The sequence below is a fragment of the Zea mays genome, chromosome 3, assembly GCF_902167145.1.
Source record: "Zea mays cultivar B73 chromosome 3, Zm-B73-REFERENCE-NAM-5.0, whole genome shotgun sequence".
NCBI classification, from domain to species: domain Eukaryota; kingdom Viridiplantae; phylum Streptophyta; class Magnoliopsida; order Poales; family Poaceae; genus Zea; species Zea mays.
Genome location: NC_050098.1, coordinates 20396807 through 20468152, shown reverse-complemented (window position 1 = coordinate 20468152; position 71346 = coordinate 20396807). Strand labels below are relative to the sequence as shown.

The following is a 71346-nucleotide window of genomic DNA, read 5'->3' as shown; positions in this document are numbered from 1 at the left end:
GCCGTCGTCGTCGTCGGCGGCGGCGGCCTCCGAGACCGCCGCCTTCGCCAGCGCCCGCATCGACTGGAAGGAGACGCCCGAGGCGCACGTGTTCAAGGCCGACCTCCCCGGCGTGAAGAAGGAGGAGGTGAAGGTGGAGGTGGAGGACGGCAACGTGCTGCTCATCAGCGGGCAGCGCAGCAGGGAGAAGGAGGACAAGGGCGACAAGTGGCACCGCGTGGAGCGCAGCAGCGGCCAGTTCGTGCGGCGCTTCCGCCTCCCCGAGAACGCCAAGACCGAGGAGGTGAGGGCCGCGCTGGAGAACGGCGTGCTCACGGTCACCGTGCCCAAGGCCGAGGTCAAGAAGCCTGAGGTTAAGAGCATCCAGATCTCCGGCTGAAGAAGACATGGACGCGAGGTGAATGGTCGCGTCGCGTTCGCGTCGCGGCGTCGGGTCTTGGGTTTCAGCGACGCGACTCGTGTGTGTGGTACTGTGGTTGCTCTGCTTTGGTATGTCTGGTGTGTACGTGTGCTGTTCAGTGTTTCGTGGTCATCGTCTGTACATTGTGCTGTTCGGTGAGCTCCCCGACTCAGTGTGTTGTGTTCTGCGAGTGAATAAATAAAAACAAACCAGCTGTCGTCTCGTGTAGTATATTGACCTACTACTATCGTGTTTCAAAAAAAACCACTTATCACCTTGAGCTCTCTAAAACAAGTAACCTATGCTGGTCCAGAATGATCTGAGAACCGATGCTGGTCTCTAGCCAAGTTAACAATCCGAGATGCGACTCAGTTACATGTAGGGGTGGAATAGTGCTAGGAATTGGGCCGGGTCAGGCCGGTCCAAGCCTATCGTGCTTCGCTCGTTCGGTTCGGTCCAAGTCTATCGTGCTTTGTGCCAAACGTGTTTGGGCTACGAGAGTCTAAAAAACTTTTGGACTGTGCCGTACCAGTCCAAAGTGCAAAAACAGTGGCCCAGCCCAGACTTAAACCACGTCGTGCCTTCGTTGGGTCGTGCCGGTCCAATCCCGGTTCGTATATTTAACCACATAATATCAAAATAGTACAACCACATAAAGTTCATAGCTTACTAAATTAAAGATATTAAACAATCCTAACATCATTTGATCACATAAAATCCAAATATCACAACAATATAAAGTTGATATCTTACTGAATTAAAGAAATTAAGCAAATTGGGCTTAATTGGACCGTGTTGGGCCCGATGGGCTGGAATTTGAGGCCCGGCCTAAACCCACCTTCAGACTGTGCTAGCATGGCCCATATTATTTCGTGTCGGATCGTACTTTGGGCTACTGTTTTCGGGTTGTGCTCGTGTTAGCCTAAAAAGCCTAGTCCATATTCCCAGCACTAGGGTAGAAACTGTTAAGTAACCCTAGTTAGGGTTATGTGGGCAAATACCTGCTTTGCCCCTGAGGGGTCTCACATCTCTATATAAGGAACATGTATACCCCGTCATAATACAGAGATCAGAAAGAGGCCAGAGGCCCAACCCTATATCCTGTGTCTCGTGTGTTTCCTCTGTCGTGCTTAAGGGAAGGGAGACGGGTTCTCTACATCTTCTTGCGCCTCTACTGCTGACGGGAGGGAAGGGAGCGGATCTGGTGATCCGTGGTAACGTAGTTCTCAACACGTTATCAGCACGCTCTACCTCGACGTTGCTGCGAGATCAGATCTGCATCAACTCTCCGTCAAGTCGGCAGGTCACCGGCCTAGCCGAACTGTCCTACGCGACAGTCTTCGATTTGCCCTCTACGCAAACGTGGTATGCATTTTTAAGTAGGATGGATCTACTGTTCTTCATTCGTTCCTCGAAAAAGATTAAAGAAAAGTGATATGAAATTTAGTGCGGTGAAAAAAAATTGTGAGACCGCTCTGCGGCTGCCGCTGCTAGCCATCCCTGGCGCGGAATGGGCGGTTCCGTAGACTGTGCATGGCCGCTCCTCCAAATTTCTCGTGAGGACGATTGCCTGGCGTGGACGATTGCCTGCACTCCTCCAACTTTTTTAGCACGCAGATCCCTTTTTCCAGGAGATAGAGGAGAGCATGCGGTTGAGAATTATTTCTATAAAAAAAGTGACCGGCTACTGAGTACTGACCCGCTTGCCTCACTTTCTGCCGTCCATTCCGCCACACCGAAAAACAAACTTGCATGCCACCAGCCTGCATGCACCATGCAGTGTGCAGAAAGAAAAAAAATGTTGTAGGCACGTTGCTCAGCACGTCCGCCCATTCTTGTTTCCTGTTGCCATGGCTGTGTGCTTGCCCTTGCATGACCGCTTGACCATTGGTGATGTCTAGGTACATTGGCTAATTATTTTTCTGTAGTAAATAATTAGTAGAAAATGCATGTTTAAATATGTAAAAATATTTTTATGCGCCTGGTCTATTTATGCTTATGCATTAATTATAGTACCATTTCTCTACTTTATTTCCTGTAGTAGATAATTAGCAGAAAATTACTAAAATGCATTTAAAGGTTATGCAGTGTATTTTTTACCGCTTTAAATATTTGTGTTGCGTTGAGCTATCAGACTCACGACGAACGATTAATTTGTATAGTGGGTACTCGGACACACTGATCAGGCTATGTTATTATTGGCTGAGTTATGGCATTAGCTGAATATTGACTGCGCCCTGGCAACACGACACAGTATTTGTGTCGTACGAACTTGGCTGCGTCATGTGATTGCTATGTTGCACTCTCACTTAATCGGACCACTCCTATTGAGTCAGACCGCCATCGCTGAGTCGCGTATTTTTCGCATGCCCTGTAGGCACTATCTGTCTGCCGTGATCATTGAGCCACAATTGCGCCTGTTGCGCACGTTGCGTGGACTTATCGTGTACCCCAATTACCAAGTCATAATTGTGCCTGTTGCGCTTATTACGAAGGCTTGTTGTGGTGTCGTAGCCCTGATGGCCGCACACGCGTTGACACCAGACGCTAGAGCTTGTACTCGCGTGGATTGTGGTGGGTTGTTCAGTCCCCTAAAGTCACATTATGCGCAACCTCCATAAACAATTTTATTTGGCCCTATATTTTATTTGAGTGTGTTGTGTGGCATTATATATATTTATATATCGCCAAGTGGCCATAACAACTATATCAAGCTCTATAGTGCTTGGAAATCTGGGAAAATAAATTGAAATACAATAAAACATAGATAAGTTATTTTTTTGCTCTCTCTCCTCATGCATAAAGTTTTACCCGAAGTAACCTGAAGAAATTCAACATTAATGCATGAAAGCCTTTTTGGCATAGAAGACATCACAAATTGGGATTCTATTAGTAAGCAAAAGGCCTTACCAAATGATTTAAGACTATAAATCTCAGTCATACATTGCTCAACCAGATATTAGCACATTGCTCTCTTTGTCGCTAAATGACATGAAGCAAACTATGAGATAAAAGGACATGTAATCGCCAGCAACACGAAGTTGTGAGTATACCGAGAGGTTATTCTGAGAAATTTTTCACTATGTTGGTGTGAAAACCATAGTGTGTTCCCGTCGAACCACTTTACTCGTCCTGTCCAGGACCTCTATGCTTGTGTTGCATACATCTCAGAATTGTCAATACTTATAGTCGCTGAATTGACTAGGTATAGTCCTTTGATTGGTATGATATACTTTTCAGCCAAATGGTAAAGGTCAGTCCTGAATGGACATATACCTGGAGTTTATGTAGCAGAACTACATTGGATTCCACCTTTAAAATGCTTACCATAATCTATCTCTGATCTACTAGGAGTAAGAAGAGTAGAAACTAGCTATGAAATCCCACATCACCACAAAGCTTGAAGCTACATTAGGCATTAATTTGTCCTTGGTTCTTGGCGTTGGAAGAGCCACAATTCTCGACCGCAATACTGTCAGTGATGGTAATTTGTGATAGAAATATGAAGATCTTGTAGAGACCTATTGTATCCTCTCTACTGATGATTTCTTCGTATGAGAGCAGTAATATCTGTTGTTGAAGATGGATCCTAGACGGACACCAGTCCTATTTCATTCTTGCCAAGCAGTTATCATCATTTGCTTCATCAAAAGCTAGTTATATGGTGGTTTTCCCAGATAAAATGAATTCTTGGCCTTATCTGTTCTATTCCAAAGCTTCTCTTTTTTTCTGAACAATGAAGAGATCGAAATAATGCTTTATAGAACAATTTGGTATATAATATGAGAAGAAATGTTTGCCCTGCTGGCAACACCACAAATAATTAATTATTGTTATAAGTTCTCTCTCAAAATTATAATACCTAAAAATGTTGCATAAATCGATACCCAATTTCATAATGGTATGAGTAATTGGGTAACCCATGGGCAATGATAAAAACGAGCTGGACTATACATCTCTGCATATAAAAATCTCTGCTTGGCAGCATTGGCCTGATGCCGTGCACTTTACCACCATTATATATGCGCAAATTCTCCTATGTGCTTAAAAGCACAATGCAACCAGTGAATGTCCTTGTGAGCGCTAGACCCGGATGATCATTTTACTTGTTGATCTGAAGTCAACTAATAGCTCCAAACGACGAATGGTATGCATGAGCCCCTGAAGGACCCTTATGGATAAAATAGTGTTGCGCATATCAGTCTAAATCTTAATGATTGACTATGCATTTGGTAGTAATAACAATAATTTTGCAGAATTGTAACCATGAAGCAACTTGTTGTTGCGTGTCTCGCTCGATGTTGAGACTAACCCTTCATGTTGAAGGACAACTATGTAGTATTCATGCCACTACATTAATCTAAGTCCAAAGCTCACTGCATAAAACCCCTATCTGTAATGTGCGTAAGATTTCCCAAATAAATCACCACAATAGCATACATTGCCCACAACTGGATGATTGTGGTTGGGGATTTTATCTGTATGCTTTTAGAACATCTCGGCATTAGGGGGAGGAATGCCCATATAGTGTAATGCCTCAATATTCTATTAAACGCACAAAAGCCAAACTGAACATATCGTTCAGTGTGTACTCCTGTGTATATGGAGTTTGCCAGAAATCGTTGAGGAGTAACCATATTGGTCTGAATGCTTCTACCTGATGTAGATGTGGATATACCCGGGATTAATATCATATCCACATTTGACTTATTGGCATTTGATCTATTCTCAGGGACGCCTGCGAATATGATCCATTGGCCTTAGTCAAAGCATATGTTCTGATTGCAGATTCACGTGGTCTGTGATAACTCTCCTTTGATTAATTCACCCTGATGGTGATTTGCCTCACGAAGAGGTTCATCATGATGATGAAATTCCTAGTAATGCGCGCAATATCATTGTGCTAGGAATACAGAACAATGAATCTTTTGTTTTTGGGAAATGACGAAGATCATTATTAAATGTGGGAGACAAATGTGTCGACACCTATCTTGCCTCTATAAATTGCAAAGGGATCCAAAACAAAGTCCTAGGCATGAGTGCTTTAAGCTCTCTTATCGGGTCATTGATAAATGCAATCGGGGCTGAACCAATAATCGCAAAATGAAAGTCACGAGCTTGAAGTTCAGACATTTATGGGCACTATTGAAATAATGTGTGGTGAATGCGATGGTTCAAGTGGTCTTGTGAGAGACCCATCCCACATATGTGTTGAATAACCACTGTTCCGCTATGTATTATATCTGGCAAATGGCATAAATTAAAATATGCAGTTAATAGGATTCTGAAGATCCGTCATGAGATCCTAGGAGGACTCATATCTTTGAATTATAAATATGCAACATATAAATCTAGTACCGAATAATACATTCCCGACGAATGAACACTCTCCTATGTAGAGAGAATATCTCCTATTTGAGATTATAGTTCCTAGATGGAACCTTTCCAGAAGACATAAAATCTGTGTTAAACACCAAAGTTTGATAATCCCTATAAAGGGATAAAGACCCATACAGACCCGAAAAGGAATAAGATGAGGTACCAAAGGACTTGAAGTTCATCGAATAAGCACATGTGCATTCCACGAGTTTTACTCATGGTATTTTCCACTTGATGTGGAATTACGGTATCCTCTAAAGCCCCGATGGCAGGAACCTATAAGGTTTAGGTGTTACTGGCAAAATATCCCCATTGTGCCAGAATGACAGACTATAACGATGTATCTAATCGATGAAAAATCACTAATGGATTACGATCTTTGATGGACTTTTGTTACACTATCATAGATGTTGCAATGGATGAACGCCTGGAGCGATGTGTCATATTTAGAATTTGTACTATTGCAACTATATTATCCCCTAAAGTCCTATAGAAGGACATGTTACTTGCTTTGCACAACTATGTATAAATTATGGTGTAAGATAGAAAATGATAGCACCCCGACCTCATCCATTCTCGTTATTCCAGATGAACAATGAGACATATATCTTGAAGAATATACTTGAGTTATGAGGGATAACCACTTTGACAGATGTCATCGTCAGGGGGAGCGAATGCTTGTATTGATCACAATCGTGAGACAATAAATGTTATATTCTATGTCCTGAAGGCGTGAGCTTGATGATCAATATGTGAACCTTTATGGAACTTTTTATTAAATATATAGATCCAGTCGATCGAACACCATCAGTCAAAGTGGCTTATTTATATTGATACGTGCACTTACCTCATATATCCTAGAAGTGAGTAGAGGTAAAGTTCCTGAAATAGACCTTGCAAGGATATGCAATCCGTTTGCTGAATCTTTATGTGCATATACTTCCAGAAGAATATGTTTTGCCTTATTGATACGATTTTGCAAGGATCAGGGGGAGCACATTTCTAAAGTTAGCCCTTGTAGAAGATTCGATAGAATCTAGATCCCAACGGATCGAAATCTGTCACGATGACAGCTGTTGTACTCTTTTTCCCTTGGTGAGTTTTCTTGAAGTTTCTCACATGAGGTTTTTAACGAGCCAATAAAGTGCAAATGCAATTTGTATCACCATGCACTCTTTCTCCACATTTTTCCCACTGGGTTTTTTGGAGTTTTAACGAGGCATGTGTTGGTCGCGGTATTCGCCCAAGGGGGAGTGTTAAGTAACCCTAGTTAGGGTTATGTGGGCAAATACCTGCTTTGCCCCTGAGGGGTCTCACATCTCTATATAAGGAACCTGTATACCCCGTCATAATACAGAGATCAGAAAGAGGCCAGAGGCCCAACCCTATATCCTGTGTCTCGTGTGTTTCCTCTGTCGTGCTTAAGGGAAGGGAGACGGGTTCTCTACATCTTCTTGCGCCTCTACTGCTGACGGGAGGGAAGGGAGCGGATCTGGTGATCCGTGGTAACGTAGTTCTCAACAGAAACGAGCTCGAAAGTAACGAGCCTCGCTCCTCTGAAAGAGCCTGAAAAGTTGCAGTTGGGTTCGGAGCCGGCTGAAAAAGTTGGCTCGGCTTGAGCCAGTATTTTAGATATATAAAATAAATATATTACTAATATAATATAAACCGCTCTCTAAAATATAATACAAAAATCTCAAAAACATATTTTAGATTACTAAAATAAATATATTATTAATATAATATAAAAAATAACTTAGCTAGTCGTCTTGTCTATTTAATATAAGTTAATATCTTATATTGTAGGTTAATTAGGATTTTATTTAATAAATTATTGTTGGATCGAGTCAACTCGCGGGTGGCAGAGCTGAGTCGAGTCGTCGCAAGCTCAAGCCCTAGTTATAGGTCCAGTCTATAACCCAAATAAAGATGATCCTTAAGCCAATACACATACAGGCCTTTATTAGGCCCGTTTCGGATATAAAACCCAATTCCTCAAGATTATATGGGATAGATGGGTCAATCTTCAGTCCAATGCATAGCCCAGCATGGCAAATAGCCGCGTGAGGGCATGTACCACCTAATGCTCTAAACACAATAGACCTAAGAACGGACTCTATATAATTAATATATTGGGATGAAATTTTATTATATAATGGGATGGTACAGTTGAGGGACAATTAGTAGAGATGAACTCTTCGCGGACAATATGCAGAGACAAACCCTTCAGTATGAACCCCGAAGATCTAAATCAAAACTCTTCCTGTTCTATTTTCTCTCTCATTTTTTTCACTGTCTCTTCTATCTCTTATACATATTTTTCCCATTTAATCTATAGTGACTCCTACATAGGATGGCGAAGATCCAAAACAGACGTGACCCCGGTTTCAATGAACATTTGGCAACTAGTGCAAAAGTAAAAGCAAAGCAGCTTTGCCTTTACCGATAAGCTTGGGCGCGGCTATCCAGAGATACTGCAAAGAAGCTCAGTCACACCGTTTGAGAAATTTTACAAATTTGAACTGAAATATTGGCAGGGAAGCTGCAGACCGTTTCACTACACCAACCAACATTGGGTTTGCTGTATCGGGGACCGAGGTCGTTGCAGACCGCGTTTCACTACACCAACATGAAACATACTCCGATCCTCCGCTATAAATTCCTTTTCGGATCAAATAACTTTGTATGTTCAATGGTGAGAAAGAAAAAAGAACGGAACCTTCTAGTTAGGATTAGGACTTAGGAAGGAACAGGGAAGAACCAGCGAGCACGCAAAGTTACAGACAGATCACAAGCGCACCCCAGAAAAATGCCGAATCATACCCCCAATTGCTTCGAAGTTGATCGGACTGACTCACGCACTCGAATGCCGAATCATACCCCCAGCGCCTCTAATTCACGCCACCAACTCACCGGACACGCGATTAATCGATCGGTCACTCCGGGATGGCGACCAGCATAGGCCGCCACGGCCTGCGAATGAGCAGCCGCCGCCGGAACCCGCCGAACACGAACCTCCGGTGCGCGGCACCTGCTGCCGACGGCACCGCAGCCGCGGACGCCTCTGGCCGGGCCAGCGCCGGCAGCAGCACGGCCACCGGCTGGCCGTGCGGCTTCTTGGCGCACCGGCAGACGTCGCCGTCGCCGTCGCCATCGTCGCCAGGGGCGCAGTCGTCCGTCATCACGAGCAGCTGCTCCAAGGAGCTTCGGCTGAGGAGGCCGCTCTTCTCCCCCTCGCCGTCCTCCAGCGCGGCCGAGGCCGGCGGCGGCGGGTTGCGACTCCTGCGGAGGAGGCGCCGCACGAGGATCCACAGGCTCTTCGCCTTGGGCGGCTTGTTGAGCTTTACGGCCATTATTCTCCCCGTCCCTCCGAGGCTCCAATAGCAAATTGGCCCCTCTGATAGTCTGATGTCTGATCAGTGATCACTCAGTGCTGTGGACAGTGGACGTGCTGTTATATATATATGTAAAGTACAGAGGATCGAGTTCGACTTTTATCTCGTAATCTGATCAAGAGAGTAAACAATATTTGATTTTAGTCTTCTTACTAGCTTAGTGCCAAATTTCTTGGTTGAGGGAGGGTCAGCGCAGTCTGTTTATGAGGTGGGTGTGATCCCATCTTCTATTGGCAAGAGATCTAGTGCTAGGTTGGCTGCAAAGAAAAAATTGAAGATTGGGAGAAATAGAAATGCCATTGTTAAGGCACAAGAAATTCTAGTTGCTAAGTTAAATAATTCTGCTTCATCACATTTTCAAAATTCAAAGGCTTCATTTTCTAATGACCAGGTGGATTTGGTTGAGCAACTTGCGAGGCATTTCTCTAGGCCTCTAACCAAGGAACAAATGGAGGCAATTATGGAGCTGGCAAATCAGGGGAAGAAAAATGAAGGGATCAAGAAGAAGGGCAGCAAGGTGACACCCCTCCAGGCTCCTATCATCAAGGCTTCTGAGATGCGCTGAGTTGTAATCTGAGAGGTGTGGGTAGTTCTTGTGCATCATGTTATGTTGCCGGTGTGCTTGCTTGTGGGTCGCCCATGATCTTTTGTTGCCTGCTTGGTGTAGCAGGTTGTTGCCTGGGCAGTGGTGTTGGTTTCTTTGGTTGGCATTATCTGTGCCTCTGTTTATCTTATTTTCTGTTGTAAGACGCGGGTTATTCGCTTCTGAAAGTATGTTATGGACGGTGGAAGGCTGGCTGGTTCCTGTCCTCCTTTCCTATCCTGTGTGCCTCATGTGTGACATTTATTTAAGTAGGGGAGCTGTTTTTGATTAATGAATATCAACTGTTGTATTCTGTCTTGGAATGTGAGGGGTCTAAATGACCCAGCTAAGAGGGAAAGTGTGAAACAATTGATTCTATCTTCTGGTGCAACTATTGTTTGTCTTCAAGAAACAAAGATAATGAGCTGGAATTGTAACTTATTAAAGGAAACTCTCGGGTGTAAGTTAGCAACTCAGACGACTCATTTGCCTTCTCTTGGAGCCTCAGGTGGGATTCTAATCGCTTGTGATGCAGATTTTTTTGATATGGTTACGATTCCATACCCATCTGTATTTTCGTTATCTGTCAGGGTTTGTTCCCGTCTTTGCGATGTGGCGTGGGACCTTACAGGAGTTTATGGCCCTCAACATGAGAACGAGAAAATGACTTTCTTAACAGAGCTGCGCAATATTCGACATATGATGAAGCCTGAATGGTTGATCTTAGGTGATTTTAACATGATAAGGAGAGCAAGGGAGAAAAATAAAGGTTCAATAAATAGAAGAGTGATAAGACAATTCAATCACACAATTGACTACCTTCAGCTTTTAGAGATTGAGCTCAATGGTAAATTATTCACTTGGTCAAACGAACGAGACGACCCTACGATGTCTAGAATTGACAGATTTTTGGCGACTACGGAGTGGCATGATACGTTTCCTTAGGCCGATCTGCAAGCTTTTGGGACCATGACTTCGGATCATTGCCCTCTAGTTATGCAAGGGTGCTCGGATTTTGGTTTCTATAGGGGTTTTCGATTTGAGGCTTTTTGGACAAAAATTGATGGGTTCAATGAGGTGGTTCAGCAAGCGTGGTCGTCTAGGGTTAGTTCCTCAGATGCCATTCTTCGGCTGCATGTGAAAATGGCCCGTACGGCTAAAGCTCTAAAGATCTGGAGTCGAAAGACTGTAGGCAATTTTAAAGTGCAACTAGCAATCATTCAGACTGTCCTTGCCTTCCTTGAGAGAGCACAAGAATTGAGACAGCTCTCTGGTGATGAGCTAGAATTCAGGAGAAGCCTAAAATTGAAAATCCTCGGATTAGTGTCAGTTCAAAAGGCAAGAGCTAAGCAACATTCAAGACTCGACTGGATGCGTCTGGGTGATGCAAACACAAAATTTTTCCACTTGATGGCAAATAACAGAAGAAGAAAAAATTTTATTAGATCGCTGGTTCGAGACGGCAGACTGCTCACTAGTCAGGGAGATAAAGTGCTCGAGGCCCATAATCATTTCTCTACAGTTTTTGGTAGGATGGGTGCTAGACAATATGCTGTTCGTTGGGACAACTTAGGCTATAGCCCTTTTGAGTTATCAGATCTGGACTCTACGATCAACGTGGATGAGATAAAAAATGTGGTTATGGGGATGCACTCTGAAAAGGCGCCGGGTCCAGATGGGTTCATAGGATTATTTTATAAGTCTTGCTTTGAACTGATAAAGGATGATCTATCCAATGCTATTCATGATTTCTATAATCATAGATGCAAAAGCCTGCATCTGGTTAATGAGGCAAATATCACACTTTTGCAAAAGAGAGAGGGGGCTGACAGAATTGACATGTTTAGACCGATCAGTCTCATCAACAGTTTTATGAAAATTGTAACCAAAATTTTAGCAAATAGACTTGCGCCAAGAATGAATGAGATTGTCTCCACAACCCAAAATGCGTTCATTCAGAAACGTTCAATTCATGATAATTTCCTCTACGTTCAAAAGGTTATTCAGAAACTTCATAAGAGCAAACAGCCAGCACTTTTTGTCAAGCTCGACATATCAAAAGCGTTTGACTCCGTCAACTGGGCATATTTGTTAGAGGTTTTAAAAGCTTTAGGATTTTCTCAGAAGTGGAGGAATTGGATTGCCGCAATTTTGGGCTCTTCCTCCTCCAAAATCTTAATCAATGGCCAACAAACAAATGCAATCAGGCACATGCGTGGCGTTCGTCAAGGGGACCCGCTATCGCCGTTCCAGTTTATTTTAGCTATGGACCCGCTACAAAGGATGATTGAGATGGCGGCAGATGTTGGGTTTCTGGGGCGGGTTCTGCCACGAGCGGCAAAGCTTCGCTGTTCTCTTTATGCTGACGATGCTGGAGTGTTTGTTAAAGCAGATAAAGAGGATTTGAAAGTTCTGAAAAGGATTCTGGAAGTTTTTGAAGGATGTTCAGGGCTGAAGATCAATTTTGATAAAACTGAAATTTTCCCAATTCGTTACTCCGAGTCTCTCTGGTCAGAACTGATGGAGGTGTTTCCTGGCAAATACTCAAAATTACCGGGGAAGTATCTTGGTCTGCCGCTTCATTTCAGGACTGTTAGGAGAGTGGATTTTCAACCTTTAATTGATAAAATTACTAATAGGCTAGCAGGATGGAAAGGCAGGTTGCTCTCTAAGGCAGGTAGGGAAACTTTGGTTAAAGCGGTGCTATCTGCTCAGCCTATTTATCATCTGACGATCTTTCCGGCGCAGAAGTGGCTTCTTAAAAGAATTGACAAATTAAGAAGAAGCTTTCTTTGGAAAGGGAATAGTCCAGAATTTTGCAGTGGGGGTCATTGCTTGATTAACTGGCCCACAACTTGTCTGCCAAAGAATAGGGGGGGTCTAGGAGTTCTGGACCTGGAGCGTTTTGCGAGAGCGCTAAGACTGAGATGGTTGTGGCTACAGTGGACAGTTCAAGAAAAGGCATGGGCTGGCATGCCATTACCATGCGACAAAGTGGATGTGGATCTCTTCAACGCTTCAACAATTGTGACTATTGGAAATGGGAAGATGGCGGATTTTTGGGGTTCCAGTTGGATTGAAGGGCAGGCTCCAAAGAATATGGCACCAAATCTATACAAGAAAGCAAGAAGGAAAAACATCACGGTGTTCAAGGCTCTTCGAAATAATTACTGGATACAGTTCTGCGCGCCGTTCACTCGGGAGGAGGAAGTGAGAGAATTCGTCTCACTTTGGCATTCAATCAGTAGCACTCACAGCCTCAATGATCTAGACGACACCATTTCTTGGAGATGGTCGGCAGATGGGAAATACAGTTCAAGTAGTGCTTACAAAATTCAGTTCTCAACAAACTTCTGTAAAATTAAATTCAATCCCATTTGGAAAGCAAAAATAGAACCTAAGTGTCGTTTCTTTGTTTGGACTTTGTTGCACAACAAAATCTTAACTGCTGACAATTTGCAAAAAAGGGGATGGCCCTGCAATCTTAATTGTTCTCTTTGTACCCTGTCTTTGGAGACAGTGTCGCATCTTTGTAAGGATTGCCCTTTCGCTACGGATGTGTGGAGCATGATTTTGTCTTGGGCTAATCTCCGGTTCCTTGTCGGTATTTCAAAGACGGGAACACTTAGCGAATGGTGGTTCAGGCTGAGGTTGCTCTGTAGCAAGCATTCAAGAAAAAGTTTCGATGGCCTCCTATTTCATTTCTGGTGGAGCTTATGGTTGGAGAGAAACAACAGAATTTTCAAAGGTCAACAGAGAACGCCAGAACAAGTGATGCAGATGGTGAAAGATCTTGTGGGTACAGGTCTAGCCTGCTAGTAGTGTCTGCGGGCCTGTCCAGAGGATTAGATTTTTTTCAGTGGTGCTAGCTAGGTATTGCTTGTCTAGTGGTTTTGGTGTTGGCGCCATTTCTGGTGCCAGTTATTGTACAGTGTTTTCTCCTTTTTATCTAATATATTGGAAGGCAATTCTTTTGCCTTTTCCCTTTCAAAAAAATATGTGTATGTATAATATTTAATTTTAGTCTTCACATGATCTAGTCTAGGATTCTGAACTGTGCTTTTGTTATACAAGTATCGTATTTATACACAACCATATTATCTATCAGTTCTATCGTGGGCACATATGGTATTCTTCTATGCTTTCAGGATAGCTATCTGTATCAGACCCTGTTGTATGCAACTATTCCAACGAGGCCTGTACATATCGTTTTCTAGCCATTTCTCGGTCACCAGTGAAATCAAAAAAAAAAGGAGCGAGTTTTGTTGAATTTCTCCATTCCCGAGTGGTTTGTGATTTTAAATTTGAAAAACGGTTTTCGCTAATCTCGGGTGATTTTCGATGATTTACCACTGGAAAATGTTGATTAGCTTAAAAAGTATTTTTTATATATATCAAGCCATAAATTTTTGAATAAAAATATATTTCTAGAACATCTGGTTTTATTACATTTTTCCGATTTCTTTATATTTCTAAATTTTAAAAAATCAAGAGAAAAACCGAAATTATTCATTGGGAACAGAAATAAGTAACGGTTATTGTCGAATTCTAAGCGAGATTTTCAACCTTGGCAACACCTGGCAGTAGGGGTGAAAACGGAAATTATTCATTGGGAACAGAAATAAGTAACGGTTATCGTCGAATTCCAAGCGAGATTTTTAACCTTGGTAACATCTTGGTAACACCTGGCGGTACGGGTGAAAACGGTCAGGATATATCATGTTTCGTGCCGATTTCTACATTGATCTGTTCGAATTCGTATTTTTGATTGATCATAGTACTATTCCATAATCGATTATTTTCTTTTCTAGATGAGATTTTTTATTGATCGTAGTACTACTTTATTTTTATTCTCTACGTGATGATGTTTTCGTTTTTACGTCTGATTCCAACTCCTTATTGATTTATTCTGTTTGCTTTGGTTTGTTTTTATCACCTCACAGGTCCCGTTTTCGATGGTCCTTTTTTTTGTCTCGTTTCTGAAATAAAATGTGAAAAATAAAAAAGAGTTTGTCCATTTTTGTCCCTACCTGGCAGCTTGGCACACCGCTAAGATTGTCCAAGCTAGGTTCAAAACCCACAAAAACACATTCCCTGATTCCTTTGTTTACGACGACGTGTTAGCTTGCGACGCCCGCAACACGCCACACATTCGCCATTTGGAAGGCTGGGAGAGCGGCGCGGGGACTCGGTCTGCCCCAGGACACATCAGGAGCACCGTCAGGCGTCCGCATCAGGAGCACCGTCAGGCGCTCACCACCACGGTGCTAGAGGACACGCGATTTCTGGCTGGTGAGACCCGCTGCTCGTGCTCGTGCTCGTGCTAATTAATGGCGTCTTGTCGTCGGGGTGCGCGCGTACGTCGCCATCGGATCCCAGTTTTCGCCCCGGGACGGGACGAGACGAAACGGGAATGCGTGTGCCGTTGGGCGACGGGATTTGACGCGTTCGTTTTTAACCAGTGGAGTGGTACTGTGCTGTGACTCTGACTGGTTCCGACTGACGTGAACCGAATCTAGTGACGGTGTGGGGAGGAAATTCATCATTATAGGTCATACAACCAAACATATTACTGCCAGTTGCAAGTCAAATTTCATTTAGAATCAAAAGGCTTCATAACCAGCACCAACCATGAACCAATTGTCGTCTGAAAAAAAATTAAGCCTTGGTGGTGACGAGGTTGAGATCGAAATTAAAGGACCTAAACTGCTTTCAGTAAAATGCCATGCTCTTTGACAATATCAACCTGGCAAGAAATAAAAAGCTCCATATCTTATGTGTAATATATTTTTTATCACATGCGTGTCGCCCGCGCGCTTTCACTTGTAGAGAGTAACGTCGTTGTATAAAAAAAAATCTAGATGATAGCACATGGGTCATTGTATAGATAGAATCAAGTAATATGAACATGATAAGTTGAAACTAGATAGTATTAAATATAATGTGGTTACAGTACAATCATTTGTGTTGTCACTAAAGTCACTTTGGTGATTAACGTAGACCAAGTATAATAGACAACGAGAGCATGCATGTGCCATACAGCCACACAATTGTTCTACTTCGAAAAACTATTCAAGGTAAGAAACCAGTGCGGCAGTGCCCACTATGGCCCTGATGATATTTCGCCGGCACTACTTTGTAGTCTATACGATCAACATTGACTAATAATAAACAATGAGAGTTTCTACTAGCAAGTAAGTACGAAATAAGTTCATCAACGTCTAAACAATGTTAAGCTAGACACATAAGATCAAGCATGACCTTAGAAGAAAAAGGATTAAATTAGTTTCATTATTTTGTGGGTTAAAACAAATTTTCTAAGATTAAACCAGGTTTAATTGGATTGCTTTTATATGTAAAAATATGCTTGTACATTTAGTTTTATTAATTTTATATGTATTTTTTTAAAAAAATAGTTTGATTTAGCTTGTTGAACACTAGTAAAACTATCATCAAAACTGCTCAAAGTGTAAAAATGAACGGTTTTTAAGAGTTGACGGTAGATTTGGGAATGAAAATCACGTAAATTAGACTTTTTTCCTTGACGTTTAAATTGGGCTTTGCTAGCACGACAGCCTGGCCCGGAAAAGCTTCTTTACCGAAGCAGCCCGGGGATTATAGATGTGGCACGGCGTTCGGCCCGCAAACGGCCTAGGGCGAGGAGGGCGAATCCGTTCGGGATTCGGGGCCGGGAGCCTGACAGCAACCGGCAACCGCGAACTGGACTACCGTCTGACGGCGGCGAGGAGGCGATTGCCCATCGTGGCTGTGGCGTCGCACAAGCTGCCGCCTCGCCTGGCGAGAGCGGAGACCCGGCTGGTTGCCGTCTGCTCATTCAGGTACGCATATGCAATTTACTTCCTTGTATTGCCTAGGACTAGGAGTACAGCGGTTCAGGCCTGAACTTCCATCAGAAGATATATGCCTGATAATTTCCACACTGATAGCAAAACTAGAAGATGTCTTAAATTGCCAGGGATAAGAGCAGTGTCGCAAACCCAGGGACGCCAACATCACTCATACACATCCCGAAAATCATGTCCACTCACAAAAATTGACTGCAGGGGTAAGTGCGAATGTGGTAATATAAAATGGAAGTGATCACGCCTAAAAGACCACAAAGTGCATGGTCAAGATAACTTAAACATGATAGACCAAATACTGGAACTGGACTGTCAGCCAATGAGTACGAGCTTGATTTGTTTGTTTCGTGTTGCTCCATTACTGTCATCGGCAGCCCCCCCCCCCCTTCTTTTGTCAAAATGAAAAAAAAAGCTTGTAGATTTTTTGGCCTGAGACTGATTCTACTACTTTCCCTAATGTTTAAGATTATGCCAAGCTCCTGCTGTGGTCACATACAACCCGGCTTTGTACTACGAGCCAGTTAACAAAGAAGAAACAACTTACCCAGATGAATCAGTTCACTAACAAATCTCTATACTGTTTACAATTCGTCCGATGGGGCTTTATTTCTTCAGGATCAGTATATATACAAGGTATCTCATCCACTAGCATTTGATGCTGCCGAGTGCGTAGTCGATTGGCTATGGAATCTGTGGATTACAGAGTCAGGCGAATACTGTATGCTATTGGTCAGCAAGTGTGCGTCTTCCTTAGGAGATGAGGAGCTCCTGTCCATCTTATTCTCTGGGGAATCCCCATTCTTGATACAGTTCAGGGCCACCACTACTTCCTTCATTGACGGCCTTGAATCCCTTTCTAACTGCAAACACTGAAATGCCAACTCCATGACGAGATCTATCGATTTCTTTGTTCCATCGTCAGTCTCATATCCAAGCTCAGGGTCAACCAGCCGATCAACTTCGTGGTTCTGGATTCTGTTGAGAGCCATGTTGGCCAGGTTGATATCGCTGTGGGTCCTGCTCATGTCAACAGCTGGTTTAGAGGAGATGAGCTCCACCAACACAACGCCGAAGCTGTACACGTCGCTCTTCTCAGTTAGCTTGTAGCACTGGTGGTACACCGGGTCAACATAGCCTGGTGTGCCCTGCGGGACAGTTGATACGTGTGTGACTTCAGGAGGGCACAGACGCGACAACCCAAAGTCGGCGACTTTGACGTGGAAGCTGTTGTCCAGCAGTATGTTGTTGGTCTTGACATCGCGGTGTATGATTTCGACCGCATGGAGGTATGCAAGTGCTTCAGCTGTTTCTATGGCAATGTTCACCCTTAGAGGCCATGTAAGGTCGCGTTCTGACGCACGGGATCCATGAAGATGGTCTGCGACTGTCCCGTTAGGGACGAACTCGTACACGAGCATAAGGTCACGGCTGCTACGCGACGTGCAGCCATATAGGATGACTAGGTTCTGGTGGAGGAGGCGGGACAAAATGTCTACCTCATTTTTGAACTGTTCAACCCGTTTGTAGTTGTTCTTGTAGAGGCGCTTAACCGCAACTACTCTCCCATCCTGGAGTTTCCCTGAAGAATAAAAAGGGTCAGCTTGTCATGTAAAGTCAATATGAAAAGCGATAAATAATATTTTTACGTATAGCTCTAGCTCCTATCGATCACAGTTTCATCTGTTAATATGGAAATGATGAGATGCAAACTGCAGAGTTGAGAATGACAAGGGATCTCTGTAAACAGTATCCCCACCTTTGTAAACAGTTCCAAAACCACCATCACCAAGTTCCCTCGAGTCACTAAATCCATCAGTAGCTTCTTCAAGCTCCTCATAAGTGAAAATCTGTGGAGAGCCACCCAACTCAAGGTCTTTGCTGTATGATTGCAATGAAGATTCACTATGCATGAAGCCATTTGGTGCTCTAGCTTGTTTCCTCCTCTTGCGCTTGTGCCAGACAAAAAAGAAGCACGCTGCCAATAGACTGACGGCTACTACTCCACATACTGCCCATAATAGTGTATCAACATTAGCAATATATGTGGTAACCAATTGATCCTAGAGATTCTGCAGCATAAGATGCTAAAATGTTTGGGTAGTGCAGGAAATGATACAAAATACAACTACATGTTTAGTACTCACCAATTCCGACTACCTTACTTGTCCTGCCTTTTGGTCCTGCATAAGAATAGTAACTGTGAATAGCTTGCTACTTTAAATGTAATATTTTTTAGATTAAATTAGTCTATAGCCTTCCACGGCTGGCAGTTAATATATGACAGTATATTTGAGGAGAATAGAAATAAAAAGAGCTGTCCAGGGAAACAAAGAGGTGTATGTTTAAACACAGAGATGCTTGTCAGCATTCGATGTCCAGCAATACTGACCATTTTGCATCTTTGAGTGGCAGGAGAACAAATAAGCCTGTACGGATGTACAACATAGATGTACTTGCAGATGTCAAATAGGTATATTCGCAATGTTTTGCTAATGATAAACCTGCAAATTCTCAGTGTCCTACAGCCAGCATTGAACATGATGTTGTCCTAGAGACAAAGCCACATTATTTGGTCCCTACAGGTGAAATTTTGCTACTGCTATTTCCCCCGTTCCATATACAATGGTCAATTATCAGAGTATGGTATAAGTTGATGCGCTGAACATCTCTCTCTGGTCTCCAGAAACATCATGGAAAAAACAGAAAGTTGGCTATGTTACAACCTAAATCTTAACGACGTGTCAAGGTATAAATGATTATGGTAAGAAACTGGAGGCGTAGAGCGGAAAAGGACACCACAAGAAAATGCAGCAACTGCTCGATGTCAGATTCTCAATTGAAGGTGGTAATCTTGACTTCTTTAGAATTAAAAGAAATAGTAATCTTGACTTATTTAGAGGTAAAATAAATAATAATCTTGACTTCTAGACCATGGTAACGACATCAAAATTGTATGTCCATATAGATTATGTGGTCTTTGGAACTGCTGAAAACAGGACCAGCATCAGTTAAGAAAATATCTGAGACAAGACAAAAAAAAAGCTAGGATGGAAGCACATCTGTGATACGTTAAATTAGGATGGCAACAGTAATCCAGTGCCTTGTTTGAAACCTCCTTGTGTTGTTTTCGGTTACCATTATTGTGTAGACCTATAACTGGATTGAAAGCGACAGGACGACGCCTTAGCCTACTCAGTAAGGCGACCTGGACGCCTTTACCGCTGATCCTTATCTTACCGCTTAGCGATGCCTTAACAAGGTGTCACGATCTCGTCGGCGGAGGCCGGCTGCCTTGCCCCGCCCCTGAAGATCCTTTGATCGTGACCGGCATCTTTTTCAAACAGTGTAGTTGAATACCTCAACCAATGTGTTTGGCTATAATACAGACAGCAGGCCTCAACGCCCCAATCAATGGAATAACTGACACTAATCAACCAAAAACATTTATTTGCCGTCGAAGCAGGCTGGTGTTACGAATCCTGCTGCGATGCGCAGGACGGGGAGGCGTACACCACGAAGGGTGAGTTAGTGGATTGAGTGGAGGAGCGCAGGGAATAGGGCACGCAGCGTGGCGGCTGAGGAACACGATCACCAGGGCGCGTGGGGGTCGCCACTGTGATCAAGCAGCCGCCCACGCAGGTGCGACTTCTGTTGATAAAAAACCCTATTACAATCTGAGGCACCCTTATAGCTCCGGGGCCTAACAACTTAGGAGATTATTAAGGAGATAAGCTCCAGGGAACAACTTAGGAGATTATTAAGGAGATAAGCTCCAGGGAGGATAAGCCTCCTAAAACTTCTCTAACACCCAGCCGACATCTAACAAATGGCTGGGCCTAATTATTCTGGCGCCTGGCATATTGTCGGCCCACAAAAGAGTCTATAACACTTCCCCCCTCCTCGACAAAGAGCTCGTCCGCGAGCGCGAATGTTGGATGCTGCTGTTTGAATTCTTCCACCTGTTCCCATGAAGTATCTGCATCTGAACGCCCAATCCATTTGACCAACACTTCCCAGACTCCTCTGTTGAGTCTGGCCCTTAGAACCTTTTCTGGCGCTGGGATAACACGCCCATGTAGAAGAGGTGGCAGTGGAACCAACTGGGATGGGGCAGGTCCCTCAAATTTCTTTAGGAGAGAGACGTGAAACACATCATGAATTCTTGCATTTGGTGGTAACTGAAGCTTGTATGAAACAGCCCCTATCCTCTGAATGACTTGATATGGACCAAAAAATTTGGGCCCCAATTTGGATGGTGCAGCTGAGGTGACGCCCACAACAGTCCTTTGTTGCAATCGTAGCCATACCCAATCACCAATGTTGAATTCCACCTCCCGACGCCGTTTATCCTGATAACTCTTCATAGTTACTTGGGCTTGCACTAGTCGGTCCTTGATTTCAGCAAGAAATTCATCCCTGTCCTGCAACTGGGAGTCAATCGCAGCCACCTTTGAGTCCCCTGCTTGATAGGAGACCATTGGAGGAGGCTCCCGTCCGTAGACAACTTTGAATGGAGAACATTTCAGTGCCGATTGATATGATGAATTATAGCAAAATTCTGCCCATGGTAACCATTTCAGCCATGATTTAGGACGGTCCCCAGCTAGACAACGCAGATACATGGTGATTATTCTGTTAACAACTTCTGACTGACCATCGGTTTGTGGGTGGAATGCTGAGCTCATTTGTAACTTCACTCCAGCCATGGTAAATAGTTCAGTCCAGAACTGGCTAGTGAAAACTGTGTCCCGATCACTGACTATCGAGCATGGCAGACCATGAAGTTTGACAATTTCGTCAAAGAAGGCCTTTGCCACTGATGCTGCTGAATATGGATGGCCTAAAGTAATAAAATGACCATACTTAGAGAACCGATCCACCACTGTTAGAACTACTGACTTGCCACCAACCTTTGGAAATCCTTCAATAAAGTCCATTGATATATCAGCCCACACCATAGAGGGAATTGGCAAGGGTTGAAGTAGGCCGGCTGGGTGAAGATGCTGAGTCTTATGTTGTTGGCAAACTGCACAGCTGCGCACAAACTCCCTAACACGTTGGAGAGCTTTAGAATTGTAAAATGATGTGCGCCACCTATGGGCTGTCTTCTGCACGCCTTCATGACCAGACTCATGTGCTTGGGCCAGAAGTTGAGGCCACAAAGTGGATGCATCCGGGATGAATACCTTGCCTTTGAACTGTAGTAAGCCATCTGCCATTGTCCAGTCAGGACTTGCTTTTCCCTCTGCCAGCTGAGCGCGGACTGCAACCACTTGAGGGTCTGAGTCAGCCTCTGTTTGCAAAGTAGAGAAGAGATCAAAGGAAGGGGAAGAAAGGGTATACACAGTTCCTGTATCTTCCTCTCGGCGAGACAATGCATCTGCTGCGCCATTCAACTTGCCGGGCCTGTATTCCACTGTTATATCATACCCAAACAGTTTGCTGACCCAAGTATGCTGAGGGATTGTTGACAGCCGCTGATCGAGCAAGAATTTTAAGCTATAGTGGTCAGTGCGGAGTGTAAAGGGTCGGCCCCAGACATATGGCCGCCAGTGTCGAACTGCCTTTACCAATCCAATCAACTCCCGCTCATATGCTGGCAATTTTTGGTGATGAAGGGACACCGGCCTGCTGAAGAAGGCTATGGCACCATCTCCTTGGTGCAGGACTGCTCCAAATCCAGAGCCGGAGGCATCACAGTCAATGAAAAACCTTTTGTCGAAATCCGGTAACTGGAGAAGTGGTGCTGTCAGCAAGGCTTGTTTGAGTTGACAGAAAGCCTCGGTTGTTTCCTCTGTCCAGTGGAATGCATCTCTTTTCAGAAGGGCTGTAAGAGGAGCTGCCACTGACCCATATCCTGCTATAAACTTGCGGTAATACCCTGTGAGTCCTAGGAAACTGCAGAGTGCTCGGATGGTCCTCGGTATGGGCCATGATTCAACTGCGTCCACCTTGGAAGGGTCCATGGCGACCCCCTGCGCAGAGACAATGTGTCCAAGGTATGTGACTGCAGATTTACCAAATGAGCACTTGGACTTCTTAAGAACAAGGTTGTTGTCTCGCAGTAATTGGAATACTTGCTTCACATGTTGTAAGTGTTCTGTCCAAGACGAGCTATATATCAGAATGTCATCAAAGAATACCAGGGTGAACTTTCGGATGAAAGGCTTCATTATATCATTCATCAGAGCTTGGAATGTGGATGGCGCATTAGTCAGGCCGAACGGCATGACTAGAAATTCAAAGTGACCACAATGTGTACGGAAGGCTGTTTTGTGGATGTCATCCGGGTGCATCCTAACTTGATGATAACCACTCCGGAGATCCAGCTTTGTGAAGAAACTTGCACCTCGGAGTTCATCAAGTAGCTCGTCCACCACCGGAATTGGAAATTTGTCCTTGATTGTTTTTGCATTTAATTCACGGTAATCAGTGCAAAACCTCCATGTTTTATCTGCCTTCTTGACCAATAATACAGGTGACGAGAATGCTGATGTGCACTCTCGAATGATGCCTTGTGCCAACATCTGATCACACTGACGCTCAATCTCGTCTTTAAGCAGTTGAGGGTATCGGTAGGGTCGTACAACCACTGGTTCTGTACCAGCCAGCAACCGTATGTGATGGTCTTGGCGACGTGATGGTGGCAGTCCCTGAGGGTCCTGAAACAAATCAGAGAAAGAGGACAGCAGTTCTTCCATACAATCCCTGTTCTTGTCCATGGATGCAAATCCCAACACTGAGTCCCCAACCCCTGTCAATTGTACCAACCTTCCCTTCCTCCAGAATGCCATTGTGTGTGTGTCAAAGTTGCAGACCACCGGTCCTAGAGATCGCAGCCACTGCACTCCTAATACGAGATCGAAACCATCAAGAGGCAAGGAATAACATGTTGTGGTGAATTTCTCCTGCCCGATGGTGAGGGTTGCTGTGATTTGACCCTTGCTTGAAATGCGTTCTCCATTGGCAACTTTTACCGATAGGCCTGGCTGGGACAGCACTTGCAATCCGAGACGTGCCACTGCAGCTTCACTGAGGAATGTGTGAGTGGATCCTGAATCCACTAGTGCAGTTAAATTGATGTCGTTGATTGTGACTGGGAGCCTGAGAGTATCTGTGACGCCTATCCCAGTCATGGCCTGAAGAGAAATTCCCAAGTCGACTGGTAATGGAGGTTCTGTGGTTGTATCCTCTTCTTCCAATTCAAGCAAGAATATACCACGGCCTGAACACTTGTGTTCTGGTGAATATTTTTCCTTACAGTGGTAGCATTCTCCACTGGCGCGTTTGGCGGCTAACTCATCTGGAGATAGGCGCCTAAAACGTGGTCGGTTGGCCGTAGTTGCTGCCGGTCGTGCCATTGTTGGTGCTGCAGGTTTGGAGGGTACTTCCAGAGCTGTTGTGGACTGTCCAGTGGAGCTGCCCGTGTGTATCAAACGTCGTTCATACACCCTGGCCAGATGCATAGCACGCTGCAGCGTCTCTGGAGTTTGTAATTCCACATCAGTTCGGAGAGGTTCGCCTAAGCCTGCTGTGTACATGTTAGACTGTTGCCGATGAGACATGTCGTCACAACGGCACATCAGGGTTAAGAATTGGCGCGAATACTCTTCCACGGTGCCTGTGCGCTTCAGTTCTTTTAAATCAGCCATGCCATTGAACCTGAGTGGTGGCCCGAAGCGCATCTGGATGAACTCAATGAAGCGTGTCCAAGTCAGCACGCCGCCTAGATCGCGCTCCAAGGCATAGAACCATTCCGCAGCCACACCTTCCAAGTGAAGCGATGCTTGCCAGACCCTCTCGTCTTGATGAACTCCCATGCCGCGAAAATATGTATCACATTTGTTCAGCCATGGCAAGGGATCAGAATCACCATCATAATGGGGAAAAGAAAAATTGGGCCTGCGTAGTCCTCCTTCGTCGTGGCGATCACGGTGTCCACCAAGAATGCCCCGGCGACCACTTCCATATCCACCGTCGCTGCCCCCAGATGCAGTTTGCCCCTGCACCAACATGGCTCTCGAGTGCAGGACCTGTAGGCAGGGTCATCGAGGGCAGAGGCTGTCCCCGCGGCGAGCCCGTCTGGGTGGGGGGTTCCTGCTCCAGGAGAGTGATACGCTGCGCATGAGTGTCCAGCCGGTGATTCATGGTGGCGAGTTGCCCCAGAATGCGATCAAGCTTCTCGGAGTCCGTCATCTTCCCAGTCTCGTCGTCGCCGCCGGACATTGATGTCGATGCAGCGGCTGAATCTGATACCAAATTGTTACGAATCCTGCTGTGATGTAGGACGGGGAGGCGTACACCACGAAGGGTGAGTTAGTAGGGTGGATTGAGTGGAGGAGCGCAGGGAATAGGGCACGCAGCGTGGCGGCTGAGGAACACGATCACCAGGGCGCGTGGGGGTCGCCACTGTGATCAAGCAGCCGCCCACGCAGGTGCGACTTCTGTTGATAAAAAACCCTATTACAATCTGAGGCACCCTTATAGCTCCGGGGCCTAACAACTTAGGAGATTATTAAGGAGATAAGCTCCAGGGAACAACTTAGGAGATTATTAAGGAGATAAGCTCCAGGGAGGATAAGCCTCCTAAAACTTCTCTAACACCCGGCCGGCATCTAACAAATGGCTGGGCATAATTATTCTGGCGCCTGGCATATTGTCGGCCCACAAAAGAGTCTATAACAGCTGGCCACATAGAGGGGCAGACTTTTTTTTCAATCGACGTAGAATATTCTATGCAGCATTGGTCACGATTCACGATAAGAGTGTTTGAATGCACTAGAGTAAATAGTTAGTTGACTAAAAAATTATAGTAAAATTAGCTAACTAACAAATAACTAGCTAACTATTAACTAATTTACTAAAAATAGTTAATAGTTAGACTATTAGCTAGGGTGTTTGGATGTCTTCAACTAATTTTAGCTACTAACTATTAGCTCTAGTACATTTAAACATCCGCTGAATTTACAAAGACGGCCTGTTACTATTCAAGTATTCTCGATATCGGCTTTATGCCATTGCCAGGACGGTACCTGGCACCCAAATGGAGACTAGAATCACTGAATCCGTTGATGCGGTTTGCATATTTGCATTGCATTACAAATGGACTACCGGTTTTGTTCGAGAAAAAGAACCACCGATGAGGTTAGTTTGGATACTCTGTTACTGACCACGATGCATATGTGTTGATATAGATTGAGGTGTAAATTAAACTAATTTACACCCTAATCCACCTCAACACATGTGTAAACAAGATAATCGACTACCAGAGGAGTACGAGTATAGGAGTAGGAGTTAAGCAACCCTCTATTGATTGTTAATTGTGGTTGGATTTTTTCGATCCCCTTTTCTTTATGTGTGTGTGTTAGTTTTGCTTCCTCTGTATTTTGCGACAAGGAAAGGGCGAAAATTGCTGTGCACTTCTAATTTCGTGAACTCACCGCACTTGTCGCCGGAGCAATCACAGGCGAACTTCGTGTCGCCGTAGCCGTACCATGCACTTGGGGCAATCGTCCGGCACCGCTGTCCACTCCACGAGAAACCCGTTCTCCATGCTCGCGACGTAGCCGTCCTCCTCACCTCCCTCGGGAACCCGGAGGATCGGCACTACCGTGAAGAGGCAGCCGTGCGGGATCGACAAATCCCGGCCGACGCCTACCCTGACGAAGGAGCGGTTGTCGCAAGGCAGGCTGCGAAACCCGGCCGAATCCGGCGGCGGGAACGCCGTGCACTTCCCGAGGAAGAGCAGCTCCCTGTTGGCTCGGCTGAAGGCAAACGTCCCGGCCGGCGAGAGGAGCGAGACGTTCACCGTCGGCGGCGGGCAGCCGGTGGCGAGCGGGAGGTTGTGGTCCACAACGTGGAAGGAGCGGTTGCCGGGGAAGATGCTCAGGAACGAGCCGCCGCCGCTGCTGCACCGGAGCCGGAAGGACGGCGGCCCGCACGGCGGCTGCCCGGGCTCCTCCAGCCAGAACGGGTACGTGATGTTGAGCCCCCCCGCATTCCTTGGGCCAGCAGCCTGCCGTGCTGGCCGCCGGCGGCGGGAGGAGGAAGGAAGCGAGCAGTAGGAGGAGGAGGAGCCGGTTGCATAGCGGATTGGGGATGGAGAGTGGCTTGGGTTTTGGAGTCGGTAGTTCGGCGGCCAGGGACCTCCTGGCCCGACCGAACAGTGAACAAGGAATGGAATAGGACGAGGCGGCCGGAAGACGGATATGATGATGAGGGGAGAAAGCCAGGAAGGACGGTGGCGAGACTTTGACCGGTCGTAGTCTATCTCGTTGACTTCTGTGCTGGCGACCCGCCGACCCCGGACGGCGGACTGGCGGCGGCTAAACCTAAAACGCCTACCGGCCACCGTCCTCTTCCTGTACCTATAGCCGCTGGACACTTTTTTCGCCCATCGAATGCAATTCTACCTATGCTACAGTACAGTAGCTGAAGATTTGTAGTTACGAGCTTTACTTACCAGCCGGTGACGGCGGCGGCAACAGCGGCAGTTGCCATGTCAAGAGGAACCCGTCACGGATGAGCTCCTCGTAGTTCGCTGGGTTCGCCTGACCGGACCTCACAAGCACCGGCACGACGGTAGCGTGGCAGCCCTCCAGGGAGTAGCTGCCAGGCACGTCGGGGCGCCTGGCGACGCCGACCAGCGTCCTGTTCCCGCACGCCGTGTCCACGAGCCCGCGGCTCCGCCGCACCGCCTGCGCCGGCGGCTCCACGCAGTCGTAGAAGACCATGTTCTGGTTGGCCGGGCTGATCGAGAAAGGGAGGCCGAGCTTGGAGGAGCTGTTGCCCGTCGGGGAGTGGCAGGGCTTGGAAGGAGCGGGGGCGGAGGCGGAGGCGGAGGTGGAGCCATTGACATTGACGAAGTCGCCGAGCTTGTGGACGTCGGCGACGAGCAGGGAGGCGTTGCTATAGAAGATGTTGAGGATCCGGAACGAGTACGGAGTCTTGTAGGACCCGATGTAGGGGGTGGTGTTGTTAGAGCAAATGACCTGGAACCCGATCAGTCCACAGCTGGTCTCCGTGGCGTGGTCGGCGACGATCCAGAACGGGAAGGAGATGTTCACGCCGCCGCATAGCGTCGGGGAGCAGGCCGGCTCTGCTCCTTGCCGGTCCGGTGGCGCCGCCGTCGCGAGCACCACAGGCAACGTCCACGCCACCCATGCCGTCCAGAGCGAGGAGACGAGGGAGAGCCACGGCACGGGCCGAGTCGCCGTCGCAGTCATGGGGGAGGGAGCATGGCATCACAAGCAGCTAGAAGAAAGAAGCGGACAAGCGGTGATGGGAGAAGGAAATATCAGGAGCGCGCGAGTGGCTGACTGACTAATGTAGTGCTGGGAATATGGGCCGGGCTTTTCGGGCCAGCACGAGCACGGCCCGAAAATAGGAACCCAAAGCACGGCCTAGCACGAAATAATATGGGCCGGGCTAGCACGGCCCGAAGGCGGGCTTGGACCGGGCCTCAATTTCCGACCCGTCGGGCCCCCGACACGGCACGCATAGTTGGGCCGGGCTTGGGCCGGCACGGCCCAATTAAGCCCAATTTGCTTAATTTCTTGAATTTAGTAAGATATCGACCTTATATTGTTGTTATATTTGGAGTTTACGTGGTCAAATGATGCTAGAATTATTTAATATCTTTAATTTAGTAAGCTATGAACTTTATATGGTTGTAATATTTTGATTTTATGTGGTCAAATATACGGGTCGGGCTTGGGCCGGCACGACCCAAAGAAGGCACGACGTGGTTTAGGGCCGGGCTGGGCCACTGTTTTTATACTTCGGGCTGGCACGGCACGGCCCAAAAATCTTTTGGGCTTTACTAGCCCGAACCCGTTTAGCACGAAGCACGACGGGCTTGGACCGGACTGGCCCGGCCCCGGCCCAATCCCCAGCACTAGACTAATGGGTAATGGGTGAGGCCGCGCGTCCTCTTGTGACCTGTGTGGACCGAAACCTTTGACTGGCTGGCTGTCTGGGCCCGACGGACACTCGACAGAGTGGCGAGGCTATAGATGGCCAGAAAGCCCACGGCTCGAAAGCCCGGCACGGAGCCCGTTAATTCGGCCTGGGACTGGCACGGCCCGGCCCGAGTGGAAACGGGCCCGGGCCCAGCCCGGCACGAAGCGCGTGCCGTGCTCGGCAGCGGTTTCGGCCCGTTGGGCTGGCCCGGGCACGACACGACGGAATCGGGCTTTGAAATCGGTCCGTCTACGCGTGAGCAGAAGCCAGCTGCCAGCCAGCCGCCCAGCCCATAAGCCAGCCGCCAGCCCCTAATTCCTATCGCCCGAAACGGAAAACCCTAGCGTCCATTCACTTTCACTCGCGCGGCGGCTTTCCAGCTCTCCTCTCCTCCTCCCCTCTCCAGTCTCCTCTCGCGAACTGGCGGCGCACCGGCCCTCCGTCTTCAGTCGCTCCAAGGTCCAAGCCTCCACCGCACCGGCGCGGCGGCGCTCCACCGACCACCACTCGTCTGGTGCTCCACCGACCACCGCTCGTCTGGCGCTCCACCGCTCGTCTGGTGCTCCGTGCTCCACCTCTCGTCTTCGGTCTTCTGGAGTTCTGGTGCTCGTTCTCCGGCTAATCCTATCCTCCCCGTCTCTACATCGACCTGGATCTGAGTATCTGACCGGCCCAGGTAACATGTCGTAAACCCTAAGTCCCTAACCCTAACTAACTGAGGTGAGATGTCTGGATCTAGCTCTTCATGGACCATATGCTCCTGATCTGGGTATTTATTTCTTGGAACATGCTTGTTATTTGATTATTGCGTCCGGTACCTCCTGTCATTGCTTAATGTGGTTGTGCCTGATCTGCTCTGCTCTTCTCTGTGATGAACTCATGGTCATGACCTTGCTGTATTTTGGTAGGTCGTGAGGGATCGGTGCGCGCCACCTTGGCGGCGACGGAACCGGTGACAGTTGTGTTTGTTGACCTGAAAACTGGGATTTATATGTGTGCGGGCTCGGGCTAGCCCGGTTGTGCAAATGGGTCGTGCTTATCGGGCCGACCCGGCACGATCGTACCTTATCCGTGCCGTGCTCGTGCAGATGGTTGAGCCCGTTGGGCGGCCCGGCACGGCACGGATAAATAATCGGGCTTAGTCGGGCCGGGTTTAATCGGGCCGGCCTTAATCGGGCCTGGGTCGGACCGGGCCGTGCCGCCCGTTTGAACTTCTATAGGCGAGGCGAGCCACTGACCCGATGCACGCGCTCTAATCAGCCCCGGGCCCCGGCCTCCGGGTAAGACACGCTCCTGAGTCCTGTACTCCTGTCGGCCAACAAGCTCGTCGTCCCACTTTTTGACAAGACCTGGACTAGTATTAGCGAACGGCGACGACGGTACACACAAACCTCTAATGCCCAACAGGGACTAGCAGACCCTTTTTATTATTTTCCAAAAAGGAAAGGTGGTCAACGGAATGCACCAGATGAATTATGACCACTTGTGTCAACTTTCAACCTGAAAATGTTGGCGAGAGCTAAGAAAGTGTGTTGACGACAACAGCCTGGAGTGGCTTTTACGAACCCAATTACTACTGATATATGGATGAATTTAGACGTGTCTGCCACAAATCATTCCTTAAACAAATTACGCTGGCTTTCTTCTAGATAGGGACGAATATGCATATGCTAGTGATAGGAAAAGAATATCTATTGGAATCTTGTTGTCAGCCAAAGAAACAGTTCCACTATTTCCACGGAATCCTTTACTTGCCGGTTTAAAAATGCACAATATATGTTCTACTCCAGGCTGGGGAGTGCAACCCTATTATTATTTTTTGCTAGTTCCATTCGAATTTTACTATTTCACTCGAAAGAACACTAAAGAGTGGATTATTCTAGAGTGTAATTTTATTTGCTCCAATTCACCGTATACCTCTCTTCTAGTCGTCTGATTTGGCCTGATGAAAGATAGAAATTGATTCCATAGATCACCGAGATATATTTCTACTATATAACTTAGCTATAACACACTTTTTAACTCGCTTCCCTACTATATACTGAGTGAGACTTTGAGTTCCAAGATTGGGTGAAGTTACCTGACGGCGTCGGCAGCAACTGCCATGTCGCGAGGAAGCCGTCCCAGACAAGTTGGTCGTAGTTGCTAGCGTTGATCACCTTGCCAGACACTCCAAGCACCGGAACCTTAGTAGCGGTGCAGCCTTCCAAAACGTAGTCGCCTGACTCGTCGGAACGCCGCCCATCGGCGGCACGAACAAACGTGTTGTCGTGGCATGTCGTGGCCACGAGTCCCTCGAATGGCGACGGTGGCTTGGTGCAGTTGTAGAAGATGAGGTTCTGGTTGTCGGAGCTGACCGAGAGCGGAGGGGCAAGCCGGGACGAGGTGTTGGCCGTCGGGATGCGGCACCCTTTGGTGCTAGTCCGATTGAAATATGTAAACCATGGTCTATCCGCGAGGAGCAAGGAGCGGTTGTGGTAGAAGATGCTGAGGATCTTCAAGTTGATCTCGCTTTGAGAAAATCCAAGGTGCGGGATGGCGTCATAGCAACGAACCTGGAACCCAAACCCGGCGCCGCAGCTGGTCTGCGCGGCGCCATCCGGGATAAGCCCAAACGGGAAGGCGATGCTCACGTTACCGCATAGAAACGGCGAGCAGCGCTGCCCTCCTGCTTGCCCGCCATGAGCTGCTGCCACCGGCAACGGTAGGGATAAGGCCACCCACACCGACGACGAGACTAGGAAGAGCAGCAACGAGGATGGGACCAGAGCCATGGAAAGCTTCGCGGCTATTATGGCGTTAGCTGACGACGAACAGAAGTGTGGGTGAGCCGTGAGCCGCTCTCACTGGCCTAGCTCTCACATACACACAGGTCTTAGCTGGGTAAAATGGTGAGGAGGTGAGTCCGCGCGTCGTGTATGTACGTAGACCCGAAAACTTTTGACTGGGAGCATTCTGGCCGTCGTCATCGGGACACGGAGTTTCCGAGGTGTGGGCGTGTGGCCGATGAACAGACGTACGGAGCACGGCGACGACTGACACTGACGTGATAGCGGATGCGCGCTCCCAATGTGGCGTTTGGTTGCTGAAATGCTAATGGAAATGCAAACAGGAACATGCATGATTACAGGAGAAGACGACGACACTAGTACAGAGAAGTTCTATAGTGGCGGTTGTAAACCTATTTATAGTGGCGTTTTTCGTAACCGCCAGTGCTAGGGGCCAGTAGAAATCATCATTTGTACAGGCGGGTAAAATCGATTTTCACTGGCGGTCGACGTAATAAAACCGTCAGTGCAAATCGTTTACATATTTTCTCCGTCGAAGTCGCAAGTCGCGGCATTTTTCGCGCAAAATTCGCGCGCTACGCGGTTGCTAGTATTCGAACCGGCGACCTCACCCTCGCGCGTACCCTCCCCTACCACTCCGCCTATGACATGTCTTGTGTCTAGTTTGTAGTTGTTTTCTCCACATATTACAACCATTTGAGTGTAAATTGCTTATTTGAGACCCTAAACGAATTCAAAAAAACAAGTTGTCAACTATAAAGATAAATAACTTTTGAAGTTCTACAACTTTTATTTTGACACTTTTTTCATCCGAGGTAGTTTGCAAAATTTGAATTTTAAATTTGACATACTTAGATTCAATTTTTGAGAACCGAAATGAGTTCAAATAAAAAAGTTGTCAACTACAAAGTTTCATAACTTTTAGAGATCTACAACTTTTATTTTGGTGGTTTTGTCATACGAGGCCGTTTGAAAAACTCGAAAAATTAAGGATAAAAATGATTTCTAGTGGCGGTTCCTTAAGAAAACCGCCACTAGAAATCGTATTTCTAGTGGCGGTTCCTTAAGAAAACCGCCACTACAAATCATGGATTTCTACTGGCGGTTTTCTTAAGGAACCGCCAGTAGAAATACGATTTCTAGTGGCGGTTTTCTTAAGGAACCGCCACTAGAAATAGCACAGTCGGTGGTGAAGCGAAACCGCCTGTAAAAATATATCGTCCCCGCAGGCTTTGAGCCTTTTTGTACTAGTGCGAGTCAGTATCTAGTATCTGATTATACCTTGTTTGGTTATTCTTATGTCTCATGTCTCATGGATATTATAAAGGATTTTGACTTAGTACGTATGTGCTAAAACGCACCTAATCCCCTCCAATCCGGCTTGTTCGGTTTCATCAAAATTCATATGGATTGGAAGGGATTTAATGAGTTTTAATTAATCTATAACAAATTAAAAAAAATCACAATTTTTTCAATCTATGAGACAAAATTAGCCGAAGAAGTCTCCATATGGATATTGATGAAACTGAACATGACCTCCTATATTGAGGATGGTGATGTATCAGTTTTGTGCGGTAGGGTTAGGGATGAAAACGGGACGGGTACCCGGAACGGGTATCGGATACGGGTACCAAAACGGGACGTAATTTCGGATACGGATACGAGTATTTTGTTTATCGGGACGGATACGGGTATTACCCGGATATTAAACCTCGGATACAGGTAGGATACGGAATCACTAATACCCGGGCAGTACCCGAAAATCCCGGGTCGGATACGGGTACCCGGAATTCGGGTACCCGTTTTTTCTTTTTCTGCATAATATAGTTATAAAATCATAACTTTTACATATGAAATCGGATGAAGATAAAGTTTATATGAAAATTGTAGAGCTTGAAGAGATCTATGACTTTGTAATACATAATTTTTTGTTTAAACAATATTTTAATGATTTAATTGTATTTTGATGATTTTCTATGACAAGAAATTAATAATACATAAATAGCCTCAAAAAATCGTGAAATTTTACGGAGATACAACATATGTCCATATCTAACCATAAAAAATGTTTGGATCATAAGATCTATAAGATGTCCACGTTTATTTACTTTCACTTTCACTTATTTGTATGAGTTACATGTAAAATTAGTGTAAGTATCCAAGTTTCAATATAATCAATACTTCACTTTATCATTTTCATACGAGGACTTGAGTTATCTTCATATAAAATGTTTATTAGTTTTTATAACTTATTTGCAAATTTTTTTAGTGAAACTAGAATATTTTATGAATTTTAAATATTGCGGTGTTGGTTCTACAATGTCCTTGTGATAAGCAATTTTGAACTGCATGATGTCAATTTTACCGTTTCCCTTTCTTACATCTCATCTATCATATACATGATTATGTATTGCTTAACTTATGGATGGTTGGACAATTAATATCATCGGATGAACTACCCGACAATTATCCGGTACCTACCCGAGTAGTATCCGTTATCCGTTTCTTACCCGTCCGGATTATTACCCGGTCCCGTCCTGTATCCGTCCCGAATCTTAACTACCCGTATCCGGTCCCGTATCCGAGAGAAATACATTAGGGTAGGATATGGGATGACCCTGTATCCGGCTGTATCCATCCCGTTTTCATCCCTAGGTAGGGTCATCAATTAACTACGGGACTCAATTACATGGGGCCGACAGGGGCGAATTTAGCTATATTTGTCGCGGTCAGCTGACTCCGATAAAATTTCTAAATTCTTTAGCAAAACACTGTTAAAGTTTAAGAAAATTTATATTATATAGCAAAGTTAACACTGCTGATCCCAATAATGTTCTCGGCTAAATTCGCTACTAGGTGCCTGCAATGAAATTGGCCTGGTTATCTGCGGTAACCAAATCACGTCACATTTACGTTGATGTGAACCAAACGCCACGCAAATGATGTTCTTATTCCTACAGGGAGACGAGCTTAGCAGACTTAGGAAAGTAGTCGACGCAATAATTCTCTATATGTGGATTTGGAAGTACAAGCCAAAACCATATATAAATATGATATTTGTTCGGTTGGAAGTAATGCATGGGTCGTCCTAGCTTAGATGGGACATTTGGATTCTCACATTTAAATAAAGTTGAGGTCGTGGTCGGATTGGTGTATCGAAGTATAATTTTACGTCATGGTGAAAGAAGAGAGTAATAATTGCATTTGCACCCATAATAATAAACTAGTAGATCCTCCTCTAAATAATTACTTTCCTTCGCTCCATACAAAATGGCATATGAAAGTGCAATTCTAGGTTATGGTGAAAGAAGATAAAAAATGGCATATGGAAGTGTAATTTTAGGTTATGGTGAAAGAAGAGAGTAGATGCACCCATAACAATAAAGTAGTAGAACCTCCTCTGATCTAAAAAGAATACTTCCTTCGTCCTATTCGGTCTATAAAAAATATCATTCTTGTTTTTTTTAATTGCCATATATATAAAGGTAGCACCCTAGGTAATGATCACCCACACTAGAGTAGTTTAAAGTATTCATTAATTGTGAAACCATCCATGATTTTTTGTTCAGCAATTCTAGTGTAGGTTAAAGAGGCAACAAATAGTGTTTATATATATGTTAGTGGACCCACTTGCCTCAAATGTAGGCATGGAGATCTCGATAGTTATTCGGATGTTAAATTTTTAGTCTTCTTTCTTTGATTTTGAACAAATAACATAAAAAATTTGTTGTGTAATTTTTTTTAGCATTGTGCCTATTAATATTCATAAAAAGTAAACTTCAAATTCGTTATATATATATTTTAAAATAATTGATACAAAATTAGGATACTGATGTTTTTTTACCTTTTTGTTGTAGTGAGAAAATAGCGCACACAAGAAATTATACAAAATTTTATTCTTTTACTCCATGATATTTTTAATAACATGATTAAAAACTAGCATCATAGATTTGTTATATAATTGGGATGCTTTAGAAACATCCCAATCAATGGAGCATTTTGCAATGCTAACGGCGGGAGACCTACTTCCAGGAATAGTAATAAAGTGACGGCAAAGGGCACCGAATCTTCAGACAAGTTCTTATATTTTTTTGTTCGTTTGATGCGTCATAGCATTAACGAGAACAATGATACGCGAAGAGGGCACAACAAAGTTAATTAATGGCATTGGCATGTGGGGTCCACGACCGGCAAGATGGCGTCAGTGATGGCACGCGTCAGAGCCCAGAGGTACAGTTGGGGGGGGGGGGGGGGGGGGGGGGAGCTTAAGGTTACTGAGAGTGACATGTGAGCTACTCCGTGCCTCGTGCAAATTGCAGTTAGGGTTTGTAAATCTCCATGGGGCCTAGGATGGATACGCTCGATCGCTCCAGTGGGCAGCACTGATGCGACGCAACGCAAACGCGCCAGAGCCAGCGCCACGCCGCAACCCGCATGATGCAACGCACCAAGAAAGAAACTATTGCAGCTAAAACGACCAACACACGTGCCGGTGCCGAGTCCGTGTCGGCCGACGGCGTCCACACACGCTGGCTACCGTGGAGGAACAGACGTGTACGGAGGGCAATTGGGCTGTGATTCACTCACCGGCGCATGTAGACCCCGCGGCGGCGCTTCTGTTGCCGTGCCGGCACTGCTCGGCACTGGCGTTGCAGTCCTGGCAGTCGGCGACTCCCGCCACCTCCCAGTTCAGGACGAACCCGTCCTTGAGCAGCCGGCTGTAGTTGGCCGCCGTCATGACCGCCGCCTCCGACCCGAGCACCGGCACGTAGCTGTACTTGCACGCGCCCGCCGCGACCGCCGGCGGCCTGTCCCAGTAGAAGTCCCCGTCGGCGAGGAACGCGTAGACGGGGGCGGCGCAGCTGGAGGTGGCGTTCGCGTACCCGGGCCCGCTCGGCGGGGCCGTGCCGTTGCAGGCGTAGAGGAAGCACAGCGCGCGGTTCTTCCGCGGGCTAAACGTGAACACGCTGAGCGCGATGCTGGAGGACACGTTGAAGTCGGCCTGGCACACGCCGCCGGCGCCGGCGATCCTGGCGTGGGAGGCGACGAGGGAGCCGGCGCTGTAGTTGATGCTGAGGACGTGGATGTAGGTGCCCTTCAGGGAGGCCACGCGGCCGTCGTCGCTGCACCAGACCTCGAAGCCCGGGTGGTGGTGGGCACATGGGGGTGGTGATGGGGAAGGCGTGTCGTGATGGGTGTCGTTGGCGCTGCTGCTCCCGAGCCAGAACGGGTACCGGAGAGTGAGGTCCCCGCACGCCGCCGCCGGCTCGCAGTCGGCGCTGGCGTGGTCGTGGAATTGGAGGAGCATGGAGGTGGCCAAGAGCGGGAGGAGGAACAGCAAGGTGGGTTGCGTCATGCTAGCTTGTTTGCCCAATTAATGGAGATGGTGCCACAGCACCGGAAATAGTGTAGAGATGATTAGAGGGATCGGATCTGCAGCATAGAAAGAGAGGAGAAAGAAGGTGGAAAGGGAAAAGAGGCAATTGCATTTGCCCGGTTGACTAGTCTTTTCAGGTTTGTTGGACTTTTTTTTAATCAACAGGACAACACAGCAGTAGGAAAGTCAGCGTTGTCGTGTCACTGATAAATTTTTTTCCCCTTGCCACTGACTTGTAAGAGATGGTGACGAAGGGCTGAAGTCTATCTTTCTGGCGTTCTAAACTTCGAGTTCCCTGTCTGTGTTTTTAAAATGCTTTTGGAGCTTCTACTACGTTACCTCTATATCTTTTGTAAACTCCGTTGGACCAGTACAGGATCCCAACTAAAACAACCAAACGCACACAAACGTTGACGTGGAAAACGTGGTAACCTATTTTTATAAATCCGTGGTCATGAGTTAGATGGAAACAATAAAATAAGTGCACTATTTATAAAATCACGATTTCGACGTATATATGGGCACCTAGTGATATACTATATAGCAATGTTCTTACTTTGTATAGTTGGGTTACTTTGGGGTTAGCGATATGAACTCTACAAGCCATAGATTGATCTAACCAACCCTAAACCAGGGAGATATGGCTTAGACCTCCATAATACATCTGCTTAGGGCTTGTTCGGTTATTCCCAATACACATGGATTGGATGGGATTGGAAAAAATTGAGAAGAAGTTTGACTTATTTGGGATTCAAACCCATCCAATCCCACTCAATCCACATGGATTGAGAGCTAACCGAACAAGCCCTTAATGGGATCGACGTCCTTTTTAGACAAACACACCTACGACTGGACCTTGTGCCATGTACGTTATGCACCATACCAGGCTAACACACGCAATTCGCCATACCAGGCTAACACATAATACATCTGCTTACTCGACACGTGCATGGCCGTGTACGTGTCCATTAGATTAGTATGTTTGTCTACCATAATCCCTCCTAATCTCACATAATTAAACACACGCATTGGCAACTGTAGATCTAATTCAAATTAGCCCCGATATCACGGTGTTAACTTCGACCTCGAACGACAGTAGTCACACAAATTTTGAGCTGACGTTGTTCACACGTCACTAGCTAGAAGGCTGTGTATACTGACGACTTTTGATGTGCATCGTAATTAACAAGTTTGCAATGTGTCCCTATCCTCGTTAATTGGTCGAGTCCCTATCTTTTTCGAGTTGTTGTCACATTAACCACCTATCAATTTTTTCAGTCAGCGAGAGGGATTTTATGTAAAAGAAATGTGACTTTAATTTGTAGATATCAGATTGTCAAACAGAAGACGGGGCGATGAAAACGAAAATCAGCAAAATTAATTAGACCAGTCCATTTGCTTATCTGACTTTTTCTTTTTTTTTTTCGAAAAAGGGGCAACAGAGTTACCGCAGTTCATTAATACGAGGGAGAAGGAAAGAAAGAAAAAACACCAATTACAGGGGCCACTAACTAGTCCATTTGCTTATCTGACTTTTCTATACATAATACAGTAAGAACAGTATGGCGGGGATCGATGGGCAACAAGGATGGCACCAACTGAACTGTCATCGTTTCTCATTTCGCGCACAGAGCTTTCAAAAGTAAAAGAAAGAAGGAACCGACCAAAAGGAAACAGAAACATCAAACATCCATCCCGATCCCCAACGCATGCGTTTGAACAGATCACTAATGATTTGCTAAATGGATAGACATTTGGACCGTTGTCACGTGATGTCAAATTGATGGTCAAAATGTCAATTTTATGCATGGCAGGTCACACACAGAAAACGAAACGTATCAACAAATAAAAGATGCATGCTGATGTCTAAACCGGGGGAGGGGGGCAGGTACCATGCAGATAAAGAAACAAAGGACATGAACCAATCGTGGCAAAAATGTCAAGATACTGAAACGGTGGGAGAATTCCAAGTTCAAAATGTTGAACGCCTAAGTTATCAAGTCAACTTTCTCCGTCTTTTGAAAGATCATCAAGATACTGAAACAGTGAAACTAACAGACACATAAGGCCTTGTTCGTTTCTGCCGGATTGATGAGTTGGAACGATTCCTGACCGGATTGTTTCTCTAATTTATATAAACTTTGATTAGCTGGAACGATTCCGGGTGCAATCCAACGGAAACGAACAAGGCCTAAATGTGTCACGAGCCGGCTTATGGGCCTCCGATGGTTTGCCTTGCGGCATCAGGCTACAACTAGGTTGGGTGAACTTAATCTAATAAGACGAAGACTGGACATGGTTATGTGCTGACCAAACCGCTGATATCTCGGGCGAAGAAGTTACACACATCCGAAGGACTAAACACTCGGCATTAACTCGGTTGAGAAAGTAATCGAACTCTAGATAAGCATGATTACATGCCGCAATAAAAGAGGAGATAGGTAGAATAGATAGTGATCATAACTTGTAAAGAGATAACTCTCTAGCCACTTATATAAGGCCAAGAGAGTACCCTACGAAATCATCTCATCTCATCATACACTAGCCCTGACACCTGAGCACCATCGCGGCTTATTTGTAGTCCGCATACTCTAGAGAAATTCCAATATATGACCTCAATAGAAAGTAGGGTGTTACTCATTCTAGCGGCCCGAACCTGTATAAAACCTTATGCAAGTCCGACGTGCTCCTGCACGTACCGTCGAGTCGCAGTCAACGATGTCGTCCTACTCAAAAACATCACGTGGGTGACCCCTTGGTCCGCAGCCGGATCACAAACATCGACACAATCCCCAGAAATCTCGAAGAGAATTTAAGTTTCTAAAGTAACCCTCTCTTCTATGTAATTGTCTTTGTAGGGCATCTTTTAATATTTTACAGCCAACTCTCCTCCCGGCTCACGTGCGGGGGCCTCATCGGCCATCGCTTCTCCAACAACATTCTCTGGATTTATACATAAATATCTATATTAAATATATTTTTTATTTTAATTTTTTGGACATATATATGTATCATACTTTCACGTACTTTCAAATGTTATTGTATATATTTTAGTTTTATTAAATCTGTTGTTTAAAACATTAAAATGCATTAAGAAGATGAGCGAGAAATTTTATATAGAGGATTCAACAATGTTCTCTAAATTTAGAGACCGTTTAGAGGACGCTGCGCATAGAGGATGACTCTCTCCTCTGAAATCTAGGAACTAGATATACTCACGGCAAGTGGCTGGTGGCATAGATCTAGGCCATCACACTTGCCCACTCTTATAACATTCAGGGGTGTTTGAGCTACAGCTTCCAACTCCGTCACCAATTGCAATGGTTACAGGTCGAAATAGACCGAAGCAAACAGCTCCTTAGGTTCAGCTCATGAATTGGAGGGTGTAAAGTATTATTCTTTTTAGCTTTGGTAGATCTTTAGTTATGGTTCTTTCAATTGGGACTAAAGACCATTCTCGGTTCGTAGTCTCGGTTAAGACCATACCGAGATAAAGTCAATTTTCCTACCATTGATGTATCTTCGACGATAAAGTTCGTTGGTGTCACTGGGTTTTAAAACACATGAACTAGGCAAACATGGAGAACAAATATTGTAGGTGAAGATGTAAGTATTTTAATATATTCCCTTCTATTCGAAAACATAGGTTATCAATTTTATAAATGTAGGCCGAATTGTTTTCCACAAAAAAGTAAAAAAAAACTATCCAAAAAATGTGGATTTTTTTACGGTGGAGGTAATTGTCCTGCCACATCATCCAAGGCTATATTTAATTGAACTTCTGAAAAGCACTTTTATTGCCAAAAGGCAAAATACTCACAATCGTTTTGTTACTCGTTTAGTGCGTGCCTCATGATTTGAATCCTATAACGCACAGTTTTCGTAACGTATGGTATAAACTATGCATCACACACACTGTTCCAGTGTCCTCTCTATCTCACATATATACACACGCACACATAGTTATTTGTTTGTTATACCAGAGTTTTGTATTTTTGCTTGTTTTCAGTTTACCATGCAAGATAGAATGATATGGTTGACACTATAAATATAATCTCAGACTAACGGAATTGCTGGGCGCACCGCATTGACATTGTATACGGCGCGTGACAGCTTAAGCAGCAATCTAGTTGACGCTCTAATCTTTCGTGAGCTTGCTATAATGTGTCGTTCTGCTAATTAATACTTCCTCCGTTTCTTTTTATTTGTCGCTGGATAGTACAAAATTACACTATCCAGCGACAAATAAAAAGAAACGGAGGGAGTACCAGGCTTACGTTTCGAGTGGAATATAGCGAAGGCAAATCAAGGTAAACAAATGAATTACTGAATCGTAAGGGCCGGCAAATTAACATACTGACCGCAGAAAAACCAGTACTGGCCGTCGGAGCAGTTGCACACCAGCTGGTCGTCGTCGGGGTCGACCGAGCACCTGTCGCCGGTGCTAGCGCAAGCCGCGCAGTCCTCCGCCGTGAAGTTGTGCTCGAGGAGGAACCCAAGATTCATTAGGCGGTCGTAGTCGGCCGGCCCGGCCCCCTGGTATCCCAGCACCGGCATCAATGACGACACCGTGCAGTTCAGCGGCAGCGGCGGCTTCAAGGTGTCGTCGGGCCTGTACTTGCCAGCAAGCCACGCGAACGACTTGGCGGCGGCCGAGCCGTCGCCGTAGTCGCTACAATTCATTTGCGCCCAAGAAGAAGGAGGGGACGGCTGCCGTGCCTGGCCCTGGCCCTGGCAATCGCTGAGGAAGAACAGCTCCCGGTTCCTGCCGCTGATCTTGAACGGCGCGGCGCTCAGGTCGGAGGAGGCGTTGCCGATGAGGCTGAGGTCGCAGAAGGAGCCGCCGTCCTCCGGAAGGTTGACGTTGGTGACGACGAACGAGCTGTTCTCGTACGAGATGTCCAGGACCTGGTACGCCCAGTACGAGTTCTTCAGGTACACCTTCCGCTCCTCGCAGGTGACCTGGAACGCCTTGTAGCCGCAGTGCCGCTGGTGCGTGCCCGTGAGCCAGAACGGGTAGTAGATGCTTAGGTTCCCGCACTGCGCCGGCTCGCATGGCAACGTCGACGTGTTCACGGCGGCGGCGGTGGTAGGAAGGCTGGCTAGCAGTAGAAGAGCGAGCAGTAGCATGGCGGCTGGGCAGAGCAGCAGCAGCCCAGCGGCGGGAACACGGCACCCGTGCATCTTTGCGCCGCGAGCGGCGAGTCGGCGACGCAGGAGGGGAGAAAGAAACACTTCGGGGAGAAGGATTTGGGAAGAACAACTCGCAAAAGAAGGTGGCCGTGGCTGATGTATCTATGCATCGGACTAGGGTTATTTAAATTCGACTGGAAGCCGCGAAGGATGTTGCCGAATCAGCTGACCGGTCCGGGTTTGACGTGTCTGTTCTGGTGACGATAGTCCGAGACGCTGGGCTGGAGGCTTCGAGCAGGAAGCTGATCAGTTGGTGGGAGCAGGCCCGACAAGTGGGTCCACAATTCGTGGGCCCCACCAGCCAGCGACCGGAGACCTTAATTACCCGAACAGAAGGACGTGTCTGCTAGTCCAAGCTGCTGACTGAGGGCGAGTCTGATGAGGCCAGTCAGACGTCGTTGAGCATTTGAATAGAAAGGGGATTTCTTCCTATAGATTTCCTTCAATTCCCTTATTTTAGGGCCTGTTTGTTTAGTAGGGATTGAGATCCGGATCTATTCCAGCTATTCAATGCTAATACAAATATCTATTGAGCTATTGAGCTAGAACCGTTTGGTTCCGTAAATGAACACGCCCTTACTATGTGAATTAAGCGTGGATCCACTTTACTTCCTCCGTCCATATGATTTAGTCAGTCGTTCTAGGTTTATTCTCAGGCAAACTATTTTAACTTTGACCAATACTATATATATAAGATTAACTTATTTTAAACTAAATGAATTACATGTTATGGTAGTTTAGGTCACGATGAATTTAATAACTTTATTTTTATGTTGTAAAAGTTTATAAACATCAGATATAACCGGACAAAGTTGATAGTGATTGTCTTAAGAAACCTAAAACGACTAAATCACGTGGTTGGGGACAATTTTTTTTACAATTTAGCCCTTTATTTGAAAAAATCCATGTTTGGTCCCTGAACGATTTAATATCGTTTTTGGACCCTTTGCTCGGCGCTATAGACCATGGCACTGAGATAATACCGCTCGACGCCATAGCCTATGCTGCCGAGGTACATAGTGCACAGGACTCCTCCTATTGCGTTGGCGTCTATGTGGTGTTGCTCGGTGCCATTAATTATGGCGCTGAGCTCCTATGTCCCGTCGTACCAAAACCGGAGTATTGGCCAGATCTACTGAATACATCATGGTCTACGCGCCAAACAAAGGGTCTAAAAACGACATTAAGTCGTTTAAGAGGTCAAATAAGTCAAACGTAAAATCTTTTAAAAACAAAAGGGGTCTAAATTGTAAAAATTCGGACGGAGCGAGTATGTGTTACCAACTACCATTAGCACTATGTCAGCACAAACGAGTGAAGACTGGAGCTGAGTACGTACGTGGAATTTTTGGGATTACTAGAACAAGAACAAATCAGGCGTCGTGCCTGGGTGAAAAGAAAACCCCACATGGCGAGACGACGCTTAGGGCTTGTTCGGTTAGCTCTCAATCCATGTGGATTGAGCGGGATTGGATGGGTTTGAATCCCAAACAAGTCAAACTTCTTCACAATTTTTTCCAATCCCATCCAATCCATGTGTATTGGGAATAACCTGTAAGTCATCGTGCATCGCGCGTCGGGTTTGGATGGAGACGATGGGTTTGCACAATAGTAGACCTGGGAACGGGCCGGGAGTAGTTGCATACTACTACGAATCTACGATAGTACTGATAACTGAAGTAGGGGCGTGCATTCACACCGGTTTCGTTGCGATAAAAGCCCCAGATACTATCCATCACGAGAAAATGACCGGACTAGTATGACCCGAATGGCTACGTACCGTTAAACCCATTTAAATTTTGACCGATTCTTAACTATACGTCTCGGAAAGCTACATTCTGTTAAGCCCATTTAAATCTCGACGCAGCAAAAAGCTAGGAAATCTCTAAAAATAACACGCCTTGAGGAGAGGGATTTTATATGATGCATGCGTACGGCGTACCTGGAGTTTTAGGAGAAATCAACGCTGGGTTCGCCGCCGCCGCAGCGCGGAAGCACGCGAAGGTCCAGGCCCCGTGCTGCCCCGCCAGCCGACGGCGCCCGCACAGGCCGCCGGCACTCTCGCACTGTCCGCACTCCCCGTCCGCCTCGGGCCTCCAGCTCAGCTCGAACCCCATGTTGAGCGCGGGCACGATGGCGTCCAGCGGGCTCCTGGTGGTGCTCCCGGTGCCGAGCAGGGACCTCCGCAGCACGGGCATGGCGATGACGCTCTGGCACAGCCCCGCGTAGGCGTAGGGCGCGAGCTCGTCGCCGTCGCAGAACACGTACGAGTGGTGCCTGCCGTCGCCCTCGAGGCACGCCACGAGGTGGCGCGCGGGGACGCCCGCGAAGGAGCAGTGGACGAAGAAGGTGAGGTTGGCGTCCCGGGGCGTGAGCGACAGCGGCGACCCCGCGGGGAGGGACAGGTTGCGGCCCACCAGCGGGCAGGTGTTGGACAGCGAGAACACGCCGAGGTCGAAGAGCGACACGGTGCGGTCGCCGTACATGACGCGCGTCACGGCGTAGTCCCCCGACGGGAGCGGCAGCACCGGCGTCTCGCGCCGGCACTCCAGCCGCAGGCTCGGGTACCCGCAGTCCGAGGACGACGACGACGACGACGACGACGAGGCGTTGCTGGCGTCGTCGATCCAGAACGGGTACCGGATGTCCACGGCGTGGCCGCACCGGTACGACGGGCACGACGACGGCCACGTGGTGGAGTTCGGGATCCGCTCTGTCGCCGCAGAGGCCGCCGCTGCGATGCTGGAGAAGAGGAGCAGCAGGTGCAGACAAGATCGTGCTAGAGGCATTGTCGACGATTGGTGGTGTATCGTATTCCGCGAGTATTCTGCATGTCCAACCCGCATTGCAGAGAGGAAGCATGCGTATGTTTTTGCCCAAGATTTTGGTCGCTGGTTGCTCAACTCAACTCGGAGATCATGCAAAATTTCGCATTGGTTGCATTGCACCTCGCGCGACCGACTCCCTGTACTGCGGATGGTTCAGATTCACACAAGATGTGTGTGTGAACGACTGAGCGTCCAACAGAAGGTTACCAAAGCACTTGTTTTTGGGACGGATGTAGTACACCAAAAAAAATTTTGTACGTAATGTATAATTTGGCAATTCAAAAAAAAGGAACAAGTGTCTAGGGTCGTTGACTGACTGAAAGATACAGTGTGCTTTCTACTTTTATATATATTCTGATTCTGAATGAACCACTTCGGTCTTGCTTTGTGCATGTTTTGTCAGCAGAAGCTGAAAGTGTGGGAAGTCACACAAAGTTTGTTGTGCAGTGTGAACATGGAAATGCCGTAGAAAGATTCCCCCAATCAGAAGTATGCAGGACCGACGGCATTCCATCCTACGTGTACAGCAATACAATACCAATATTTTCGTTGAATGCTAGTAGTTGTTTTGAGTAGGCGCAGAAACTGAATTCTCTATCATCATCCATACAAACTAACGAAGTGTATGCCAACAAGAAGTAATTATGATATATAAAAGTTTTACACATTTTCAGGGTATGTTCGTTTGATCTCAATCCATATGGATCGGACGGGATTGAGCCTGTTTAAATTTCAAACAAGTCAAAATTCTTCATAATTTTTTTTCATTCACATCTAAACCATGTGGTATAGAAATAACCAAACAAGAACTTAGAGTAAAAGTTTATTATTAACGGTCTATATATATATATATATATATATATATATATATATATGAATGGGTTACCATTATCTATATATACGAATAGGTTACGAGAGCCTAATCCGCCTCCATCCTTCCTCTTATTACATGTGTGATGCTAGTATATCGATGTCGTCGTATTTTAAACCCTACATGTGTCGGATACCGTGGAGACATTGTTGCTGAGGTGTTGGTCGACAACGAACGTGAGGAGCACGAGAGAACGTGTTGCTACTGTTGGTACTTGGTACACAATGATGTTTGACTATTTCTACTATATCGTCATATATAATCTTCTTCCGATATATGTCTAGTAGTAATGATTCATGATCGTCTATTCCCATTTTATCTTGTTTAGGACATGATAGATATGCTAGTGCATAGCATACCCATTTTTCTATAGTGATACTAGAGTCGTTCATGAGTATAGTTTTTTATTTGGATGGTTTGGATACAAACAGTATGCCTAGTAGCTTAGATCCATCTTTGCTTTTTTATAGTACATGTTCAGACAAATGAGATATTTATCAGTTTAGTTGTATAACTTGTTTGTCCCTATTTGTTGGAATCACCACGGAACATAAGATCAGTTGGCTTTCCCTCTTGACCATTCCCACAACACGCCCTTATTGTTTGGTATCACCATCGGGGATAACATACCTTTTAGGTTTTAAAAGATAAAAATTTGAGTTAAGTTTATTGTTATTGTTCTACCTCATGCAAATGTTAATATGATTGGCGGTGAAAGTAGAGTCACTTAGAATGTCTCAAAATCGGCTTGATTTGATTAATCTGATAAGTTCTCGTATTGATTTCATTGATATGATCGATGGAATTTTGAAAGGTTTTCATAGCTGTTTGCGTATAACACATAGATTATTAGGATAACCCCTCTTTATATCACACACTAGTATGTAGTTCTCTCTCTAAATTGGTTTTGTAGGAAATTTTATGAATCTATGGCCTAAATCCCTCTTTATATCACACACTAGTTGTAGCATAGTTCTTGATGTTATCATGGAGGACTCAAACATGAAGGCATGAAGGCAGAGAACTTGGCGATGGAGGTCTCCATGAAAAAGGGCTATATTGTCTCACATTTAATATGATTATTTGTGATATTTTTTAATGGCGTACTCTTCGTTTATACATTAAATACGATAGAATAGCATCTCTAAAAACAAGAGTTCACGTTGATGCCCATCCATTTGTTGCACTTATAAAAATTCAAATCATCATTTGATAGGTTTGCTAAAGCAAAGTGTGACACTTAACCGTTAACTCGATATAATAAGGTAGATGATCTACATGCATAGTGTTTATTTGCTTAACAAGACTAGCAAAACAGATTTGGGCATTAGGCATGATGTTAGGAGTCGAGGTATTGATATCACCTAATAAACAAGAGTCACAGAGAATATGGTTAGCAAACATTTCTTACCTATATCAATGTATTTCTAGTGGTGATGACAAGGCTCACTAAAATATAGTGAACATGGATCTTGTTAGTGCTTAGGGAACATGGATCTTGTTAGTGCTTAGCCAAGGCCTAATGGCATGTACCCATACTTGGGCAACCTAAGAACAACACAAATAGTCCACGGTTTTCCATGGCCTTTTGCCTAGGATGACCCCCGATCATGGTAAACCCAATCTGACAACCCTAACTAGGAAAAAGAATAGTCACCATGATCTAATCCCCTGACCTAAATCTTTGATCTGGTCATCACAATTAGACTAGGAGGGTGTTTGGTTCCTTTAGTCACCCTTCTAAACTTTAGTGACAACTTTAGTCCCTATAAAATCTATTTGAAAGACCTATTTTAGTCACCTTGTTTGGTATTTTAGAGACTAAAAGTGACTAAACTTTAGTCACTAAAGTTTAGGAGGTGGGAACCAAACACACCTAGATCTTACCAAGGTAAGGATGGCCAACATTCTATGACCGGGTCACTTCGACTAGGCCAGGCCCGACGACAACATATCCAGTCATGGCGAACCAACCTAGTTTCTTGACCAAATCATCCCAACTAGGTCAGGCCTAAGCAAACCTACCTAGGAGTTCCTCAACAGGTTCCTTGACCAAACTGCCTTAGGCCAGTCTTGGCCCATGTCTCCTCAGTTAGTCGACCTAAACCTTAGTTGTGCTAGGCCAAGTCAATCTAACCGTGCAGTCCTAGAAGGACATCACAACTTGGGGGTGTCGTAAGCCTTTAGAAATAGATAACATGTTTGTGATCCCTGGCCATTCAACTCATGTCCACGACCAAGGCATGCGACGACCAGAGAAAGGTACAATACGAAGTGCCTAGAAGTCTCCCCTAACTCATTATCTTCCCTTCTAACAAACCTTATGCAAGTCATGGAGAGCTCGTTTCATGAAAAGGAAGGCATTAGAAACATACATGACAAAGGCGAAGAGGACTCTGAGGCGAGTTGTTCATATGGAAGCGTACTCGACAGCAAGGCTTTGGACACCTAAAGGACTCAACCACCCCCATGGTCGGATCGACTTGAGGATGAAAAATAGACGCCCACACGATGACATACTAGAAGGACCACTCGTCCAAAGATAGGAATGACATACCCCATTGAAATCTTCATGTTACAATGGCTACTCATTGCTCCAGCTATATGAAGGGACAAGGGCCGAAGTGTAGAGACAGACAAACTCGGTTTGTACATTTCTCATACAAGCACGAGAGCCAAACGCCCCATGTTGTAACACTCAATGCAGAAACAAAGTCTTTAGCGCCATACTAGACATAGAAGTTCTATGCGAACCAATCTAAGGGCCTGTTTGGTAGAGCTCCCACCGATTTCTATTCTCTATTAGTAGTGATTCTGTGGCTGAAAATAATTCTCAAATAACACCATATGATGGACTCTATGGAAAGTTGACTATATGGCGGGAGTGAATCGAGAGAAACAACTTTTTGAGCTCCTAGCTCCTAGTTTATTTTGAAGAATCACTTAACAGATTTCGCTCTAGGAGCAATTCTCAGAAAACTGTTTTTTGGCAGAGCTCTGCAAATTCACTCCACATAATCTAGAAGCGGAGTTCTACCAAATGGGGCCTAAACTCTCTTCCTCAGACTCACGAGAGCAAAGGCATCGAGACAGTGGCCCACTAACCCTCTTCTAACCTACAAATTTACTTGTCATGGTAACGAAACAACGACACCCATCTACTGCCAAACCCTCGCTCTCGAGGATCCATGCCCTAGGGACTTGCCTTGGCACCGGTAAAGGTAGGAGGCCACTGTCGATACCCTGAAACAGGGGTACCCCTTGCTACAGAATGAAGATGCTATACCCGCGCAACTACCTCTAGTTGCATGGCAAACAACTCTCTGCCCCGCCATGTGGACGGCTCCGGGGTTGCCACGTGGCCAGGGAAGGAGACATACTCCAAGAAGCCAACAGTGGATTCGGACCCCATGGGGAAAGCGCCGGACCCGGGTACATGAAGAACGGACCCCGGGGCAAGGTCCAGGACCCCCGCGAGTGCGACCCGGGCCTCCGGGACGGGTCCTGGACCCCTCTGCGTAGGGACCAGACTACCCACAGCCGGGTCCCGGGACTCTCGGGCAGAGGGTACCCAACCCTTGCTCAGGCAGGGGTCCGTGTAGCATCCCAAAAATTCAAATCCTGAAATTTCTCAAACTCGCTCTAAATTCAAAATGAATTTTAAAATTTTGTTTCAAAAATGTTTGTTTGCGAGTTGATATCAACAAATAAAATATAGTGGTCTATATTTATCTCCAAAATCCTCCTCAACATATCCTACAAATATTTCCCCAGTGATCATCCTCAAATTCTTTCCAGAAATACTGTCCAGATATTTCCCCAGTAACCCCCCCTCAATTTCTTTCCAGAAATATTGTCCAAATATTCCACTGATATATCTCCAAGTATTTTCCTCTTGAGAAATACCTTCAGAATCATTTTTGAAGTCCCTACAAATATTTTTTCATAACTTTCCTCATGCTCATACGTATACGTATGCCTCCAGTGTCATACGGTGAGCTCTACAAGCTAATCTCACTTATACAAGACAAATACATGATAATCTCCCACTAATCCTCTCATCCTCCCACTAATCCTCTCATCCCTCCCCCTAATCCTCCACCATGGCTATAAATAGAGGGGCAAGGGCCTCCTCTCATCCCACCCCAAGCCATTTCATGGCAACTCTCCTTCCCCCCCCCACACACACCCATTCCATGTTCCACACAAGCACACACTAGCACAAGGATCGTTCGGTCGTTCTTCGATCGTTCGTCCCCCTGTTCTTAGTTTGTTCGTTTGTTCGTCCGATCGTTCATGGTTTGTTTGTCCGTTCGTCCGATCGTTCGATCGTTCGTCCGTTCGTTCGTCCAAATAATCTTTGTTCAGCCATTATGCTGCCGAAATTCCGATCGTTCGTTCGTTCGTTCATAGTTCCTATTCATCGTTCATCGTTCGTTCATAGTCCCTATTCATCGTTCATCCAGATAATCTTTATCCTGCCGTTATGCTGCCGAAATTCCAATCGTTCGTTCGTCCGATCATTCGATCGTTCGTCCGTTCGTTCATAGTTCCTATTCATCGTTCATCGTTCGTTCATAGTTCCTACTCATCGTTCATAGTTCGTTCATAGTCCCTATTCATCGTTCTTCCAGATAATCTTTGTCCTGCCGTTATGCTGCCAAAATTCTGATCGTTCGTTCGTCCGATCATTCGATCGTTCGTCCGTTCGTTCATAGTTCCTATTCATCGTTCGTTCATTGTCACTATTTATCGTTCATCGTTCGTTCATACGAACTATTCACATCACTATTTACCATTACTATTCACCATTAATATTCACCATCACTATTCATCGTTACTATTCACCGTTACTATTCATCATTGTTACTATTCATTGTTACTATTCATCGTTCATCCGATCGCTCCCAAATTTCAAATACTCATCCATCATGCTGTCCAGTCCACCTAAGACTAGCCAGACCTATATTCCAGTCATACGAACTCCGGTGACTGTGATTTTCCTTCCAGTGGAAACTTCCCATCTGGTCACCCATCCCAGGTTTCTCCAAGTTGAGCATGCTTAACTTTGAGATTCCTTCGAACTAGTCTCCCAAACTCAGATTCCAATAATTCTCGTTTCTGAATTCTTATCAAGTTATTCCCTATCCAACCATGTCATCCCTTAAGCATGGTCCATATTCCAGAAAACTCTCAAAATACTCTTGTCCCATATTCTGCCTATAACTCTCCTGTTCATACTAAGTCAGACGATTCATTCGTCATTATCCTCACCAACAGTGAACTTCACTGTGCTACACCACATACACTCAGCTATAAATACACCCAGCTACCCTCTCCCTCTCCACACACAACACCCTCAGCCAAGGCAAACACCCCACCCACTCAGTTACCCCGCTCTACCGGCTACACGCATAGTGTCGCTTCGCCTTTAGTCCACCCTCTTGGTAAGCACCTCCGCTCCACCACTAGTAGTATCTCAACACCACATGACACAGATTCTACTCAAGACTCTACCCATCCATATATCACTATTATGACCACTATACTAAATATTTGTTGGTATACTTGCTGGTTTGTATGTTTGCTTGTTCATCTTGCATAGTTATTGGAGTGTTCGTGTCGTCTCGTGGAGACCAGATCTGCAAGTCTACGCTAGGCAGTGGAGCTAGAAGCCAGTTCCGCGAGCTCCCCTTCCCCCTTCGCCGGATAAGCATGGCAAGCTCACTGGATCCCTTTGATGCATAAATTACCTATGCTTTTCAACCACAACCCTCAGCCTATTATTTTATGCATGATATGGTTTTGAGACAAGTTATTATGGCCACCGAGCCACTTGCCGCAATCAATCCCTGATATATTTGTTACAAATGATTTGAGGAAAGGTGTGAATTTTCAAAAGAAAATGCTTTTCAAAATGTGTATAATGAAGGGTTTTCACCCTTATCACCTTTGAGTAGGGATGATCAGGGACTCCCTGGTTTAGGGGAGGGCCTAAGGTGATGGCTCAGCTGGTTTAGGCGTGAGCAGAAGGATTGTCCCCTCATATAAGGACCGATTTGTTATACTTCACTACCTGTACTCATGATAAGTACAACCACTCGAGACTGTGTGGGCAGTCACTCAATCTGAACTCGTACGGTTCAAACCCCAGGGTTATGAAGGCTGGGGAGCACTGGGAGGATAAGGAGGGGGAATGTTTTGTCCGGTTTGGGCATGGCGGTGGCCTGACTCCTTCCGGTATAACCGTTAAGGTAGGGACATGCGAGGAAAGAAAGAGATTCAGATTCGGGTCTCATTGGCCATGAGATCGCAGAGCCGGACTAGTGGGTAAAGTGTACACCTCTGCGCAGAGTTCAAACCTATTCGAATAGTCTGTGTCCACAGGAATGGATGAGTCTGGTGTGGTATGGCAATTAGTGTTTTGTTTTCAAAAAAGGGTGCTTTTGAGAAAAGTGATTTTAAAAAGGTCCGGCGGTTGAGCCGTGAGCTATGGTGGACGGAAAGTCCAGTGGCTGTTTTTGAAAATGAAAACCAGTGGGAAACTGCTGAGATACCTGGATGGTTTAGTCCAGGGGACTTTGTTCTATACTGAAAAACTTCCTGCTCCTTTTGGAGAGGATGCGCTTTGCAAAAAAAACAAAATGTTTTTCAAAAAAACCCTGCATAAAATATTGCTGTTTGTGCAAAATATCCTGAGCTCCACATATTCCATGCATTATATCTGATTTCCCCATTCTGCGGGTGAAGGTGGGCTGCTGAGTACGTTTGTACTCACCCTTGCTTATTTGTTGTTTTTTAGAAAAAGGAGATCGGGTAAGAGTTACGACTGTTCCCAACCTTGCCTGTGGCTGTTGGACCACTGATTTGCTTCGCTGCGTATATCGGGCTACTTCAGCCCCACTCTGATGATATGTCCCGAGTTGTGGACCAACTCTTAAAGTTGATCGCCACCTTTATAGGTTTGTCTCGTTTAAGCAGATCTAGAATCATCTGTTGTATAAATGTGTTTACTAGCCTCCTGGGACTAGTAATTGTATCACATTTGAGTTCCAAAGGATTGGGGCACTACAGTCCGGTGCCGACATGTGTCCAGGCCTAGCCTGGTGCGGACCTGCCCGCATAACACTACTGCTCCCCGCCCAGGCGGGGACCCAATGCTGCCACATGGCCTACCGCGCGTGACGTAAGCCTGCGAGCGGAGCCTGACATAAGGCCTCTAGGTCGCGCTGCCTCTGCATTTATTGCAGAGAAGACGCGCCGCCTGTCTATCCCGCTGATAGCCGATGTGCCCCTTCAACATTTAATGTGTCCTGTCTACTCAGCGGGCAGGCGACGATCAGGCCATCCTGCAGGCGGCATGCCTGTCTATTCCCGTTGGCTGACAATACGTCTGTGCTGCCGCATGTGCCATATTCATCATGACTCGCGCGTTACCGAGGACGATACCACAAGATATCAATACTGTATGCACTACGGATATTATGGCACTCGGAGATCACCCTGGTGTAGCAAGCAGTAGTTCTTTTCTTCCAATTTGTCCCTGGGCCCACGTGTCAGGGCTCAGTATCATTGTATGTGATCCCCTTTGAACTATAAAAGGGAGGACACACTGTGATTCTAGGCTTCTCAGGCTGAAGCTTCCAGAACAATCCAACACACAGTGGAGTAGGGTATTACACTCTGGTGGCCCGAACCACTCTAAATCCTCGCGTGTTCATGTGCTTGATGATCGCTTAGCAAGACAGGCAAAACGCTTAAGCCCCTTGCTCATCTTAGGATTTAGGGCGAGTGCACTCCGCCACCCGGCCGGAGAATTCCCTCTCCGACATTTGGCGCGCCAGGTAGGGGCTAGGCATTAAGTTTTTGCTTGTTTTCTAGCTCAGCATGATGGTGCAAATCGTTGAGCACCGCGCCGAGACTTCGGTGGATTTCGTGGTGGAGGAAGAAGCTGCTTCTTCCACGCCACAGGTTCCCAACCGCCCTGTGTCGGGCACTGCTGCTATACACGCCGCGCAACAGCATACAACTGCACAAACATCCCGGACTCCGTCGAGGGTGGCTCCAGGAGCGTTGTCAGTAGCCAGGGAGTTACTGCGACACCCTCCAAGCTCCACGGCCTCTCCAGGGGCCATGAAGCAATGGCGGCACGACGTCGACCGACTGCTCAGTATGGCACATTCTACCTCGACCAGGTCGAGGCCACGGTCATCCTGGCGCCAACATGAGGCGTCGGCGTCTGTGCGCTCACCCTCAGTGAGGGGCGCACAGACCAACGACCTCTGGGCAGAGCTCAACCGCAGGCGTGCGGGGGAGGATGCCCGGGTATCTCTAGAGAGGGCGCGGGTGCGCCGACATAACTTCGAGGGTCGCGATGACGCTCGAGTCTCTCTGGAGAGGGCGCGTGAGCGCTGCCAAAACATCGAGGGTCGCAACCTCGATTAGGACTTCGCTGCGGTAGCACCACAAACACCAATGGGCACCCGGTCCCAAGTGGGTGTCCCCTTGGCCGGCGTGGGCTGCGCCTTTCTCGTGGATCATCTCCGCGCGGCGTCATGGCCGCCAAGTTCTGGCTGCACCTGCCAGAAAAGTACGACGGAACGTCAAACCCGTCGGAGTTCCTGCTGGTGTACGTCACCGCTATCACAGCAGCCGGTGGAAACACCGCTGTGATGGCAACATATTTTCATGTCGCCTTGTCTGGTCCTGCCCGAACTTGGCTCATGAACCTCTCCCTAGGGTCAATCTACTCCTGGGAAGAGCTCTGCGCGCAGTTCGTTGCGAACTTCGCCAGCGCTTACCAGCAGCACGGTGTGGAGGCCCACCTCCAGGTGATAAGGCAGGAGCCCGGGGAGACTCTCTGGACGTTCATCTCCCGCTTCACCAAGGTGCGAGGTACCATACCTCGTATATCAGATGCTTCCATCATCACGGCCTTCCGCCAGGGAGTACGTGATGGGAAGATGTTGGAGAAGTTAGCTACGCACGACGTGGAGACTGTCTCCACTCTCTTCACTCTGGCAGACAAGTGCGCCAGAGCAGCCGAGGGCCGCGCGTGGCACTCAGCGCCACAAACTGGAGTCGACCAGATGGGAGGCACCGGTGCAGTCTCCCAGGACGGCAAAAAGAAGAAGAAGAACCGCGGCTATGAGAAGCCGTAGTTTGCCGCTTCGACTGTCGCAGCCACGACTAGAGGACGGGGCGAGCGCAATAAGCGCCCCCGGCCACAGGGAGACAACAGCGGCACGTGCCCAGTGCATCCCAACGCTCGCCACAGCGCCTCGGAATGCCGCAAGATCATCAAGCTCGCGAAACGCGTCAGTGAACGACACGAGCAATCGTCCAAGGACGACTCCCCACCCCATCGTCGGCCTGGTAAGGAGAGGGTCGACGGCGATGAAGTGGTCGCGGGAGAACAAGAACTTAGGTACCAATCACCCGAGGGGGACCTCAAGGGCGTCTTCACTGGAGATTCCGACTCCGGGGATGACAACGACCGCTGCAAGAAGTTATATGTCATGTACGGCGGGAGCTGGGAACTCACCTCCCACAGGAATGTCAAGTCCCTACGTCGTGAGGTCCTGTCGGCAACCCCAGGGGTCCCGAAGGTTGCCCCACATCAACGATGGAGGAGCACCACCATCTCCTTCAGGGCATCCGATTGCCCCGACAACTTGGCAAGGGCCGGCATACTACCACTCATTATCGTCCCTGTCATCGCCAATATGCGACTGCACCATGTGTTGATTGACGGTGGGGCAGGCCTCAACGTCATCAGCCATGCTACGTTCAAGCAACTGCAAATCCTGGGGTCCCATCTAGGACCCTCACGCCCATTCTCTAGAGTGGGCCCACAGCTGGTGTATCCCCTTGGGAGCATCGCACTCCCGGTTACATTCGGGACCGAGGAGAACTTCCGCACAAAGAACGTCGTGTTCGACGTTGCAGAAGTCAACCTCCCCTTCAACGCCATCATTGGCAGGCCGGCCCTGTACCAGTTCATGGCCATTGCCCATTACGGGTATTTGGTCCTCAAGATGCCATCCCTGACTGGGGTCCTCACCGTGCAGGGTGACCGTGCCGCCGCACTTGCAGCCATAGAGAAGCTGCACGCTTGGCGGCAGAGACTGCTCGCCCAGACGACGGAGGGAGGAATCCCTCAACCTCCGGTACCAAGGCACCCCCAAGGCGCCAAAGGTACAACCATCCGGAGCGAATGGTGTCCCCATCAAAGCCATCCATTTCGCTGCGGATTCCACCCAGACCACTTGCATTGTGGGTGATCTAGACGAGAAATAGGAACTCGCGCTCGTCGCCTTCCTCCAGGCAAATGCCGACGTATTCGCATGGGAGCCGTCGCAGATGCCTGGGATCCCCAGGGAGGTGATCGAGCACTGCCTGAAGACCAACCCCAACGCCAGGTCGGTGAGTCAGAAGCCTCGCAAATAGTCTGTTGAGCGATAGGACTTCATCCGAAAGGAGGTCCGGAAGCTGCTAGACGCTGGCTTCATCAAAGAGGTTCATCACCCAATATGGCTAGCCAACCCAGTCATCGTCCCCAAAGAGAATGGGAATTTTGGGATGTGCATCGACTACACTAGCCTGAATAAGGCCTGTCCCAAGGACCCGTATACGCTGCCACGTATCGTGGATTCTACCTCCGGGTGCAATCTATTATCATTCTTAGACGCTTACTCTGGTTTCCATCAAATCCAGATGTCTAGGGAAGATAGAAAACATACCGCTTTTGTAACAGTGGATGGGCTTTACTGCTATGTTGTTATGCCGTACGGTCTGAAAAACGCCTTGCATGCATTTGTGCGGGCAATGAGTAAGACTTTCGGGGACCTGATTAGGGACAAAGTAGAAGTCTACGTCGATGACATCATGGTCAAGACTAAGAGAGGGTCGACCCTAGTGGAAAACTTGACCCTGGTCTTCGACAAGCTATGGGCAACCCGCACGAAGCTGAACCCAGACAAATGCGTTTTTGGCATTTCCGCTGGGAAGTTGCTGGGATTCCTGGTTTCGTACCGCGACATTGAAGCAAATCCAGAGAAGATCAGAGCGATTGAGGCAATGACGCCCCCTGCCCGAGTCAAGGATGTCCAGAAGCTTATGGGATCATTAGCCACCCTTAGCCGCTTCATTTCGAGGCTGGCTGAGAGAGCGTTGCCCTTCTTCAAGCTGCTACGGAAGTCCGGGCCCTTCTCTTGGACTGAAGAGGCGGAGCAAGCCTTCCAGGAGTTGAAACAACACTTGGTGTCCCTACCAATATTGGTAGCTCTAGAACCAGAGGAGCCGCTGTATTTATACATCATGGTGGCCGCGAAAGCGGTGAGCATGGTGCTGGTCGTCGAGAGACTGGCACCAGAAAGCCAGGAACCTGAGGACTTAGAACCGGCTGCAGGGGTCCGAACCGTTCAAAGGCTGGTCTACTACGTCAGTGAGGTCCTCCATGAGGCGAAAACCAGGTACCTTGAGACACACAAACTCCTCTATGCTGTGCTTGTCGCATCCAGGAAACTGCACCATTATTTCCAAGCGCACAGGATTGTGGTGGTGACCTCCTTCCCATTAAGGGCCATCCTCCACAACTCTAACGCCACAGGCAACATTGCCAAGTGGGCTGTGGAACTCGCTGAGTTCTAGCTGGACTTCCGACCTCGCCACGCCATCAAGAGTCAGGTCCTGGCTGACTTCATCGTAGAGTGGACGCCCCCCTCAAGCATCCCTAGGGGTCTGGGTCCTGACTCGGACCCCACACCTACGGAGCCCAGGGGTCCGGTCTTCACCGAGCCCCACTGGACGCTCTACTTCGACGGGTCTGCCCGCCAACAAGTTGGCGCGACCGGGGTGATCCTCATCGATCCAAGTGGAGATCAAGTGAAGTACATGGTGCACCTTGAGTTCAAGGCCACCAACAACATGGCAAAGTACGAGGCACTGATCTTCGGCTTATCGGCAGCCCTATCCCTGGGCATCCTCCATCTCCTGGTGAAGGGAGACTCCCAGCTGATCATCAGGCAAGTCCGCGGAGAGTGTAGCTGCAATGAGCCCAGGCTCGCAGCCAACCTTCTTCACGTGAGGAAACTGGAGAAAGACTTCACAGCCCTGGAACTGCAACATGTTCCTCGGGCTGACAACTGAGCGGCAGATGACCTCTCCATGAAGGCATCAACTTAGGCACCCGTGCCTGAGGGTGTCTTCGAAAGACGGTTGCTGAGACCCACCGCCCAGCCTACCAAACTGGGCGAAGGGGGCGAGACTAGCACCTCGAAGCTAGCGGTCCTGGTGGCGTCCTAGAACCCACCAAAGGCTGTGTGTGCTATAGGGGGCCTGCCAGCCCCTTAGCACCGCAGCCAATATCTCATAGTGGTCCCGATGCATGGATCTCCGAGATCCAGGACTACCTGAAGGAGAATATCCTTCCTAAAGACCATGTGTCCGCAGAACGCATAGTGTGGTTGGCTAAGCGTTACGCGGTGGTGGAAGGGGATCTCTACCGCCGCGGTGCCAACGGCATTCACATGCGATGCATTACCTAGGAGGAGGGCCGTGAGTTGCTCATGAAGATCCATGAAGGAGAGTGTGGAAGTCATTCATCATCCCGCACACTGGTCGGTAAGGCCTTCCGGCATGGCTTTTACTGGCCAACTTCTCTCTAGGATGCAGCTGAGATGGTGAAGTCCTGCAAGGCGTGTCAATTCCACGCAAAACAAACACACACACCAGCTCAGACCCTGCAAATGATTCCACCCTCTTGGCCATTCACCATATGGGGGGTGGCCGGGTGGATATCCTGGGACCATTTCCCAGGGCCGTTGGCGGGTACCGATACCTCTTCGTCGCTATCGACAAGTTCACTAAGTGGCCAGAGGCCACCCTTGTGGTCAACATCACCCAAGGTGTCGCTGTCGCCTTCCTCAAGTCCATCGTCTGTAGATTTGGGGTCCTAAATCGTATATTACGGACAACAGAACCTAGTTTACAAGTCGGATCTTCTAGGAATATTGCGAGGGCATCGACACCCAGCTCTGCTTCGCATCCGTGGCCCACCCCAGAAGCAAAGGCCAAGCGGAAAGGGCAAATGCAGAGATCCTTAGGGGACTCAAGACACGCACCTATGACTACTTGAAGAAGCATGGTGCGAATTGGGTCAGTGAGCTCCCATCCGTGCTATGGGGGAACCAAACAACACCCAGCCGAGCCACCGGGGAGACCCTGTTCTTCCTGGTCTACGAGGCCGAAGCCTGTCTTCCCCCGAAAATCATCATGGGTTCCCCTCGGGTCCAGGCTTTCGAGGAATCTATGCAGGGATAGCTGCGGCGTGAAGACATGGACTTCATCGACGAGCGCAGATGGCAAGCAGCCATCCAAAATGCACGGTACAACCAAGCGCTCAGGCATTACCACCAATGGTTCGTGCACAGTAGGGAGCTCAGGGTCGGGGACCTAGTCCTAAGGCGAGTACTGAACCGAGAAGGGCTTCATAAACTTTCCCCCAGGTGGGAAGGACCCTTCAAGGTGACGGAAGTATGCCGACCCGGGTGTGTCCGCCTCGCCACAACTGAAGGAGAGTCTCTGCCCAATCCGTGGAACATAGAGCACCTCCGTAAGTTCTTCCCATAAAAGCAAAACTGGGAATGCAGTTTTCTTCCTTTGTAACTAGGTAGCACATATATGTACGCCAGCCCGGTAAGGTCCGCCCTTATAAACCCGGTCCGTTGTTTTACGCTCATGAACACCAAGTTATGAAGAGGAGATTCACCCGACCCTAGATTTGCTTTATGGTGATCTTATTCTGCTTAAGCTTGCAACCATTATTTTTATCAAAGGATGAAGGATACCAGTTAAATGGGTCCGATGGGTGCGCTACTAAAACTCCCTAGCTAAGGCTGCGTGCAGGTCTGGATCCTAGTCGAAGTACCCTCCTAGGGCCAGGTCACCAACTCTTTCTTAAAAATACTGGCATCCAGCCTCGACAAGTCGAGACCACATTCCAGAGGGGCCAAGTACCAGGGAAGAAGTTGACAACAACACACATAGCAAGGGGAAAGTAGCATGCAGATAAGTAGTAATGTTGCTTGACAAATAGTACTTAAAAGTATCTTACAAAACCAAAATATGATAAGCCGCTTCCCAGCGGAACCTTTGCTTTCTCTCTGCAGAGCTAACTACTCATCATCAGCGAGATCTCGCTGGAATCGCTTGGCCACCACGTCTACGACGTCTTGCACGCTCCCCTGGGCGGTGTCTTCGGTATCGGCCACCGGACCGGCGATCACCGGCCCCAAGGAGATGGTCGGGTCGTGGCTCCGAAAGCACGTCTGGATGTACTCTATTATCGCTCGGCAGAGTCTGCTGCCCTCAGCCTCCAAGCGGGCGCCAAGGAACTGATCCAGGCGTCGGAGGCGGTCAGCAGCGGAATCTAGCACCGGGAGCGTGTCGGAAATGGACACCGGCTGCTTCGACACTAGGATGGGGCTCACCCCCAACGACACTAGAGCCAAGCTCGCCTCTTCGGCCCATGCGGCGATACGCTGGACCCCGATGCGATGCTCCGCCCGGAGATCTTCTAGCGTCTTCTTCATCACCTCTACCGCCTGGGAACCTGGAGCCGCCTGTGCCGTTTGGGCTACCTGCGCCTACGTCGCCTGGAACCGGCGGACCCGCTCCTCTAGTGTTTGCTCTTTCTCCTCCAGTTTCTTCTCCTCCTCCGCCTCGAGCTCGTGCTCGGCCAGCAACTTTTCCTGCCTTTTCCACATCTTCTCCCTCCAGGCAAGGTCCTTCTCCTGTCGGGTGAGATCTGTCGCCCGCTCCTCTAGGGAGGCATCCTTCGCCTTGAGATTTTCCTCGGTGAGAGAGATGTTGCTAGCCCTATCATCAAGATCCTGCTGTAGCTTTTGCAGTGCTGCTTCAGTCACGGCCTGCTCATCCCGCTGCTTCTCCAGCATCGCATTATAGGCTTTCAACTTCTCATGGAATTCCGTGATGACCGCCTCCCGCTGGTCCAAGTGCTCTTTCTTCTTGACCAGCCTCTTCTCCTCCTAGGTCACCTCCCGCTCCCGCTCGAGCACCTTCTTCAGGTCCTCCTTGAGGTCCTCACGCCCCTGCTCAAGCTTAGACCGCTCCAAAGCAAATTGGCAGGACGCGGCCTTGGTACATTCCTCCAGCTGGGTGCGCTAATCGCTAAGGCGCTGGTGCTCAGTCTCGAGCGCCTCCCACTCCCGCAGGATCGCCGCCTCAGTCTCCCAGAGAGCCTGATGAGCGCGGGACAGCACCCGAGGGAGGGGAGGTGGCGCCGTTTCTAGCCCGGCGCCGGTCTGGAGCCGCCCAAGAATAACCTCCGGCTCCTCCGGAACTGGCGGTGGGATGGAATCGGGCGCACCCCCCGCAGCTTCCACCATCGCCGACGGCATATTCGACGACATCGCCGCCACCGTTGGGTCTGCAGTAGCCGTTGGTGATGCTGCTGCTATTGGATCCCCTGCTGGAGCCTGGGGGCCCGACGGCACTGCCTCGGCAGTGGCAGTTGGAACCTAGGGGCCCGACGACCCTGCCGCGGCAGCAGCAGTCAGAACCTGGGGGCCTGACGGCGCCGCATCGGCAGCGGCGGACGGAACCTGGGGGCCCGATGGCGCCGCCTCGACAGTGGCAGGTAGAGGCAGGTCGCTGGCATCGAGGCCAATAGACACCTGCTGCTGGGAGCCGGACTCACCAGTAGGAGCGACTTTGGAGACCAAGGAAGAAGATGCCCTAATAAGCAAAGGACGGGTTAATACCTGTGTCGGCGTTTCGGACCCGGGGGGTCCCTGGACCGACGAGTGAGATTGTCGCTGCGTGCCCCTGCCCAAATGGGTTGGCGCGGGATGGAACACAAGAGGTGGGACAAGCCTTGTATTATCCTGCACCAGGGGTGCCACTCGTAGTAGGGGTTACAAGCACATCGCGAGAGGGAGAGAGAGAGAGTGAGAGGGAGCCTGTTCGTTCGCTCCTTCCCCCGCGCGAACCCCCCTCCAGGATGGCCCTGGACCTCCCTTTTATAGACGCAAGGAGAGGGTCCAGACGTACAATGGGGGGGGGTAGCTATGCGCTAACGTGTCTGGCAGAGAGTTGCCTAAGCCTTGTGTACATGCCAACATGGCTGTCAGGGGAGAGCTTGAGCCATGTACACGTGATAGCGTGGCCGTCGGAGGAGCACCTGAGTCCTGTAGGAGCACAGCTGGCGATGCGGCAAGGATCCTGCTGACGTCTCCTTGCTGCTGTAAGGGGCTGAGAGCCACCAGCGTCATGGTTCACGCGAGGCACCATTATTACCCGTCGCCGGGGTAAGCCAGATGGGACGCCGGTCTTGTTCCTTGTAGCCTGAGTAGGCTAGGGATAGGATAATGATGTATCCCCTGTTGGCGCGGTCGGTCCGAGCCCAAGGTCGGGCGAGGCGGAGACTTCTCTTGAGGCCGAGGCCGGGGTCGGGCGAGGACGTGATTCCTCCCGAGACCGAGGTCGAGGCCGAGTCCGGGGGTCGGGCGAGGCGGAGACCTCCTCCCGAGGCCGGAGCCTGAGGTCGGGCGAGGCGGAGACCTCCTCCCGAGGCCGGAGCCTAAGGTCGGGCGAGGCGGGGCTTCCTGTTGCACCCGAGGCCGAACTCGGTGGTTGATCGTGACTTGTTGTCAGTCTTCGCCTAGGTGGTTGACACGGCAGTCGGAGCGGGGCGAGCGGCGCTGTTTTCCCGTCATATCGGACAGAAAAAAAGAGAGGGGCAAAGTGACTGCGGTCACTTCGGCCTGGCCGACTGAGTCGCGTGTGTCAGGATACGGCGTCAGGCGTCCCCTGCATTGAATGCGCCTGCGAAGCGGTCGGTTGGTGAGGCGGTCTGGCCAAGGTTGCTTCACAACGAAGCCTGCCCGAGCCGGGCTTCGGGAGAGCCGAGGAGGCGCCCGCTGCCTGAGGAGGCCCTCGGGCGAGGCGTGAACTCGTCTGGGACTACCGCTCCAGCCCGAGGCTGGGCTCGGGTGAGATCGCGTCCCTTGGGTAGACGAAGCCTTAACTTGAACCGTGCCCGTCAGTTGGTCTGAGGGTGTTTACCAGCCGTGATTAGGAGTGTTGGGGTACCCCTAATTATGGTACCCGACAGTAGCCCCCGAGCCTCGAAGGGAGTGTTGGTACTCGCTTGGAGGCTTTTGCCGCATTTTCGGTGAGGGGACCAGCCTTTCTCGGTTTTTGCTTTGTTCTGGTGGGTGTGCGCAAGCGCACCCGCCGGGTGTAGCCCCCGAGGCCTCAGAGGAGTGGTTTGACTGCTCTGAGGTCTGAATGCTTTTCGTGGTGCCTCGGCCGGTCTGATCGTTCCCTCATGCGGCCTAGCCGTAGCCCGGGTGCATGGTCAGGTTCCAAGTTACCAAGCTGGTAGGTTGACGCTGTCAACAGTTTGGCCGTAGCCGGGTGCGAGAGCAGCCCCCGAGCCTCTGCACGGAGCGAGAGGACGATCAAGGACTTTCCCGACTTTTATCATACGCCCCTGCGTCGCCTTTCCGCAAGGAGGAGGAGGGGGGGGGGGAAGCGCCATGTTGCCCTCGGAGGGCGCCGAACATGGTGTTTCCAGTGAGCTGCTAATGGGTGATCCGAGTGGACACCCGTGCCCCGTTCGTTAGGGGTCGGCTGGTGGCCCAGAGGCGCGCTCCAAAAGTACCTGCGGGTGATTCGCCGTACCCAGACCCCTTCGATAGGGTCCGAGGGCTCGATGCCTCCCTCTGGTGGGATTCCGTTACAAATCGTTCCCACCGGTCTCGGAAATGTCCTAGGGTACCTCGAGAGTGTAGCCCGAGCCTCGGCCATGTATCAGACGTACCCAGAGTCATCCCTCACTCTGCATGTTCTGGGACGACTGTCGAACCCTTCCGAGGGGCCAACCTACGAACCCCTGATCAATAATGGGCAAGGAGCCCGAGCGCTCTGGGGCGGCTGTCGAACCCTTCCGAGGGGCCAGCCTTTGAACCCCTGATCAGTAATGGGCTTGAAGCCCGAGTGCTCTGGGGCGGCTGAGAGCACCTAGAGGGGGGGTGAATAGGTGATCCTGTAAAAGCTTAAACTTAAAGCCACAAAAACTCGATTAAGTGTTAGCACAATAAGGCCAAGTGGCTAGAGAGGAGTTCTTGCCAAACACAACAACCACAAGAGGATCAACACAGATAGACACAATGGTTTATCCCATGGTTCGGCCAAATACAAAACTTGCCTACTCCATGTTGTGGCGTCCCAACGGACGAGGGTTGCAATCAACCCCTCTCAAGCGGTCCAAAGACCCACTTGAATACCATGGTGTTTTGCTTTGTTTACTATATCCCGCTCGCGAGGAATCTCCACAACTTGGAGTCTCTTGCCCTTACACTTTGATGTTCACAAAGAAGCACAGAGTAAGGGAGGGATGAGCAACGCACACGAGACACAAAATCACAGCAAATACGCACACACAAGACCCAGACTTGAGCTCAAAAGAATATCACGAGGTTCTCACTAGAACGAAGCTCAAGTCACTAAGAATGTCGAACAAGTGCGCAAGAATGAAGTGTGAGTGATCAACAATGCTCAAAGGATGCTTGGTGTACTCCTCCATGCGCCTAGGGGTCCCTTTTATAGCCCCAAGGCAGCTAGGAGCCGTTGAGAGCATTCCAGGAAGGCAATTCTTGCCTTCAGTCGCCTGGCGCACCGGACAGTCTGGTGCACCACCGGACACTGTCCGGTGCGGATCTCTTTCCTTATTTGACGAAGCCGATCGTTGAAGATTCAGAGCCGTTGGTGCACCGGACACTGTCCGGTGCACACCGGACAGTCCGGTGCCCCCTTCTAGCCGTTGGCTCGGCCACGTGTCCCGCGCGGATCGCGCGGCCGACCGTTGGCCCGGCCGACTATTGGCTCACCGGACAGTCCGGTGCACCACCGGACAGTCTGGTGATTTATAGCCGTACGCCGTTAATCACTTCCCGAGAGCGACGACTTCGCCTGTGAATGGCTCACCGGATAGTCCGGTGCACCACCGGACAGTCCGGTGATTTATAGCCGTACACCGTCGTCGAAGTCCCGAGAACAGCAAGTTCGCCAGAGCCAGCCTGGCGCACCGGACACTGTCCGGTGCACCACCGAACACTGTCCGATGCACCCAGACTGAGCAGACTTTGGCTAGACGAGCCAAGTCATCTCCAAATTGATTTCTCCTGTTTCCAGCACTTAGACACAATACATTAGTTCTCAAAACAATGTACTAAGTCTAGAAACATACCTTTAGACTTGATTTGCACTTTGTCCATCAATTGGCATATATTTTCACTTAAGCACTTGTGTTGGCACTCAATCACCAAAATACTTAGAAATGGCCCAAGGGCACATTTCCCTTTCAATCTCCCCCTTTTTGGTGATTTATGCCAACACAACAAAAAGCAACTAAAAGAAGTGCAACATCAATACAAATGAGAACTCAAATTGTTTTGATTCAAAATTGGCATATATGGATCATTCTTTGCCACCACTTGGTTTTGTTTTTGCAAATCAACCTCAATCTCCTATCTCTAATTCAAACATAATTGTAGAGACATAAAGAGAGTTGTTCCAAGAGAAATTGATCAAAGATTTCAAAAACTCCCCCTTTTTTCCATAATCAACCATTCTCCCCACAAGAGGCCAACTTTTAACAAGAGAGACAATAAGAGAGTTTTGACAAACCAAAAGCTCTATTCTACTATTTTCAAAATTTCTCAAGTGGTAGCTGATCCATTTATTGCTTTGGCCTTATTTTCTCCCCCTTTGGCATCAAGCACCAAAATAGGATCAATCTTGGCCCTTTAATCCCATTGCCTCACCAAAATCTTCAAATAAGAGTACAAAGGCAATAAGGATATTGAGATGGACTTGGAGTAAGTTACCCTCTCATCGGAGTGCAGTGGAAGTCTTTCATGGTCCAAGTCCACCTTTCCCTTTCAATCCACCTTTGAGACTAAATCAAGCAAACTCAAGCACACGGTTAGTCTCAAAGGGTCAAGTTGTAGCACATCTCCGCCTAAATATGTGCATCACTCACACATGGACTTTTAAGGTCCGGGGAGTATTTGTACAACTTGAGCACCATAAATAAACAACAATATGCATAAGGGAACATGATCAAAGCATAATACACATGTATGCTACAAATCAATCCAAGTTCCGCGAATCTAAGACATTTAGCTCACTACGCAGCCTGCAAAAGGTCTTTTCATCTAAAGGCTTGGTAAAGATATCGGCTAGCTGGTTCTCGGTGCTAATATAGAACACTTCGATATCTCCCTTTTGCTGGTGGTCTCTCAAAAAGTGATGCCGGATGTCAATGTGCTTTGTGCGGCTGTGCTCGACAGGATTGTCCGCTATGTGGATAGCACTCTCATTGTCACATAGGAGTGGGACTTTACTCAGATTGTAGCCAAAGTCCTGGAGGGTTTGCCTCATCCAAAGTAGTTGCACGCAACACTGTCCTGCGGCAACGTACTCGGCCTCAGCGGTGGATAGGGCAACGGAAGTTTGTTTCTTAGAACTCCATGACACCAGGGACCTTCCTAAGAATTGGCACGTCCCCGATGTACTCTTCCTATCGACCTTACGTCCAGCATAATCGGAGTCTGAATATCCAATTAAGTCAAAGGTAGACCCCTTTGGATACCAGATCCCGAAGCAAGGCGTAGCGACTAAATATCTAAGAATTCGCTTCATGGCCACTAAGTGACACTCCCTTGGATCGGATTGAAATCTAGCACACATGCATACACTAAGCATAATATCCGATCTACTAGCACATAAATAAAGCAAGGAACCTATCATAGACCGGTATGCTTTTTGATCAACGGACTTACCTCCTTTGTTGAGGTCGACGTGTCCGTCAGTTCCCATCGGAGTCTTTGCAGGCTTGGCGTCCTTCATCCCAAACCGCTTTAGCAAGTCTTGCGTGTACTTCGTTTGGGAGATGAAGGTGCCGTCCTTGAGTTGCTTCACTTGGAACCCAAGGAAGTAGTTCAACTCGCCCATCATCGACATCTTGAATTTCTGCGTCATCACCCTGCTAAACTCTTCACAAGACTTTTGGTTAGTAGAACCAAATATTATGTCATCGACATAAATTTGGCACACAAATAAGTCACCATCACAAGTCTTAGTGAATAAAGTTGGATCGGCTTTCCCAACCTTGAAAGCATTAGCAATTAAAAAGTCTCTAAGGCATTCATATCATGCTCTTGGGGCTTGCTTAAGTCCATAGAGCGCCTTAGAGAGCTTACATACGTGGTCGGGGTACCGTTCATCCTCGAAGCTAGGGGGTTGCACCACGTACACCTCCTCCTTGATTGGCCTGTTGAGGAAGGCGCTCTTCACATCCATTTGGAACAACCTGAAAGAATGGTGAGCGGCATATGCTAGCAAAATACGAATGGACTCTAGCCTAGCCACAGGAGCAAAAGTCTCCTCAAAGTCCAAACCTGCGACTTGGGCATAACCTTTTGCCACAAGTCGAACCTTGTTCCTTGTCACCACCCCGTGCTCGTCTTGTTTGTTGCGGAACACCCACTTGGTTCCCACAACATTTTGCTTGGGACGAGGCACCAGTGTCCAAACTTCATTTCTCTTGAAATTGTTGAGCTCTTCCTGCATGGCCAACACCCAGTCCGGATCTAGCAAGGCCTCTTCTACCCTAAAAGGCTCAATAGAAGAGACAAAGGAGTAATGCTCACAAAAATTAACTAATCTAGAATGAGTAGTTACTCCCTTGCTAATGTCACCCAAAATTTGGTCGACGGGATGATTCCTTTGAATCGTCGCTCGAACTTGGGTTGGAGGTGCCGGTTGTGCTTCTTCCTCCATCACATGATCATCTTGTGCTCCCGCTTGATCACACGCCTCCTTTTGATGATCCTGTTCATCATCTTGAGTTGGGGGATGCACCATTGTTGAGGAAGAGGGTTGATCTTGCTCCTCGAGTTCCTGTGGTCGCACATCGCCAATTGCCATGGTGCGTATTGCGGCCGTTGGAACGTCTCCTTCATCTACATCATCAAGATCAACAACTTGCTCTCTTGGAGAGCCATTAGTCTCATCAAATACAACGTCGCTAGAGACTTCAACCAAACCCGATGATTTGTTGAAGACCTTATACGCCTTTGTATTTGAGTCATAACCTAACAAAAACCCTTCTACATCTTTGGGAGCAAACTTAGAATTTCTACATGAAAGTTCCCTTTGACCCGGGAACAGGATCTGGATGTCGCCTAGAGGGGGGTGAATAGGCGAATAAAAACTTATCACTTTAAAACTTAAATCCTTACTCTACTCGAAGACTAGAACGCAGTGGAATGAGAAATCCCTTCGAGTAGGTTGCAGCAGAATCGGAGATCCTGTCTCAAAATGTCCTGCACTTCAAATAAAGCTTATACCACGGATAAGTGTTGAAGTGCAGATATAAAATCAAGTAAGACAGAGAGTCAGGATACAATACAGAACAGAGCACACAGACGCAAGGATTTATCTCGAGGTTCGGCTAAGCCTGAAATGCTTGCCTAGTCCTCGTTGGAGTTAGCCACACCTGGGCTTGGAGTCTATTTCAACTCCTTCCTCCGTTTGCTCAGATCTGTCAGTATGACAGATAGAGCCTTTCACTATTGAGTTGGGTTACACCAAAATCGCGGCTGCTTACAAACTTCTTGACAGCACCTCGGCAGAGTAACGATACACTCAAGACCTTGCTCTTGCTCTTAGCAGCACTTCTCCTCTCTCTAAAGGCTTATAGCTTTGCCTTCTACACAAACTAGAGAGATATACACGAGAGGGAGAGAGAGAATTGATTCGAGTGATGTCTACGCTTGTTGGCTGCACTTGTACATTGCTTGAGGCGCCTAGGAGTCCCTTTTATAGGCACAAGGGGCCTAGGAGCCGTTGGAAGCAATCCAGGAAGGCAAATCTTGCCTTCTGTCGGGTGGCGCACCGGACAGTCCGGTGCACCACCAGACACTGTCCGGTGCCCGATTTCCTTCCAGAAATAGAGCAGTCGACCGTTGCAGTCCTGGAGCCATTGGCGCACCGGACACTGTCCGGTGCCCCCTTCTAGCCGTTGGCTCGGCCACGTGTCCCGTGCAGATCGCGCGGCCGACCGTTGGCCCGGCCGATCGTTGGCTCACCGGACAGTCCGGTGCCCCCTTTTAGCCATTGGCTCGGCCACGTGTTCCGCGCAGATCGCGCGGCCGACCGTTGGCCCGGCCGACCGTTGGCTCACCGGACAGTCCGGTGCAGCACCGGACAGTCCGGTGAATTATAGCCATACGCCGTCGGCTTCTCCCGAGAGTGGCCTGTTCGCGAGAGTTCAGCCTGGCGCACCGGACACTGTCCGGTGCACCACCGGACAGTCCGGTGTGCCAGACCGATCTGAGTCTTGGCTGTACACAGCCAAGCCTTTTGCACCTCTTTTCTTTTCTTCTTTTCTCTGTTTCTAATACTTAGACAAATATGTTAGTACACATAAACCAATGTACTAAGTCTAGAAACATACCTTCTCTTGGATTTTTACATCTATAGCATTTGACATGCTTGAGCTTTGATGTTGGACTCATAAATCATCAAGTCAGCTTGACTTGATCTAGATTGATATTTCTTAGCTCCAACATCCTGCAAAGGTCACATAGAACATCTCCAAACTTAGGAACAACCCAAACTAACAGTCAGAGTGCACTTAGCTCTTTTGGGCTGCTTCGAGTTCTGATTTTGACATTTGTTCTCCTTCTAGTGACCTTGTTCACTTCTAAGAGCTTGATCTTGAGCCTTATGACTTACACCACATAACTATAGATGTTTTCCCCATTGGTTGTAAGTCACGTCCTTATGTAGTGATCCTTGATGTGTCATAACTCTTCTCAACTCGATCACCCTTGACTTTGCAAGTCTTCTTCTTCGCCCTTGGCTTTGGGTTCCTCAGCCTTCTTGACTTTCTCCCGTGCACTTGGTACCTCGAAGCTCTACTTGCCTCCATCATTGGCTTGATCAGTTGTCTCCGAGCTACGCACCCGAGTCTCACTTTATGCAATGTCCATCTTACTTGTGATGTCCATTATGTATCCATAATCCAGTTCTTGGATCATCACATTTGTTCACTTGTGTTGAACCCTGTAGGCTTTACCTTAAGCACCTGTTCAACACTTAGTACACTTGTTAGTCCTTTAATTGAGTTGTCATCCAAACACCAAAACTCACAAGAGAGCTTTTAGTCTCCCCGTTTTTGGTGATTGATGGCAACACAATTAAAGCTTACATAAGAATAAGATTTGAAACACAAATTTTGAATTCTAAGTTTATAGAATGCTCCCCCTAAATATGTGCTTACTTCAAAAACATAATTTTGGCCTCAGATGCCAATTTTGCACATACTTAGGCAATTCGAAACATTTCTACACCTTAGCACTTTGGGATGCATTGTGTCAAGAATCAAATCATGATGCTATAACACACAAATGCACATAATCAGAGTTAAACACCATTCAATACAGTGGATATATCACAGGAATATCAACCTATCACTATTCACCATTAAGATACCAATTTAAACTAAGATACCAATTTAAAGCAATCTTAAAGCACCTTTAATCTTAAAGCACCATTAACCACATGACTATCCATTACACTATAGAAGCCAATTAATTCATAGCAACGAAAGCACTAGTTTCGCACCATCACCATATACTACAACAAGAAGCATATGATACGAATTATCAACTACACAATAACACATTTTGCACCATCACCATATACTACAACAAGAAGCATATGATACGAATTATCAACTACACAATAACACACTAGCAATGCTCAAACTAACACATCACCCCTTAGGATAAGCTTTCCTCTCAGGTTGAGATAAGCTTTAATACACAAATTCTCCCCCTTTGACATCAAACACCAAAAAACCATACTCAAGCAAGAACATAGGATGATGTCAAGGGACAGCAGGGTGTTAAGGATGAAAAACAACTATCAAAACTCCCCCTTACTTATTGAACATATGCACTATCAACATTTAGGTAAGATACATATATGCAAAAAGATTAATACTTCCTTTTGTACCTTTACCATGTTGTAGTGTACTTCCCATCTTGAAAGTATTTAATCTCTCGAGAGCTTCTCCACACTTGTGCCTGATTCTTTATCCTAACTTTTTCTTGTTGCTAAGACACCAAACTTAGAACAAGTTATAGTATTGGGCACAAGAGGAAACTTCTATTTTAATGATTATCAAAAGATGTCAATTGAAGCAAACTATCACGGCTACCAATTGAAAGATACCAATTGCAAGTTCATTTATTATCATAGCTACATGATTTTTAAGGATAAGCATCTAGTATCACCAAATTTTATAGAGCATGAGCAATCTAAAAATATGCAATTACTCATGACTTAAGATACCAATTCCTTGACTTACAGAGGTACCCTAGTCCTGATTGCTCCATTTCTTGCTCATCCCCTCTTTTCCACCTAGAGACTATACAAGATCACTCAAGAAACAGTTAGTCTCAAAAGACACAAGTTATGTGTGCTCCCCCTCAAGTTGTGCATCAAGTATTTGAATGACTTGCACTTTGCACACTCTAGCTTCCTCAGAACTAGAGGGGATCACAACATACCTTGGTCAAGGCATACTTTATCACTTTCATCACA

General features: G+C 47.6%; 4 protein-coding genes across 6 annotated transcripts in view; 1 reads left to right on the top strand and 3 right to left on the bottom strand.

Annotated features, from left to right (window-relative positions):
• Window positions 1-631, top strand: part of LOC100280576 (16.9 kDa class I heat shock protein 1) — a 933-nt gene extending 302 nt beyond the window's left edge. Inside the window, exon 1 of the mRNA NM_001153495.2 lies at window positions 1-631. This exon is cut by the window's left edge and continues 302 nt beyond it. Coding sequence (NP_001146967.1) covers window positions 1-379 — 379 coding nt within the window. The 3' untranslated portion in view covers window positions 380-631.
• Window positions 632-8302: 7671 nt separating this feature from the next.
• Window positions 8303-9310, bottom strand: LOC103649806 (uncharacterized). The gene has a single exon (XM_008675518.4). It carries the CDS (start codon window positions 9130-9132, stop codon window positions 8716-8718), a length of 417 nt encoding a protein of 138 aa, XP_008673740.1. The 5' UTR covers window positions 9133-9310; the 3' UTR covers window positions 8303-8715.
• A 7516-nt stretch (window positions 9311-16826) lies between these two features.
• On the bottom strand, window positions 16827-37404 carry LOC100281682 (uncharacterized). Of its 3 annotated transcripts, none has more exons than XM_008674618.3 (4): window positions 35958-37404; window positions 18765-18800; window positions 18377-18628; window positions 16827-18199 (listed from the first exon to the last, which is right to left on the bottom strand). In XM_008674618.3, exons 1-4 carry the CDS (start codon window positions 36724-36726, stop codon window positions 17259-17261), a joined length of 1998 nt encoding a protein of 665 aa, XP_008672840.1. In that variant the 5' UTR covers window positions 36727-37404; the 3' UTR covers window positions 16827-17258. The 3 variants fall into 3 exon arrangements, with proteins under 3 accessions (XP_008672840.1, NP_001355004.1, NP_001355005.1); NM_001368075.1 differs by lacking the exon at window positions 35958-37404 and adding an exon at window positions 27083-27863 and having other exon boundaries at window positions 17072-18199; NM_001368076.1 differs by lacking the exon at window positions 35958-37404 and adding an exon at window positions 30662-31442 and having other exon boundaries at window positions 17107-18199.
• Window positions 37405-41053: 3649 nt separating this feature from the next.
• LOC100383994 (uncharacterized) lies at window positions 41054-44804 on the bottom strand. Its single transcript, NM_001176606.1, has 2 exons — window positions 43883-44804; window positions 41054-41787 (listed from the first exon to the last, which is right to left on the bottom strand). The coding sequence occupies exons 1-2, from the start codon at window positions 44784-44786 to the stop codon at window positions 41420-41422; spliced, it is 1272 nt and encodes a 423-aa protein (NP_001170077.1). The 5' UTR covers window positions 44787-44804; the 3' UTR covers window positions 41054-41419.
• Window positions 44805-71346: the final 26542 nt, after the last annotated feature.

Bases quoted from the DNA above. Each gene is read 5' to 3' on its own strand.
- LOC103649806 (XM_008675518.4), bottom strand. From the start codon at position 9,132: ATGGCCGTAAAGCTCAACAAGCCGCCCAAGGCGAAGAGCCTGTGGATC.
- LOC100281682 (XM_008674618.3), bottom strand. From the start codon at position 36,726: ATGACGCAACCCACCTTGCTGTTCCTCCTCCCGCTCTTGGCCACCTCC. The intron at 18,629-18,764 runs GTGAGTACTAAA...TATTATGGGCAG, and splicing joins AAGTAAGGTAGTCGGAATTG to TATGTGGAGTAGTAGCCGTC. The intron at 18,200-18,376 runs GTGGGGATACTG...TTTATTCTTCAG, and splicing joins TTTTGGAACTGTTTACAAAG to GGAAACTCCAGGATGGGAGA.
- LOC100383994 (NM_001176606.1), bottom strand. From the start codon at position 44,786: ATGCGGGTTGGACATGCAGAATACTCGCGGAATACGATACACCACCAA. The intron at 41,788-43,882 runs GTACGCCGTACG...GAGCCGGCGCAG, and splicing joins GATTTCTCCTAAAACTCCAG to TGCGGGAACCTAAGCATCTA.